General features: G+C 43.9%; 2 protein-coding genes and 1 pseudogene across 3 annotated transcripts; 2 read left to right on the top strand and 1 right to left on the bottom strand.

The window, feature by feature from the left end:
• The first annotated feature begins 15,124 nt into the window (after positions 1 to 15,124).
• On the top strand, positions 15,125 to 17,214 carry LOC115149011 (ependymin-2). The gene is made up of 6 exons (XM_029691454.1): positions 15,125 to 15,306; positions 15,507 to 15,538; positions 15,734 to 15,874; positions 16,060 to 16,246; positions 16,425 to 16,509; positions 16,715 to 17,214. Exons 1-6 carry the CDS (start codon positions 15,219 to 15,221, stop codon positions 16,845 to 16,847), a joined length of 666 nt encoding a protein of 221 aa, XP_029547314.1. The 5' UTR covers positions 15,125 to 15,218; the 3' UTR covers positions 16,848 to 17,214.
• Positions 17,215 to 18,263: 1,049 nt separating this feature from the next.
• LOC115148301 (pannexin-1-like) lies at positions 18,264 to 24,434 on the top strand (annotated as a pseudogene).
• An 8,290-nt stretch (positions 24,435 to 32,724) lies between these two features.
• Positions 32,725 to 68,476, bottom strand: LOC115149010 (sacsin). 2 transcript variants are annotated; one of them, XM_029691452.1, is made up of 8 exons: positions 68,175 to 68,476; positions 67,927 to 67,966; positions 67,038 to 67,125; positions 66,733 to 66,844; positions 58,688 to 58,834; positions 49,418 to 50,849; positions 49,225 to 49,313; positions 32,725 to 33,061 (listed from the first exon to the last, which is right to left on the bottom strand). In XM_029691452.1, exons 2-8 carry the CDS (start codon positions 67,944 to 67,946, stop codon positions 33,000 to 33,002), a joined length of 1,950 nt encoding a protein of 649 aa, XP_029547312.1. In that variant the 5' UTR covers positions 67,947 to 67,966; positions 68,175 to 68,476; the 3' UTR covers positions 32,725 to 32,999. The 2 variants fall into 2 exon arrangements, with proteins under 2 accessions (XP_029547312.1, XP_029547311.1); XM_029691451.1 differs by lacking the exon at positions 32,725 to 33,061 and adding an exon at positions 37,743 to 49,106 and having other exon boundaries at positions 68,175 to 68,461.
• Positions 68,477 to 68,724: the final 248 nt, after the last annotated feature.

Here is a 68,724-nt window from a genome sequence, read left to right as displayed (position 1 = left end):
GTAATTAAACTCAATATAATGATGTAAATCGTCAGTTTTTTCCTACAGTAGCAGGAACAGTGTTCAAGAGCTGCCAAATAGCAAGCCTATGGGAGTCCAGAATAGCGACACTGCCCTCTGGTGCTGACCATAAGAACTGCCGTTGAACCCATTGAAAATAGACGATCTCAGTGGAGAAAGTGTAAAAAAAAGAAAGATTAAACTTAACAGTGTGCACATTATTACAAATGAGTGCAGATAATGAAAAAAATTCAGAAACTTCTGAAATGGAGAAAGTAAAGAATTAGATGACATTTCTGAAAATGAAGGAATACAAGCAATGTGGAAACTGAACAATTAACAGTGAAAATGGCAACCATTGGTCGAGTACCAGAGTTTGAGGCTACAAAAGAGCATTTTGATTCCTATTTAGAGTGTTTTGGGCGTTGGCTGGCTGCAAATGAATTTAAAGATGAAAAGAAAGCAGATGTATTTCTCAGTGTTTTGGGTCCAAATGAGTATGGATTGCTGGAAGGTCTCATTGAACCAATAAAAGCAGTGGAGTTGACCTTCAGATTCTACCAACGTTACCAGAGTCAAGGGGAAACCGTGGCTGACTACATCCTGGCTTTGAAACAGCTGGCAAGTACATGTGAGTTTGTACAATGATGACGCTCTCCAAGACAAGTTTGTATGTAGTCTCACAGGTGAAGCATTTCACAGACGGCTTCTGTCAGTGAAGAACTTGACTTTCAAGAAAGCCTGTGATATCGCACTTGGACTCGAGCTTGTCCACAGGGATAGTATTGAGCTATCGGGACATACAGATCATCAGAAAGGAGTTCACAAGGTGACACAGTGACACACGTGAAGGAAAATGCTCACATAAGTCACACTTTTCTCAGTCCCATCCTCAAGGCAACATAAGAGCACAGCAGCCCACATCACAAAAGCCAAGTTGGTACAGATGTGGGGGAGATTATCATCAGCACAGTGCATATCGATTCCAAAATAAAAAGTGCTACAATTTTGGAAATGTTGGACATTTACAGAGAGTATGTAAATCTCCAAAACTCACAGCAAGAGAACACAAGGTGTCAGACGCAGCACAAGAAGAGGAAGGTACATCTGAAACAGTATTGGAACTGTTCACAGCGTACACAGCTCAATAACAAAAATATGAAATCTATCTCAGCATGGAGTAAAAATGCAGCTGGACACTGGAGCATCTGTATCTTTTGTTCCAGAGTGCCCTCTTCAGCCAGCATCCATCCGCCTTTCATAATACACTGGTGACACTATTCCTGTGTTAGGGCAGATCCAGGTACCAGTTGTCGTGACTTTAATACTTTATTTACTCTGATAACTGTTATTTATCTAATCAACTAACTATGTTCAATTGTCACCCGATTGAATTCATCTTGTAACAATTAACTCATTAGGATTTGGGGAACCATGAGAGCGGCTCTTTAAAGAGTTAACATCTCCTGAAATAAACTCTAAAGGGTTTTTACCTATCACATCCATAAACAGTCAACTTATTAATCATAACCTCGTATCATATCATCATTCTGAACAGTCTTAACATCCTGCATCTGCAAAAACCCCAGCCTTACTTATGATTCAGTACTACAAAAATTGGTTTAATTATTTATTTACTAGCTAACTAAATGGTAACACAGGATAAACATACACACTTAATACATTAGAAACAGGTCCCTAGCGGACTGACACAATATGGCAGCTTGTTACAAAAGAGATGGGGGGCAGAGAAGGACAGAGATATAATACTTTGGTACATTTAGAAACTACTCTCACAGTAATCGTTTACTTTGCACATATACCGCCGCCCGTTTGGAGTAAGAAATCATGAATGTATTTACATGGAAATGCCTTGTTTTTTTGTGTATTTCTCTTAACCGAACATTCTTGGAAAGGGGTTGGTTGGGCCTTTCCACGGCACGATTGTAAGACTCTGATTGTCCAAAAGGGGTCCCCACCCGTCTTCTACTGTTGCTCTCCTCTGCCGTTGCCCAGCATCCGGCGACCCATCGTGCAGTCCTGAACAGAACTACAAAGCTCACTACTTCCACTCGCTCTGGAAGAGGATTATTTGAAGATAGGCTAGCCAGCCGTGTCGATGGTTCTCAGTGGGGTGATGAGAGTAGCGTACTACGGTGATTTGAGAAGAGTAGGAGAATGGTCCCACTTAAATTCGCTTTTCTAGATACTTTACTTAGGACAGCTAATCAGCCGTACCAGTGATTGTCTGGGAGGTGACTTCATCGTCTCTACCTCGTGTTGAGATTTCAGAGTTCGAACAACTTTGGACGTGAGCTGCAGCTACACGCCTCTCTGGTCTGATATGTTAATTCTTAACCCATCGTTTTATACAGTTTGTTCAGAAAGTCCTGTTCGTGAGGCTGACACGCTCTCTGACCTCACTCAAGGGGGCGGTGACTACTTACTTGTACAAAGTTATAGAAACAATTTCCTCTTATAGTTTGTAAAATCACATCCTTCTCTTAATAACAAAAACACTTTAATCATTTTTCATTTTTCATGCACAATGCATCGGATGGACACTTCACACACATAGTGTGTATACTTTTCAAGTTATAGTATTTTCTTTATAACACCATTAATGACATCAGAAAATAACACCCAAAATGTCATTAGTGGTCTTTGGGTTGGCTCTGTGTTAGAAATATTGTTCCAGTGTTCGCTAATGTGTTAGAGTTTTGTCTGGAAAATGTCTGTGAAACAAAAGCACATTCCTGTGTAAATTTGGAGAGGGAGATAGCTGAAAGTTATTGTCCTTGATTGACAACAGGGTGTGAGCTGTCAACCCCTCACCAGCTCCCTTCTCTCCCATCTGCGGGTGAGAGGGGGTCTGGCTGAAGTTATTTATTTCAAAGCTGATCTGACCTATTTGAATCCTTACAGGACAGTCATGACACAGTCCGCTATGAGAGAAGGAGTGGATGCTACCGCTTATCATTGTTAAAGGATAGAAACCAGCTTTGCTAGGCAGAAACTGGGTACAGAAGATCAAGCTGAACTGGGGAGAAATCTTCAGTCTGAGAAATGACAAACCAGTGAGTCAGGCTACACTCACTAACATGCTGGAGAAGCACAAAGAACTTTTCAAAGATGGATATGGCGAGATACAAGAAGGAACCAAGCCTATCTTTCACAAACCACGTCCACTTTCCTATGCTCTTAAGGAAGCAGTAGAGAAAGAACTGGAGTGCTTACAGAAGAATAACATCATCACGAAAGGGGAGAGTATCGACTGGGCCGCTCCGATCTCTGTAGTCCCAAAGAAATAAAAAGACCGTCAGAATGTGAGGAGACTTCAAGGTCACAGTAAATTGCTGCATACTACCAGAGGAAAATCCACTACCAAATGCTGAAGATCTGTTTGCCACTCTAGCTTGCGGGAAGATTTTCAGTAAGCTGGACCTGTCTTTCACTTAACAGCAACTGAAGCTGAATCCGGAGTCAGAACAGTATCTGACCATCAATACACACAAGGGGCTATTCAGATTGGCGTATGGGATCTCGACAGCTCCAGCGATATTCCAACATGCAATGGATCAGATCTTGGATGGATAGACAATGTTGTGTGCTTCATGGACAACATCTTTGTCAGCACCAACCATTGAAGAGCACCTTGCTTCTGAACGATTACAGAAAGTTTGTGGCAAACTTGTCCACATTGTTGTAACGGCATTCTGTCACGGTTGTCGTAGGATGAAGGAGCGGACCAAAGCGCAGCCTGTGTATCGTTCCACATTTTCTTTATGAAACTGTGAAACTATGCAATACATACAAATAAACTGAAATAACAAAACAAACCGTGACGAAGAGTTACAACATACACTTACTTAAAAACAATCTCCCACAAACCCAGGTGGGAAAAACAACTACTTAAGTATGATCTCCAATTAGAGACAATGATGACCAGCTGCCTCTAATTGGAGATCATCCCAAAAAAGCCTAACATAGAAATACAAAAACTAGAACATAATAGAAAATCTAAACTAGAAAAAAAACCTGTCACACCCTGACCTACTCTACCATAGGAAATAACAGCTTTCTATGCTCAGGACGTGACACATTCACCAACTTGCAGGCCAATACAAAGTGGAATTGGTCTCCACAATGCCAAGAAGCATTCAAGACTCAGAAGCAGCATCTGCTAAATAGCAAGTGGCTTTCCCACTACGACACAGAGATGAAGCTGAGACTCGCGTGTGATGCATCTCCATACGAAGTAAGAGCCGTCATCTCACATGTTCTACCATCAGATTAAGAACACCCTATCGCATTTGCATCACGGACTCTGTCACCAAGTGAGAAAAATTTGAGAATAAGTTCACAGATACCTCTACGGAAGGAGGTTCCAACTGCTGACAGATCACAAGCCTCTGTTGGCCGTCCTTGGACCAAAATCAGCCATACCAACCCTGGCTGCACTTCGAATGCAACGTTGGGCTCTGATATTGCTAGCCTACGACTACGAGATCGAGTACAGACAATCCAGTGATCATGCAAATAGTAATGCACTATAAAGACTACCATGCAAAAGTGACACAGACAGTGAAGATGATAGAGCAGTCTTCCTAATCTCTCTCATTGACCAACTGCCCACATCTGCTTCAGACATAGCAGAGGAAACAAGTCTTGGACTTAACATTGGCCAGCTGGCCAACCTTCGTAAATGACGATAACCTTTGTCCATTCATCGAGGACCTTTGTCCATTCATCGAGGACCATGCCTCAGGACTACCTGGCATGATGACTCCTTGCTGTCCCCAGTCCACCTGGCTGTGCTGCTGCTCCAGTTTCAACTGTTCTGCCTTCGGCTATGGAACCCTGACCTGTTCACCGGACGTGCTACCTGTCCCAGACCTGCTGTTTTCAACTCTCTAGAGACAGCAGGAGCGGTAGAGATACTCTCAATGATCGGCTATGAAAAGCCAACTGACATTTACTCTTGAGGTGCTGACTTGTTGCACCCTCGACAACTACTGTGATTATTATTATTTGACCATGCTGGTCATTTAAGAACATTTGAACATCTTGGCCATGTTCTGTTATAATATCCACCCGGCACAGCCAGAAGAGGACTGGCCACCCCTCATAGCCTGGTTTCTCTCTAGGTTTCTTCTTTGGTTTTGGCCTTTCTAGGGAGTTTTTCCTAGCCACCGTGCTTCTACCCCTGCATTGCTTGCTGTTTGGGGTTTTAGGCTGGGTTTCTGTACAACACTGAGATATCAGCTGATGTAAGAAGGGCTATATAAATACATTTGATTTGATCGACAAGACAGACCAGTTGTCTACTGATCAATGATGTGTTCTGTGGGAATCAAGGGTGGTGAGACCTCACAAATTCAGGGACATCCAGGGATCTCTCGAATTAAAGTACTCGCCCGTAGTTATCTGTGGTGGCATGGACTGGATCAGGACATTTAGCAGCATGTAGGCCACTTTTCACCCTGTGAAGCTGTTTGCAATAAGCCTGCTACTACACTTCTTCATCCATGGTCCTGGGCTGCAACACCATGGGGACGCATCCATGTGGATTATGCAGAGATTGACAAGCAACATTTCCTTGTTGTCGTCGATGTCCATTCCAAGTGGATTGAAGTGTTCCCTGCTCAACTGACCACAGCTGAGAAGACCATCAATCTTCTCAGACACCTGTTCGCATCCTTTGGACTAGTCAAGGAGCTCATCTCGGACAATGGCCCTCCTTTCACATCAAACAATTTAGAAATGTTTCTCAATAACAACGGAGTAAGGCACATCCTGTCACCACCTCACCATCCGGCATCAAACAGAGCAGCGGAGAGAGCCGTGCAAACCTTTAAGAAGGCCTGGACTAGACTCGTCTGTGCCAACCCACCAAAGGCTTCCCCTTTTCCTGTTTACTTACCATGAAAACACCACGCACAGTAACGGAACGTACACCAGCTGAACTGTTTATGAAACTCCAACCACGTGCCCTCCTGACATTGTTGAAACCAGACTTGTCAAACACTATGGCAAAGCACCAGCTACAGCAGAAGAAAGCTCATGACAGACACTCAAAGACTGTCAGTGATTTCAAAGAGGGAGAGAAGGTGATGATACGTGATTTCAGATACCTCAAGCGCCTGTGGAACTCAGGTGTGATCTTGCAACGCAGAGGACCTTTGACTTACCAGGTCCAAGTTGGTCATTGCCATGTCAATGTTCATGGGGATCATCTGCTACTGTCTAACGCCCCAGCAGAGACATGCGGAAAGAACAAGAACAATAATGACCCCCAGGACTATTCTCCTGACTGTGGACGTATGGGAGAGACAGTGTAACGACTGTCATAGAGAGGGGACCAAAACGCAGCGTATTGAGTGCTCATGTGAAATTTATTTTAACACAGAACACTAAAGAAAATAACAAAAGCGAAAACAATCAGCTCACAGTTCTGTCAGGTACATAGACTAAACAGAATACAACTACCCACAAACATAGGTGGGAAAAAAAACCCTACTTAAGTATGATCTCCAATTAGAGACAACGAGGACCAGCTGCCTCTAATTGGAGATCATCCAAAAAAAACAGAAATAGAAAACTAGAACTAAACATAGAAATACAAAACATAGAAAAACACAAAACACCCCGTCACGCCCTGAACTACTCTACCATAGAAAATAACATCTTACTATGGTCAGGATGTGACAGACAGAGCCTGGCCTTCCATCTGAACCTGACCTTCCACCCAAACCTGGCCCACCGCCAGAATTTCGCGAGGAGCGGAGATATCCTGTTCAACAGCGAAGGGCACCTCAAAAGATTGACCTGTGAGTTGAGCTATTTCAGGAGGTAACAAACAGTAAAAACAAACAAACACTTTAATATGTCCTAGATAAAAGGAAAGAAAAACAACATTACCTGGGTTAGTTATTAGGACACAAGTTCCATCTCCTGGGCAAAATATCTCCTGGATTTGGGCTGGGATCTGAAAAGTCTGCTTCACCCAAGTAATTGAGAAATGTTTAAGAATGTATTGTTCAGATATTGCATTAGTATTTCACAAATGTATTTACCTTATTCTCTGGGAGTTGAAAGCTACGGGGGAGGAGTGTAGTATCGGTGATCTTTATCTGTCTATATTAGTTACTATGCTGTTACTTCGCCACCGTGGCCTATTTATTGCCTTAACTCCCTTATCTTACCTCATTTGCACTCACTGTATATAGACTTTTTTCCCTTTTTTTCTACTGTATTATTGACTGTATGTTTTGTTTATTCCATGTGTAACTGTGTTGTTGTATGCGTCGAACTGCTTTGCTTTATCTTGGCCAGGTCGCAGTTGTAAATGTGTTCTCAACTAGCCTACCTGGTTAAATAAAGGTGAAATAAAAATTCAAAATTACTAACTGGGCCATTCCACCAATTTGATGCCTTTTGATATGTGTAACTTGGTAAAAGAAAACGTTTGATTGCACGTAATTTTAACATTGTCATGAAAAGCATGTTTTTTTTATTAAGTTGAACATGTTTTCCCATCTAGAGAGGTGAAATAAATGAAATACTGCCTATTAAGTGCCAAATAATGTAACAGGGTTGTAGATTGCATGTTAAAACAGCCATAAGTCCCCCTGTGACATGGGAAATGGAAGCTTGCAAGCGTCACCCCAAAAAATGCAATTGTTAAATTATTTCTAGCCTGCCTATGGGTAAACAGGTTGGGGTGTTACGCTCAACCAACTCAGTTTTCCACCACAAAAAAAACTTGAACATGGCCAAAAAGATTTAAAAAATGAATCCCTAATCACATTGAATAAATAGTCTTTAGAAATGACCTTGTCCAAGCAACAAAATAAGACTTTACAATCATGGTGAAAACCTGAAAGTCAGAGGGACATGTACAAATTATTAATTTTGGCACTTTAGCAAGTCTTTATTCGTATAAAGAAAATGCTCCATGTGGTCTATATTAAAGGGCACTTCATTTAATATAAACAGACTTAAAATTCAATATCGGTGCACAATTACTTAAAATATGAAAAGGCACTAATTTAGTGGAACAACTCAACTATTACAGTGTTTGGATTGTGTCTATTACAATGTATCCAGATGTGAATCCTGAAGAATGTGGATGTCCATGCATGTCAGATCACTAATTATAGACTTGTCAACATGCTCTGTAACCTGAGCTGTGGAGCAGTGAAATGTGATGTTTATCAAGGTAATATACCACTTTTGTAACGACGACGCAGGGAGTCAGGAAGCAGGTGCAGATGGTGCCTTTAATAATAACAAACAGAGTGTAAGGTTCTGTATCTATTTTCTTTTCTCCCAAACCTGCCAACTTTGTTTGGGTCTTTGCGTTTGATGCTCCGGCCTGTGGTCGTGATTCCCTCCCAGTCCTCTGCTGTGAACTCTGCGTTGTTGAAGGCATACAGTGCAGGACCTGGTCACAGACAACTACAGTCAGTTATTCATACACATTAGGACCTGCTGACAGACAAGACAACAGTCAGATATTCATATACTGTAATGTTCTGTATATATTTTCTTCGTCAACCTTGTGTTCTGTTTCTTTGTGTTCTTGAACGTAGCCCTGTCTTTCATTTTTGTTCATTGATTTCACCTGTGTTAGTTACTCACCTGGTCTCATCAGCTCCTTATTTAGTTCAGTTCATTCTGTTTGTGCCTTTGTGAGGTATTGTTTGTTTTGACTCTAAGCCTTTTCCTAGCTCGTTTGTGAGAACCAGTTATAGCCTTCAGTCCTAGTTTTGATTCCTGCCTGTTTGCCTACCTGTGTATGACCCTTGCCTGCGACCATGAAACCTGCCTTCTGCGAAGGCGAAATAAAACACCTGCCGTGCTCGAATTTACACCTTTTTCTCCCTGAGTATTCATTACACAGTTACAAAACAAGAGAAGCTTCTGGATATGAAAACAGAACCAAGGTAGGTACGGTAACATAACAGTACTTTTGTTTAGAGAAAAAAAAACAAGCAATTGATCAGCAACAACTATTCGTGAACTTAAAGACCTTTGTTCACACAGACACACGCACACTTTAGACCACTTTGGCGTACTTTCCCACCACAGCAGATCTTTTCTTTTGTCAGCCAATTGTCCAGCAACAATGTAGAGAAATCTGAGAGGGAAAAAAGATCAGGCAAGGTTTAAAGGGGTTAATGATATATCATAATCTTGCAACTCATGTTCTGTCGACTCCCGGGGGAATTTTTCTTTTTCATGTGTGTAAAGACGCAGCGAGTCAGTAAGCAGGTGCAGATGGTGAGTTTAATAACAAACAGAGTTAGAAAACAAGAAAAACGTCTGGACATGAAAACAGAACCAATACTACCTGAGGTTGGTGAGGGCTATATGAAGGGAGAGTAATCATGGTGGTGATGAACTCCAGGTGTGCTTAACGATGGGGAGCAGGTGTAGTCAATGATGGTTGCCAGGCGTGCGCAATATGGGTTGCCAGGACCGGTCGTTAGTAGACCGGCGACGTCGAGCACCAGAGAGAGGGAGCACAATACCCCACCCTGACATGCGGTTTCAGCCGCAGGACGGCGCCGGCCAGGAGGACGGCCGCGAGGAGCGGTTGGTCAGCGGGGATGAAAATCCCAGATGATGTTGAGGTCCAGGATGTCCGCCAACGGGACCCAAGAGTGCTCCTCAGGACCGTACCCCTCCCAGTCCACCAGTTACTGGATCCGACCCCCAAAATGGCAGGACTTCAGGAGGGACCTAACAGCATAGGCGGGGCTTCCCTCAATGTCCAGGGGAGGTGGAGGGATGTCGTGGAGGGCGGAATCAGCCAAGGGACCAGGAACCACCGGACTGAGGGGAAAAAATGAAAAGATCATGAGATCCGGTAGTTAGTGGGGAGTTCTAAATGATGGGTTACCTTATTGACCCTTCGGAGGACCTTGAAGGGCCCCACAAACCGGGGGCTCAGATTCCGGCAGGGCAGGTGGAGCGGGAGGCCCCCCAGCCATGGCCCCCCAGCTTCTCCATAAAGGCTTTCCAGAACAGCAAAGTGAATTGGAGACCACGGTCGGAAACAATATTCTCCGGAAGGCCATAGTGCCAGAGGACCTGCTGGAATAGTGCCTCGGCAACCTGGAGAGTGGTAGGTAGACCAGAGAGCGGGATAAAACGGCAAGATTTGGAGAATGTCAACAACAGTCAGAATAGTGGTAAAACCATCATAAAGGGGGGAGATCCGTTACAAAGTCTGCGGACAGATGTGACCAAGACCACTGAGGTACGGGAAGGGGAAGTAGTTTACCTGCTGGAGAGTGCCGGGGAGATTTGGATTGTGTACATACCGAACATGAGTTGACATAGTGGGCAAAGTCCTGCGCCAAGGTGGGCCACCAGTACATATCGGAGAGGGATTGGATGGTGCTGGTGATACTTGGGTGTCCAGCAGCAAGGGATGTGTGTGCCCAGGTCAACAGCCAATCTCTCACCCCGTAGGGACGTAGATGCACTCGAGGGCAGGAGCGGGTTCACTCCAGAGCCTGGCAGATGTCCACAGCTACCTCCCAAAACACGGGGAAAATGATACGGGAGGACCGCTTGATAGGGGTAAAAAAACAGGGTGTAGGAAAACAGGTCCTCTGGCATCCTGGTCCCCAGGCGGTGATTCTCATCTTTGATCAGGAGATGGTGGGGTTACGGAGTTGGAGCCACGGTAGGCCAAGCATGACTTTGTGTACAGGTGCGGTGATGGAGGGAAGGCTTTCCTGGTGCTTGGGTCCCATGGTAAGGGTAAGTGGTGCTGTGACGTGAGTAATTGTGCAGGATCCCAATGGTCGCATATCCAGCTGGTGCCCCTCATGACCGCAATAGGAACAGATGCCGCTGGGAGGTGTGTAGCTCCTTGGGTTCAGGCTCTGCCTCAAGACAGCCAAAGGAGGGAGTTGAGTTGTGAGGTGGACACCGATGCGCCCGAAGAAGGTTATCCAGACAGATGGCCATCGCGATGAGAGCGTCCAAGGATATGTTGTCATCCTGACATGCCAACTCCATCTGGTCCTCTTCATGCAGTCCACTGCAGAATAGAGTGTGGAGTGCCGGTTCATGCCATCCGCTGGAGGCTGCCACAGTCCGAAAGGTGAGGGCGTACTCCGCAGCGGTCTGGGCACCTTGGTGGAGCTGGAAAAGTTGCTCACCTTCCTCTCTGGAGGATGGTCGAAAACCACCTTGAACAGAGCCATGAACCTCTGGTAGGAACCCAGCTCCTCCTCTCTCCCAGATGGCCGTAGCCCACTCCAACGCCTGTCCGGTCAGCAGGGAAAAGACCGTGGCAACCGAGGATCTCTCGGTGGTGGGAGGTGAAATAGAGGGAGCACTGGAGTAGGAAGCCACGACATTTTGATAGAGTACCATCATACGTCTCCGGAAGGGACAGTTGGGCATCACAGAGCCGGGAGGACGACTGGGTAGGATGGGGGACTGGCTCACTGACGACCCGTGGTAGGAGGCCGTCCATCAGAGGTATGGAGAACCTCGCTGCTGGTGTCGAGGCGGTGGAGAACGCAAAAGACCTCCTTCATGGTCGTACCCAGTAGAGCCAGCTGGTCATGATGTTGGTGGAGAAGATGACCCTGTTATGATGTGAGTAATCAGGGTGGTGATAAAGTCCAGGTGTGCTTAACGATAGGTGTGCGCAATATGGGTTCGAGTGCCGGAGGGAGGGAGCAGGAGTAGGCGTGACAACTTTTTCAAAACATACCTTTAAGTTGAAGATATAGTGGAATGTAACCTCTTCAGCAATGTGATCATATTCATCCTCTCAAAGGAAAGACAAATCTCTTATCTTTTAGAGTTTGCTGTAGAGCAACAGAGGACAGACAGCAGGACGACAGTGAGCCGACCTCATTTGACCAGGGCTTTCAGTGTTTGGATTGGACTCCCCCTTAGTTCTTCAGAGGATCGCTGGATCTTTCACAGCCATGGAGACAGAGACTGCACAGGAAGCACTATTAATATACTGTAAGGGCATGAATAAAACTTTCGGTAAAGTTTTAGAAGCGCTTACACAGTAGATATTCTAGAAAAGTGTACCATATTCTACACTATTACAGTTTATTGTTGAGATGCCATCGAATAAAGTATGTAGGCTGTCTTATTTACATTGGTCTCATCCCTCACACACGTCTTTAAATGCTGTGACACCCTGTGAAGTTTGGGCCTGGGAGTATTTAGGATATTGTAAACTTTGTGTCGTTTGATTGGTCAATGGTGGTTGGTTTTGGGTTGAAAGGTTACACCTTCAGATGTTAGAAATGGAATTAAATGCCTTTGTTCTCTCTCTTATCCTGTATCCAGTCCATGGGGGAAGGTTGTATGATCAGTTCTAATTTAATAGGCTTGTAGGCCTCCCGCCTAGTAAGCATCACTTTGTTCATGCTTTGTCCTTTAAGTTAATGCTTTGTAACTTAAGCTTTATTCCTTGTATGTGAATCCATTCATTGTACAATGTGAATTAAATATCCACCTTTGGTGTAGACAATTCTCAGACAAATTCTTGCTAGTCAACATCAAGCATGATGCTTTCTTGTATATTTTAATTATCTTTATGGAGTCAGAAACATTTATTACCAGTCGCATGTGAGGTATTTATAATATCATATACACATGTCAAATATTACTGTGCACTACAAGTACATTTATGACCAAGCAGTAAGCATTCATACAGTATAATTCTTATCTGAATATTGTCTCATGGCTTACAAACCAATTGGGTGGACCATACCTAAGGAATCATAGAATATACAGTTGAAGTCGGAAGTTTACATACACCTTAGCCAAATACATTTAATCCTAGTATAAATCCCCTGTCTTAGGTCAGTTAAGATCACCTTATTTTAAGAATGTGAAATGTCAGAATAATTGTCACGTCCTGACCAGTATAGGGGTTATTTGTTATTGTAGTTTGGTCAGGACGTGGCAGGGGGTGTTTGTTTTATGTGGTTCAGGGTGTGTTTTGTGTATGTGTTTAGGTAGAGGGGTTTTTGATTTATTAGTCCGGGGTATGTTAGTCATTGTTCTATGTTAGTATATTTCTATGTTCTATCTAGTCTTTTGTAGTTCTATGTTTAGTTAATTGGGGTTGGACCTTCAATTGGAGGCAGCTGGTTATTGTTGCCTCTGATTGAGGATCCTATAATTAGGAGTTTGTTTTTCATGGGATTTTGTGGGAGATTGTTCTTGTTTAGCTGTTTGCCTGACAAGACTGTCAAGTTTGTTTTTGTTTTGTATACGTTTATGTGTTTTCCTTCTTCACCAAATAAAAAAAGATGTGTACATTTTCCCGCTGCGTCTTGGTCTCTACCCTACGACACCCGTGACAATAATAGTCGAGAAAATGCTTTATTTCAGCTTTTATTTCTTTCATCACATTCCCAGTGGGTCAAAAGTTTACATACACTCAATTAGTATTTGGCAGAATTGCCTTTAAATTGTTTAACTTGGGTCAAACATTTCAGGTAGCCTTCCACAAGCTTCCCACAATAAATTGGGTGAATTTTGTCCCATTCCTCCTGACAGAGTTGGTGTAACGGAGTCAGGTTTGTAGGCCTCCTTGCTCGCACATGCTTTTTCAGTTCTGCCCACAAATTATCTATAGGATTAAGGTCAGGGCTTTGTGATGGCCACTCCAATACCTTGACTTTGTTGTCCTTAAGGCATTTTGCCACAACTTTGGAAGTATGCTTGGGGTCATTGTCGATTTGGAAGACCCATTTGCGACCAAGTTATAACTTCCTGACTGATGACTTGAGATGTTGCATCATATCCACATAATTTTCCTTGCTCATGACGCCATCTATTTTGTGAAGTGCACCAGTCCCTCCTGCAGCAAAGCACGCCCACAACATGATGCTGCCACCCCGTGCTTCATGGTTGGGATGGTGTTCTTCGGCTTGCAAGCCTCCATATTTTTCCTCCAAACATAACGATGGTCATTATAGCCAAACAGTTCTATTTTTGTTTCATCAGACCAGAGGACATTTCTCCAAAAAGTACGATCTTTGTCCCCATATGCAATTGCAAATCGTAGTCTGGCTTTTTTATGGCAGTTTTGGAGCAGTGGCTTCTTCCTTGCTGAGCGGCCTTCCAGGTTATGTCGATATAGGACTTGTTTTACTGTGGATATAGATACTTTTGTACCTGTTTCCTCTAGCATCTTCACAAGGTCCTTTGCTGTTGTTCTGGGATTGATTTGCACTTTTCGTACCAAAGCACGTTCATCTCTAGGAGACAGAACACATCTCCTTCCTGAGCGGTATGACAGCTGCGTGGTCCCATGGTGTTTATACTTGCGTACTATTGTTTGTACAGATGAACGTTGTACTTCAGGCGTTAGGAAATTGCTCGCAAGGATGAACCAGATTTGTGGAGGTCTACAGTTTTTTTGAGGTCTTGGCTGATTTCTTTTGATTTTCCTATGTCAAGCAAAGAGGCACTGAGTTTGAAGGTAGGCCTTGAAATACATCCACAGGTACACCTCCAATTGACTCAAATGATGTCAATTAGCCTATCAGAAGCTTCTAAAGCCATGACATCATTTTCTGGAATTTTCCAAGCTGTTTAAAGGCACAGTCAACTTAGTGTATGTAAACTTCTGACCCACTGGAATTGTGATACAGTGAAATAATCTGTCTGTAAACAATTGTTGGGAAAATGACTTGTGTCATGCACAAAGTAGATGTCCTAACCGACTTGCCAAGACTATAGTTTGTTAACAAGAAATTTGTGGAGTGGTTGAAAAAACAGTTTTAATGACTCCAACCTAAGTGTATATAAACTTCCGACTTCAACTGTAGCACAAGATGCTGACAAGACAGGGGACACACAAGGACAGAACAGGACACACAATGGCAAGGCAGACCATTACTTCATAGTGACTCCATGTGGTTTGTCCTTAAGTCCCTGTTTATGCAGATGTTGTTTGTCAGGGTCCACGTGGAAGGAAAGGTCAGCAAGTTTAAACCACCCCTCGTCTCTTTCCAAAACATTTTTCCATTGTTACAGACACTGTGGGGGTTGGACCCATAGAGGTGTTCTGTTTAATCCCATGGTTGAACCCTATAAAAGGACTAGTGTCCATCCATCCTGTCACAGTTCCTGGAACCGCTTGGAGTCGTGATCATCCTCTCTGAGTTGTGTAAGTTTGAGTGTTAACCTCAGTCTCCCTCCACAAGAAGATGCAGGACTTCGCCTTCGCTGCCCTCTCCATTTGGCTGTGTCTGGGTGCCACCGCCCTGGCAGAGTCCCACGGCCCACAACACTGCAGTAAGGATTATCTGCTTTATATCTACTTGTAGTAGTTAATGTTTGCTGTGCACTATGTGGAAAACTGCTATTACTTGTATGACTATTTCTGTAATATTGTCAAGGTTCATGGATTTGACAGTCTCTAACTAAAATTATACCTATATGTCTTCACATCTATGAGTTTTTATATCTATCTAAATGCCGTTTTTGTCTTTTAGCATCACCTAATATGACTGGGGTCCTGACTGTGGTGAGTTGTCCATTATCAATGTCCAGTTTCATGTAAGGACACTGTGTGGCTATATTTCCATTATTTCAAAACCAAACCAGACTCTCAGCTCAGGCAATCCTGTTTTAGTCCACTGATGTTTTTGTAGGTACAGAATTGGGTCATACTCATCTCTCTCTTTATATCTTCCTCGCTCTTCCTCTCTTTATAAAACAGATGGCCCTTACAGGAGGTGAAATCAAGGCAACTGGACATTACAGCTACGACTCTACGGACAAGAAGCTACGTTTCACTGAAAGTGAGATGCACCTCAACAAGACTGAGCATCTGGAGGACTACCTGATGCTGTTTGAAGAGGTAACACTGTGAACTAACAGAAATACACACTTATAAGACAACATTTCAGTTGAGTCCAACCCAATTGTAATGCAGAATAGCTGCTTTATAACATCAAAGTATACATGTATAACACACTTGTTACTATGGTTATGACACAGCATCGTCATAACCGAGTCTTCCTCCATCTCTACCGTCTCTCTCAGGGGGTCTTCTATGACATTGACATGAAGAACCAGTCCTGTAAGAAGATGTCTCTGCACTCTCATGCTCACGCTCTTGAACTCCCCGCTGGTGCAGCCCATCAGGTTGAGCTGTTTTTGGGGAGTGACACTGTTCAGGAGGAGAACATCAAAGTGAACATATGGATGGGATCTGTGGCAGAGACTAAGGGTAATTATGATACGCATTAGGAGTCAGACTGTCAATGTGATTTTCATTAATGAAGTAATACATGATGGTTTATATACTGTATATGGTTTATATAGCAAGGCTATTGAGGTGTATCAAAGCATTCACATACAGTATATGTCAGTCCTAATGTCTGTCTGTCTATCTATCTGATCTCCAGGCCAGTATTCTGTGTTAACTACTGTGGGAGAATGTCTACCACTCAGTACTTTCTACTCAACTGACTCCATCACACTCCTCTTCAGGTGTGTGACATACGTTTAACTTGCTTAAAGCAGTGGTAAGGTCACTGACATGTATGTAAAGTATGCTGCTACCATATTGCCCTATTACAGTACTAGTTTTATTTGAAGATTGTAGATTTTGTTCGACACTGTATATCTGATTGTGCTTACGGTGTAGGTTCTTGCATGCCCCGAAATCTTCATGTGATTTCTCTTTTTCTTACAGCAATTCTGAAGTGGTCACTGAGGTGAAGGCCCCTGAAATGTTCACTCTACCGTCTTTCTGTGAGGCTGTGGAGCTGGAGGAGACTCCAAAGGGCCAGAAGAATGACTTCTTCAATATTTTCAACACTGTCTGATACAGTGGCACCAGGACCTCCAGCCCCAACCAACCAAGAGCCTGGCAAGCTAATCCACCTAGATGTTTCTCTCACTCTAATGACTACATTTGAGTGTTTTATTACGATCTTTCCTCTTCTGTTAGATAAGATCTGTATTATAATTTACTTTCTTTGTTGATTCCCCTTTGAAGACATTGCATAAAAGATGGATCAGATGTAAAAAGGAAAGTTAATTTCAAGTTGTCATGTTAATGTAATCTCTACGTTTGAAAAGGATAGATGGGCATATAACGTTAATACCTTACACTATTAATCTGTCACTTTAAGTTGCTAATGCGTAAGAGGTCTGCATAGGCAAATAAGATAATAAAAACTCAAAATCTTTTCCAGTCTCCAAATGTATTTTTTTTATTACCCAAGTCATCTTCAACATCTTCCTCAAACATACATAAGAATATCTCTTAATCTCTAGCTGAAACTGATTGCAGCACCATAGCGTCTAGCTCCTGTAGCCCACATTAGCTAAACTCTAGTCTCATTAATTAGTCATGCCTTTGATCCAGAACAATAGTCTCACTGTCTTTGTCTGTCAGTATTTCTGGGGTTAGGTTTACATAAAATGAATTTCACAGACATGGCCACTTGTAGCCTGTTGTAAATGGGGTTTGAAATAACTTTTAAACTATTTCTGGTTAACAGAGAGGGATGTGATACCTGAAAAAGCAATGAAGTCATTAAACCCAAAACAAGCAGGGAGACAGAGAGTGAACCCTATCTGGGGTGAGTTGCTGAGCATGAGGCCAGCTGCTGTCCTTGGTGCTGCAGCTGCCAGGGCTGGGACAGTGTGACTGACTGGGACCCTCCTCCAAACATGCTGAAATGTGTAGGCCTACTAGCCCATTTCAGCACCACCACATGGGGGCCACTGCATGGCAGCAGTTGCAGCAGTGGGGAACTAGTCCGTGTATGAAATTAAACTGTCATAGCAACACTATGAATCAGGCCTACCTAATTTATTCCTGGAGGAGAGAACATTATTTTGTTTTCTGTAACATTCAGTGCGTGGACTTGATTGCATATATGGCCGTGGACCTAGCCAAGTCACAGGTAGTCTGGCACTGCTTTTCCATTGACAGAAAAATAATAATAGGCTGTGAGCGTTGAGTTGGGTCACGTGTCGATCGCCCCTTTGCCGCTAGTCCATCGGTGCAAGTCTAGACCATGAGTAACAGGCATCATTGAATGCACTTTCAGATAAGGAACATGCTTGTTGTTAATTAATTACAGTAAAGCTTAGTTCCTCGTGGTCTTCATAGCAAATAGGCCGAATGTGCGTAAAAACCTGGGACATCGGCTTGCTTTTCGGATGAACGATACATTTTAACTGGCTATTACTTTGAAATTGGTCACACGGTGACTATTTCACATTGAACCATGGCGATTGCACACGCTGCTACAGAATACGTTTTCTCCAACTTTTTATTGAAGGATCCAACACAGTCGAAGTACAAAGGAGTGCGCGGTTCATCGCGGTTGGTCTCCCTTTGTTACTTATTTCCCTCGCGTTTGCCCAGGAGGTGTCAGTAGATGAGTTGAATTACTGATAGACTATCAGAACACAGGCTAAAATGTTAAACTTGGTCGAATAAAAGCATCTGGGTCAAACATAGAAATTGATAAAATAGCATCTGTAGAATTGAGCGCACACACTACATCAGAGCAGACTATTGTTTCTCGGCGGACAAACTCTGTCTTTCTGTGTTTAGTTCGAGCAGTCCATTGCAGTCAAGCACTGTAGGCCTAAACAATAAAACACTGCTTCAATGATTTCAGTGCCAAGATTTACACTAAAGGATTCTTGCATTCTCATCAGATGATCTCGCAAACATGTCTAATCCCTGGGTCGTTCTTTGTCTGCTTCATTGAGCCCATAACTGCAATTCAGACCACCACCATCTATCAAAGGAAAACAGGCTATTTCACTGAAATGTGTCGCCCCAGATTAACCTATCCAATATTGTTAAATGTTGATCTTGTTAAAACAGCTGTGTTGCTTGTCCCTCAAAATGTAGTCTTAGTTACATTTTAGCCTTCTTGTCCTGTGTGTTGTTCGAGAGCAGGCCAACCTGCGTGAAGCAACAGTTAGTTTGTAGCTCTTTGAAAATGACTCAACCTTGTAAACTAATCCACACGATCCCACACCCCTCCTTTCACTGCTTTTCATATTTTATCCTTTCTCTAAAAATATTTATACTGAATAAAGTGACAGAGGTTGCAGGTAGATAAACAGGTTTGTGAGTGAAGATATAGCCTAATTAGATTAATAAAATCACATGTGAAAATAATTTATGTCTAATGCTGAGTTACAGGCTAATTCTCACTTGGCAGTGTGTCTATATCAGCCATAGAGATCCACTATGTTCCGTTTGATTCTGTAGTATCAGTCCTGTAAACACTCCCTGCTCTCATCTATTCTTCTGCAGACTACAGATGTATTATGTGTACATGACAGTTTGGGCAGGGATCCATGGGGTTTGGGGTGGCAGTGACTTTTTCTGTGCTTTCCATAGGCCATCCCAACAACATGTTTCACCAAAGAAACTGATTTGCGCTGTCGATGTGTGATCCAAACATATGTGTGAAATAACATAGATAATATACTTATTATCAAGAATGAAAGTGTTTCAGTTAGTATTTAAAGGGTTACGCATCAAGCAAATAAATAGGATACAGTGGAAATCAATGTATTTTTACCATCCAACCTCTGCACTATGGGACAACAACAACCACATAAATAACTGGAGGGGACAGTTATTGACAGAAACTCAATGTCCACTGGAAACTGTACTATGCCCACCACCAACTGAGAAAGTAGATAACAGCTAGAGCCCACACTGGTCCTATTTCAAATCAAATCAAAGTTTATTTGTCACGTGCGCTGAATACAACAGGTGTAGACCTTACAGTGAAATGCTTACTTACAGGCTCTAGCCAATAGTGCAAAAAAGGTATTTCCTGTGTCTTCTTCACTCAACATTAGGCTGTGTACACTAGTCTTTCCATTCTGGAGTGGCCCATTCTAACCCTGTCCTCCAATCCCTTTATGTCGGAATGCAGGTACCCAGATCAGCTGTTTTGTCTCTACGAACTTCTCGCGGCGACAAGCGGCCTATGTTGACTCCTTCTGCTGGGCAGCGGTGCAGGAGCAGCAACCCAGTGTTGTTGGAGTCAAGGGCACGCCCCTGTGGCTGCACAAGGTACAGACCCTCCTCAGTTATCCAAGACCAATATGGGGACGTGCCCTGTGTCCCAATTCTCCTACCTTTCTCAAAGTGTGCATTTGTCCTCTTCTCCTCTTGCACAAATCACAAGTGTTTACTTACTATAGGGAAGAACGTAGAGAATTGGGACACAAAGGTGGACTGTGTGGATTCAACATACAAAAAGCCATAATGTACTGTAGCATTGTGGGTCAGTGGTCGGAGCGAAGGGGAGCTTCAGTCAGTATGAGTGAGATTGATATGTTAATGTGGCCCTAACAGTTATGGCTGCATGGGAAGTGTTTGATTAACGCTTTTCACTGGTAATCTCAACGCAGCATCACATTTGGAATATTTATGATTGCGATACCCACCTAAACTCTCAGGAGCAGGGCTTAAATCAGGCCACACTGTCAAGTAGAGTCAACACTCTTCATCTACATTAAAGCCCTGTTACCATAGCCTCTACAATTATAATTATGCAGCCTCTTCTCAGACGACTGGGAGAGATACTTAGAGGGTTTCTTGATGAGATGAATAATATCTCCATATGCAGGTTTAATAATATTCCAATCAAATCTAATTTTATTTGTCACATGCGCCAAATACCACAGGTGCAGACCTTACAGTGAAATTAACCAACAATGCAGTTTAAAAAAAATAAGTGTTAAGAAAGTATTTACTAAATAAACAGAAGTTTTAAAAAAAGAATAAATACATAAATAAAATAGCAACAATAAATAACAGTAACGAGGCTATATATAAAATAATTGAGGTAATATGTTGGTAGAGGTAAAGTGACTATGCAAAGATAATAAACATAGAGAAGCAGTGCTCTGTGGTAAAAGAAAGAACAGTCTATGACTAGGGTGGCAGTTTTTGGCAATTTTTAGGTCCTTCCTATAATAATATCGCCATAATGCATGTCATTATGTTATAATCTGTCCTTGTAGTCGAGGAATTACAATCACCACCGGTGAGGAGAATTTAATATCCAAATTGGAGTGACATTGTTCAAAACTTTCCCAAACGTTGAGTCACAACATTCATCATAGTTCCAGGTGTATTCATTTGGTTTACTTCTGTGGCTCATAGCAATGTGGGTCACACCAATCTTCTGTATTTTCTACAGTCAGTTCAGGTGGATTTGTCATCTTTCCGGTTCTCATTTTGAAATGAGTCATGCAATTCTTGTTTTCTTTTTGGTTCCCTCTCTCACCCTCTTTTATTCCCCTCTGCCCTCCTCCTCCAGTTCTTCCCCTACATCCTCCTGTTGTTGGCCATCCTCATGTACATCCCTACGCTGTTCTGGCGCTTCATGGCCGCCCCCACCTCTCCTCTGACCTCAACTTCATCATGGAAGAGCTGGACCGCTCCTATAAGCGAGCCATCAGACTGGCCAAGAGCCTGGCCTCATTTATAGACACCAAAGATGTCTCTGACGACCCCCCCAGGTAAACACTGCAGTGAGACCTTGATCACTTCCAGCCTCCATCAACTTTAGATTACTTAGGTTAATTCTTTCTCTCTTCCACCTGAGCTCAAGACTCATAAGGGCCATGTGCTAAGCGTTTGCACTCTTTTTTTCAAAAGCGAGAATAAAGTTTAGGATATAAGATAGTATAGTGATAATGGCTCGTTCAGAATAACAAATAATGGAATCTATAGAGGTAAAATTAATTTTTATTTGCTTACGTTAGCCCATTAGCTATGCAGTCTGAAACAATGTTGGACTGATATAGTTAAAACAGCAGAGAGTTGTTTGCCTGCGGCTGTAGAGGTGAACCTGGCGTTTCTCTCCCATTAGTTTTATTAACAGGATGGCTTAGCGTAAAAACACATCAGAAAAACACACCATGACCTTTTCAGAACAGCTACTGTTGCCTCACACAATGTTCTCATTTCCAGATGTCCATCAATGGAGTGTAGTGCCATCAGAGGACAAAGAGTTCATATGACAGCTTGTGAGAAACGGTGAGAGTTTTAGATTAGATAAAATGTTCAATATTTTAATTGAGAGGATCAGAGAGAAAGAGGGAGAGAAACTTTATTAGCCAGAACAAAAAGTAGTAAGAAATGGATTGATTTGAAAAAAAAATTGGAAATAATTTGTTTGGCTTGGCACCAGTGGAGACTATGCTGAACCCAGCCAGGCTATCAGATACAGTGTGTCTCTTTGTCTGAACATAATATAGGCAGAGCTGTTCATTAGATCAGTAATAGAGAGTGGGGGAATATGCTCAACTCAATTTTATTCAATAAACAGTGCTTAGAAGAATGCTGCAATAACCTAGGGTCAAATTGCATAGTAGAACTATAAAAAAAAATATCCAGCACTCACTTGATCAAGTTGTGTCGATTATTAAAAATATAATGTAATGCACGCATATGTACAAACACCCTCAAATGAATCATGTAGGTTAGCTCAGAGATATTGCCTCAAATACACAAAATAAATGTAACACAACTGCATCATAGTAATGCTGGCCCCTTTTTCTAGAACATATACCATCCAGCTCCACCTAATCTCCTTGTGGTGTGTTGTGATGGCAGTGCCCTGGACCTGACTGAGGGCTGCTTTAAATACCCCCTGGTGGAGCAGTACCTGAAGACCAAACGTTTCTCCCGCTGGCTGGTGGTGAAGTACTTGTCGGGTGTTTACCCTGCTCACCCTGCTGTTGGCCTGTCTCTACCTTCGTTACTACATCCGCCTGGCCTCCTTCACCGATGAGTTTGCCTGTGACGTGCCGGACGGGGTTGCTGAGGAACAGCAGTGCGGTGGCGGTGCAGTGTAAGCTGGTGGCGGTGGGGGTGTTCAGGCTACTAAGCTAAATCAACCCGGGAGTGTACATCCTGCTGTCTCCCCTGGTGGTGTACGCTACCCTGGGTCCGGCCAGACAGAGCTCACGCTTCCTCCGGCCCTACGAGATGTTGCCAGCCTTCGATGCTCTGGACCTGGACACACCCTTCTACAACGACCTCAGCATGTACCTGCTCTTCCTGGAGGATAACCTCAGTGAGTTTAAGTCTTGTAAGTGTCTGCAGGTGGGTAACAACACTTCAATATGTGTTTAGTCAAATTATATGGTAATTTAGCAGTGACCATGTGTTGCTCATTTGGGTTTTTAAGTAATAACTAACTTACAAGCATTGAGTCATTGAAACCACAATAGATTACAGTGGATTGCACTGTCTTTGGGTAGTGTCCACTTTGCAAAATATGTTTGGAATTATGTTATCCCGTAGTGACATTATTTAAAGTCTGGTATTACCTTGAGGTATCAGCATGTGTATTTATGTGCTGTGTATCATTTGCTACAGGTCCTGGAGCTGCTGAGAGAGGGAGGTGGTGAGGCCTTTGACACCATGTGTCTGCTGCAGACTCTGGGCCAGGCGAAAACATGTGGTGGACGGGAAAAAATCCACTTCATACCAGGACAACAACGTCTCCATCCTGGGATCAAACCCGGGTCTGTAATGACGCCTCAAGCACTGCTATGCATTGCCTTAGACCGCTGTGCCACCCGGGAGGCCCATTTAAAGTCCATTTAAAGTTAGATTTGATTTAGTCCTATTCTTTAATCTGGAGTTTTGGTTGAGATGGAGACGTGATTCCAACATATCAATTATTAATTTGTAGACAAACTGGAATGAATGCCAGACTAAGTCAGTACCACAGATGGAACTATCCAAGCAGAAGATAAATATCCTTCAAATGTTAATATTCGGTTGCATTGACAACCAAACACAATTCAATATCACCGTGAAATATCATAAATAGCCTATTAACTTGTCGACAAGTTAACAAATTATATGTTTGATTCACATCTCCAGCTCAACCAAAAAAAGGGTAAATAATGGGATTAAGCCAGTGGCTCAGATGGAACTATCCAAGCAGTAGATACATCCCCTTTAAATGTTCATATTTGGTTGCATTGTCAATCAAACACAATTCAATATTACTTTTGTAATACAGTAAATAGTAGATAGGCGGAGGCAGTAAATAGCCTGCATATTCAAGATAGCATGCATAGGTCGTCGCAGGTCTGTGGAGATCTTCACAACTGCTGTAATAATCTGTGCAGATTGTCGAAAGGCATTCAACGGGGGAAAATAAATGCAGAGGGGTTTGTTTCATGGTGTGAGTGTGGTACATACAGGAACTCAAGTCCTTTTGTTCTTCCGATCTGGAATACCTCCCCATCAAATGCCGATCTCATTCCCTCCCAAGATAATTTTCTTCGGTCATCGTCACTGCCGTGTATATTCCCCCCCAAGCCAACACTGTGACAGCTCTCAAGGAACCACAATGGACTATGTGCAAACTGGATACCGCATATGCTGAGGCTGCATATGTTGTAGCTGGGGACATTAATAAAATAAATCAGAGGAATACTACCAAAATTCTATCAACACATCTCCTGTGCGAAACGCACAACACTGACCCTGGATCATTGCTATTCTCTCTTCCAGGATGACTACAAGGCCCACCCCCGCCCTCCCTTCGGCAAATCAGATCACGCCTCCGTTCTGCTCCTCCCCACATATAGTCAGAAACTTAAACAGGAAGCTCCCATGGTAAGGACTGTTCAACGTTGGTTTGACCAATCGGAATCTATGCTTCAAGATTGTTTTGATCATGCCGGATGGGAAATGTTCCAGGTCGCCTCTTTGAATAGTATCGACGTAAACACAATCAAAAACCGTGGATAGATGGCAGCATTTGTGGAGACCAGTGAGCTGACCAGTGAGCTAAGATAAGGCGGGGCTTTACCTAGCAAAGATGTATAGATGACCTGGAGCCAGTGGGTTTGGCGACGAATATGAAGCGAGGGCCAGCCAACGAGAGCATACAGATCGCAGTGGTGGGTAGTATATGGGGCTTTGGTGACAAAGCGGATGGCACTGTGATAGACTGCATCCAATTTGCTGAGTAGAGTGTTGGAGGCTATTTTATAAATGACATCGCCGAAGTCAAGGATCGGTAGGATAGTCAGTTTTACGAGGGTATGTTTGGCAGCATGAGTGAAGTATGCTTTGTTGTGAAATAGGAAGCCGATTCTAGATTTATTTTTGGATTAGAGACATTTATGTAAGTCTGGAAGGAGAGTTTACAGTCTAACCAGACACATAGGGATTTGTAATTGTCCACATATTCTAAGACAGAACCGTCCAGAGTAGTGATGCTGGACGGGCGGGCAGGTGCGGGAAGCGATCGTTTTGAAGAGCATGCATTTAGTTTTACTTGCAATTAAGAGCAGTTGGAGGCCACGAAAGGAGAGTTGTATGGCATTGAAGCTCGTCTGGAGGTTAGTTAGCCCAGTGTCCAAAGAAGGGCCAGAAGTATACAGAATGGTGTCGTCTGCGTAGAGGTGGATCAGAGAATCACCAGCAGCAAGAGCAACATCACTGATGTATACAGAGAAAAGACTCGCCTGAGAATTTAACCCTGTGGCACCCCCATAGAAACTGCCAGAGGTCCAGACAACAGGCCCTCCGATTTGAAACACTGAACTCTGTCTGAGAAGTAGTTGGTGAACCAGGCGAGGCAGTCATTTAAGAAACCAAGGCTGTTGAGTCTGCCGGTAAGAATGTGATGATTGACAGAGTCGAAAGCCTTGGCCAGGTCGATGAATACGGCTGCACAGTATTGTCTTTTATCGACGGCGGTTATGATATCGTTTAGGACCTTGAGCGTGGCTGAGGTGCACCCATGACCAGCTCGGAAACCAGATTGCATAGCGGAGAAGGTACGGTGGGATTCGAAATGGTCGGTGATCTGTTAACTTGGCTTTCGAAAACCTTAGAAAGGCAGGGTAGGATAGATAGGTCTGTAACAGTTTGGGTCTAGAGTGTCTCCCCTTTGAAGAGGGGGATGACCGCGGCAGCTTTCCAATCTTTAGGAATCTCAGAAGATATGAAAGAGAGGTTGAACAGGCTAGTATTAGGGGTTGCAAAAATTGCAGCGGATAATTTTAGAAAGAGAGGGTCCAGATTGTCTAGCCCAGCTGATTTGTAGGGGTCCAGATTTTGCAACTCTTTCAGAACATCAGCTATCTGGATTTGGGTGAAGGAGACATGGGGGAGGTTTGGGCAAGTTGCTGTGGGGGGTGCAGGGCTGTTGACCGGGGTAGGGGTAGCCAGGTGGAAAGCATGGCCAGCCATAGATAAATGCTTATTGAAATTCTCAATTATCGTGGATTTATTGTGGTGACAGTGTTTCCTAGACTCGGTGCAGTGGGCAGCTGGGAGGAGGTGCTCTTATTCTGGGAGTTTGTGCTACAGGATGCAATTTTATGTTTGAAAAAGCTAGCCTTTGCTTTCCTAACTGCCTGTGTATATTGGTTCCAAACTTCCCTGAAAAGTTGCATATCGCGGGGGCTATTCGATACTAATGCAGTATGCCACAGGATTTTTTTTGTGCTGGCCATGGGCAGTCAGGTCTGGAGTGCACCAAGGGCTATATCTGTTCCTGGTTCAACATTTTTTGAATGGGGCATGCTTATTTAAGATGGTGAGAAAAGCACTTTTAAAGAATAGCCAGACATCCTCTACTGACGGAATGAGGTCAATATCCTTCCAGGATACCCGGGCCAGGTTGATTAGAAAGGCCTGCTCGCTGAAGTGTTTTAGGGAGCGTTTGACAGTGATGAGGGGTGGTCGTTTGACCGCAGACCCATTACGGACACAGGCAATGAGGTAGTGATCGCTGAGATCCTGGTTGAAGACAGCAGAGGTGTATTTAGAAGGCAGGTTGGTCAGGATGATATCTATGAGGGTGCCCATGTTTACGGATTTGGGGTTGTACCTGGTAGGTTCCATGATAATTTGTGTGAGATTGAGGGCATCTAGCTTAGATTGTAGGACGGCCGGGGTGGTAAGCATGTCCCAGTTTAGGTCACCTAACAGTACGAGCTCTGAAGATAGATGGGGGGCAATCAATTCACATATGGTGTCCAGGGCACAGCTGGGGGCAGAGAGTGGTCTATAACAAGCGGCAACGGTGAGAGACTTGTTTCTGGAAAGGTGGATTTTTAGAAGTAGAAGCTCAAATTGTTTGGGCACAGACCTGGATGCACCATTGAGAGCATCCAGTCAGCATCCAGGCTCTCCAAAGGGTAGTGCGGTAGGCCCTTCGCATCACCGGGGGTACACTGCCTGCTCTCCAGGACGTCTACAGCACCCAGTGTCATAGGAAGGCCAAGAAGATCATCAAGGACCTCAGCCACAGGCTGTTCAACCCACTACCATCTAGAAGGCTGAGACAGTACAGGTGGGACCGAGAGACTGAGAAATCGCCAAGACATCAGACTGTTAAACAATAACCACTAGCCAGCCTCCGCCCAGTACCATGCCCTGAACCTTAGTCACTTTTGTAGCCGGCTACCACCCTGTACTTTAGCCTGCACCTTAGAGACTGCTGCCCTATGTACATAGAGTCATTGAACACTGGTCACTTTAATAATAATGTTTACATACTGTTTTACCCACTTTATATGTTTTTACAGTGCCGATTTTAGCATGTAAATCTTGGTGGGGCAAAATAAAAAAATGGATGGATGCCAGCAAAGCCACTACAGAACACAATACAACACTAAACAATATATGAATTGCACTATAACGGTGACAAACCAACAGCAGAGTCCCAACAGCAGTCCAAACACCTTACCACTGCTACACCTGGCTATCAGTGGAGCCTTGTCTGGCAGCAAAACAGTTCATTCAGCTTCATTTACTGCCTTTTAAAAAATATAGTTGATATGGCTGACTTCTTTAAACAAATGTGGTTTCTACTGACAATAGAGATGTACAAACTATGGCATAAGGGGACGACGAGCGGATAAGAGGCAATCCGCAACTTTGATTAAGACAATGAGTGAGCTGGGACGGACATAGTCAATATAACTATTTGTTCAGCACTTTTGAAATGTACAGAGACAGAATTCAGAACATGGTCCGTTCTTACAGTATTCTCCCTGTACAGCAAGTCAGAACCAGCTTGCCGTGCGGTAGCAGAGAAAACAGTTTATGACTAGGGTGGCTGGAGTCTTTGACAATTTTATGGGCCCTCCTCTGACACCGCGTGATTTAGAGGTCCTGGATGGCAGGAAGCTTGGCCCCGGTGATGTACTGGGCCGTACGTACTACCCTCTGTAGTGCCTTGTGGTCAGAGGCCGAGCAGTTGCTATACCAGGCAGTGATGCAACCCGTCAGCATGCTCTCGACGGTGCAGTTGTAAAACCTTTTGAGGATCTGAGGACCCATGACAAATCTTTTCAGTCTCCTGAGGGGGAATAGGTTTTGTTGTGCCCTCTTCACAACTGTCTTGATGTGCTTGGACCAAGTTAATTTGTTGGTGATGTGGACACCAAGGAACTTGAAGCTCTCAACCTGCTCCACTACAGCCCCGTCGATGAGAATGGGGGCGTGCTCGGTCCTCTTTTTCCTGTTGTCCACAATCATCTCCTTTGTCTTGATCACGCTAAGGGAGAGGTTGTTGTCCTTGCACCACACGGCCAGGTCTCTGACCTCCTCCCTATAGGCTGTCTCATCGTTGTCGGTGATCAGGCCTACCATTGTTGTGTCATCAGCAAACTTAATGATGGTGTTGGAGTTGTGCCTGGCCGTGCAGTCATAAGTGAACAGGGAGTACAGGAGGGGGACTGAGCACACACCCCTGAGGGGCCCCCGTGTTGAGGATCAGCGTGGTGGATGTGTTGTTACCTACCCTTACCACCTGTGGGTAGTCTAGGATCCAGTTGCAGAGGGAGGTGTTTAGTCCCAGGGTCCTTAGCTTAGTGATGAGCTTTGAGGGTACTATGGTGTTGAACGCTGAGCTGTAGTCAATGAATAGCATTCTCACATAGATGTTCCTTTTGTCCAGGTGGGAAAGGGTAGTGTGGAGTGCAATAGACATTGCAGCATCTGTGGATCTGTTGGTGCGGTATGCAAATTGAAGTGGATCTAGGGTTTCTGGGATAAATGGTGTTGATGTGAGCCATGACCGGCCTTTCAAAGCATTTCATGGCTACAGACGTGAGTGCTACGGGTCGGTAGTAATTTAGGCAGGTTACCTTAGTGTTCTTGGGCACAGGGACTATGGTGGTCTGCTTGAAACATGTTGGTATTACAGACTCAGACAGGGACAGGTTGAAAATGTCAGTGAAGACACTTACCAGTTGGTCAGCGCATGCTCGGAGTATACGTCCTGGTAATCCGTCTGGCCCAGCGGCCTTGTGAATGTTGACTTGTTTATTAAAGGTCTTACTCACATCGGCTGCGGAGAGCGTGATCACACAGTCATACGGACCAGCTGATACTCTCATGCATGTTTCAGTGTTACTTGCTTCGATGCGAGCATAGAAGTTATGTAGCTCGTCTGGTAGGCTCGTGTCACTGCCACATCCGACGAGCGTCGGAGCCGGTGTAGTACGATTCGATCTTAGTCCTGTATTGAAGCTTTGCCTGTTTGATGGTTCGTTGGAGGGCATAGCGGGATTTCTTATAAGCTTCTGGGTTAGAGTCCCGCTCCTAGAAAGCGGCAGCTCTGCCCTTTAGCTCGGTGCGAATGTTGCCTGTAATCCATGGCTTCTGGTTGGGGTATGTACGTAGTCACTGTTAGGACGATGCACTTATTGATAAAGCCAGTGACTGATGTGGTGTACTCCTCAATGACACTGGAAAAATCCCAGAACATATTACAGTCTGTGCTAGCGAAACAGTCCTGTAGTTTAACATCTGCTTCATCTGACCACTTTTTTTATAGGCCGAGTCACTGGTGCTTTTTTTTGCTTGGAAGCAGGAATCAGGAGGATAGAGTTATGGTCAGATTTGCCAAATGGAGGGTGAGTGAGAGCTTTGTACGTGTCTCTGTGTGTGGAGTAAAGGTGGTCTATAATTTTTTTCCCCTCTGGTTGCACATTTAACATGCTGATAGAAATTCGGTAAAGCTGATTTAAGTTTCCCTGCATTAGTCACCGGCCACCAGGAGCATCGCCTCTGGGTGGGCGTTTTCCTATTTGCTTATGGCGGAATACAGCTCATTGAGTTCGGTTTTAGTCCCAACTTCGCTCTGTGGTGGTATGTAGACAGCTACGAAAAATACAGATGAAAACTCTCTAGGTAGATAGTGTGGTCTACAGCTTATCATGAGATACTCTACCTCAGGCGAGCAAAACTTTGAGACTTTCTTAGATATCGTGCACCAGCTGTTGTTTACATAAATGCATAGGCCCCCGCCTGTGTCTTACCAGAGGCTGCTGTTCTGTCTTGCTGGAGTGTATAACCCGCCAGTGTATGTTCTTAATGTCTTTGTTCAGCCACGACTCTGTGAAACATACGATATTACAGTTTTTAATGTCCCATTGGTAGGATATACGTGCTTTCAGTTCGTCACATTTTCACATTTTTATTTTCCACTGATCCTCACATTGGAAGTTTCCTTCTCCAGCGAATCACGGGGATCGGGGCCTGGTCGGGTATCTGCAGTATATCCCTCACGGCCGACTCATTGAAGAACTCCTCGTCCAATTTGAGGTTAGTAATCCCAGTTCTGATGTCCAGAAGCTTTTTTCGGTCATAAGAGACAGTAGCAGCAACATTATTTACAAAACAAGTTACGAAAACTCGAAAAAACAAACAAAATACCATGATTGGTTGGGAGCCGATAAGACGGCAGCCCTACCCTCCGGCGCCATCCTGTTGACAACTCTCTGAGTTTACGAACTCTGGCACTCCAGATTGAATTTACGAATACACCCGTAGTATAAACCAGAATTTAGTCTTGAAATCTTTGGTTATTTAGTACATGGCCTCACATGTGAATCCTTAAAGAGATGGGTGGGGCTAAGGCTTAATAAGAGGGTGTAAACGATGCTGAATTGGTGTAGACAAAGCGCTCTCCAGTAGGTTTACCAAAACAACCTCAAAAATGAGGTTACAATTTTATCAACTTTCAAAGCAGAATTACTTTCCCATTGTTCCTCAACTGTACAGTCGTGTCCAAAAGTTTTGAGAATGACACAAATATTAATTTCCACAAAGTTTGCTGCTTCAGTGTCATTAGATATTTTCGTCAGATGTTACTATGGAATACTGAAGTATAATTACAAGCATTTCATAAGTGTCAATGGCTTTTATTGACAATTACATGAAGTTGATGCAAAGAGTCAATATTTACAGTGTTGACCCTTCTTTTTCAAAACCTTTGTAATCTGCCCTGGCATGCTGTCAATTAACTTCTGGGCCACATCCTGACTGATGGTAGCCCATTCTTGCATAGTCAATGCTTGGAGTTTGTCAGAATTTGTGGGTTTTTGTTTGTCCACCCAACCTGAGGATTGACCACAAGTTCTCAATGGGTTTAAGGTCTGGTGAGTTTCCTGGCCATGGACCCAAAATATCGATGTTTTGTTCCCCGAGCCACTTAGTTATCACTTTTGCCTTATGGCAAGGTGCTCCATCATGCTGGAAAAGGCATTGTTCGTCACCAAACTGTTCCTGGATGGTTGGGAGAAGTTGCTCTCGGAGGATGTGTTGGTACCATTCTTTATTCATGGCTGTGTTCTTAGGCAAAATTGTGAGTGAACCCACTCCCTTGGCTGAGAAGCATCCCCACACATGAATGGTCTCAGGATGCTTTACTGTTGGCATGACACAGGACTGATGGTAGCGCTCACCTTGTCTTCTCCGGACAAGCTTTTTTCCGGATGCCCCAAACAATCGGAAAGGAGATTCATCAGAGAAAATGACTTTACCCCAGTCCTCAGCAGTCCAATCCCTGTACCTTTTGCAGAATATCAGTCTGTCCCTGATGTTTTTCCTGGACAGAAGTGGCTTCTTTGCTGCCCTTCTTGACACCATGCCATCCTCCAAAAGTCTTCGCCTCACTGTGCGTGCAGATGCACTCCCACCTGCCTGCTGCCATTCCTGAGCAAGCTCTGTACTGGTGGTGCCCCGATCCCGCAGCTCAATCAACTTTAGGAGACGGTCCTGGCGCTTGCTGGACTTTCTTGGGCACCCTGAATCCTTCTTCACAACAATTGAGTTGTGTCATTCTCAAAACTTTTGGCCACAACTGTAGTGTATGATATACCATTTTCTAGCTCCGAGTCTACTTTTATCCAAAAACACAATTTCGCTACATAAGATCGAGCCGGTTGGTCACATATGTTGATATGCTTCAGTTTGCTGCCATGTTACTGGTTTCACATTTGTCTCCAACGATCATAAGGTAAAATAGATCTAAAACAATTAGCATTTTTATTTATAATCCCTTTATCCAAACGGCTTACTCATTTACTTAGCTCTTATCAATAGCTTAGCCTCTTATCAACGTGTAAATTACAGTGCATGGAGAATGTCATTTTTATTAGAAAGAATAAAATAGACAGGTTGCTTGACCTTATTCATCACACGTAAAGATGGTGGAATTATGAGGGTATTAGGTCAAGGTCAGAATACGGCGTATCCATAGACACCTCCGCCACACCTTCATTTCTTTGATATCCACCTCCAACGAATAGTGGGTGAATAGCATGCTATTCTCATGCTTAAATTCAAGATCAGAATACACTGTGGAAGACCAGGGGGTTGGGTCAAAATGTTTACACAGATCAGACACAGACAGAGTAGGATTAACTCAGTTTCAAAAAGGGTTTATTAAAATAATAGTTCAAAAGAAAAGAATTGGTCTCTCCCATGAGACCCTCTCCGGGACACAGTCTTCTAGGCTTCGGGTCTTGCTGTATCCTGTGGGGATTAAAAACTGAACTCACTCCTATTACCTCTGCAACCGTCCTCGCCTCGTGATGTATACGCCGTCTGTCACCAGGCCTCGACAAGTCTGCCTCTGATCGCTGACCTGCTGTACGCCACCCCCCCCCTAGCTCTGTCAGGGAGGGGGCTGTCATCAGTGCGACGTATGTCTCCCTTCTCGATAGGGCATCTGCGTTTCCATGCTTCGCCCCTGACCTGTGCACCACAGAAAAAGAGAAGCATTGAAGGGACAAGAACCACCTGGTGACCCAATCGTTTGTGTCCCTTCCCCTGGCCATCCAGACCAGGGGAGCATGGTCCATGACCAGGGTGAAGTGGGTACCTAACAGGTAATACTTGAGTGTCTAGACACCGCTAGACACTTTCTCAACAATAGAGTATTTTTTCTCTCTGGGTATCAGCTTTCGGCTGATGTACATGATGGGGTGCTCCTCCCCATCGTGTACCTGGGACAGAATGGCCCCTAGTCCCGTATCACATGCATCCGTCTGGACCAACATTGGCACGTGGAAATCGGGCGTTACGAGAATCAGATGGGAGCACAGCGCTTCCTTCAGGCGCCTGAACGCCGCTTCTGTCTCATCCGTCCATTTTCGGGAGGCGGGCCCTAGTTAGATCGGTGAGGGGGGAAGCTATAGCCGCAAAGTTGAGGATAAACTGGCTATAGTATCCTGCCAGTCCCAGGAAGGACTTGAGCCGTGTCTTGATGCATGGAATGGGCCAGTCACGTACCGCGTGAACCTTCCACCTCCTTGAACCCTAGTTTGCATTTCTTTGGGTTCGCGGTCAACCCGGCTTGCCACCGCCTGGAGGCGTGTCAGGTGCTCTTCCCAACCTTGGCTGTGGATGATGATATCATCCAAATAGGCCGCTGCGTACTGCTGGTGGGGTCGAAGTTCTTGGTTCATCAGTCGCTGGAATGTGGGCGGGGCTCCGTGGAGACCGAACGGGAGCACCCGGTACTGATACAATCCGTCTGGTGTCGAAAACGCTGTCTTCTCCCGGGAGGAGGCTGCCAACGGTACCTGCCAATATCCTTTGGTTAGGTCAAGGGTGCTGATGCACCGGGACTTTCCCAATCGGTCGATGAGCTCGTCCACCCTCGGCATGGGGTAGGCGTCGAACAAGCTTATGTCGTTCACATCCCGGAAATCATTACAGAAGCGGAGGCTACCGTCTGGTTTGGGCACCAGCACAATGGGGCTGCACCATGCACTGTGGGACTCTTCAACGACCCCCATCCTCAGCATAGCCTCCAATTCCTGTTTCACGGCCTTCCTTCGGGCCTCCGGAATCCGATATGGCCTCTTTCGTACCATTTCCCCAGGCCGGGTACGGTTGTGGTGTTCAATGAGGGTCGTGTGGCCCGGCTTCTCAGAGAACACCGCCGTGTTCCAATCGACGAGCTCCCTGAGCTCTTGCTTCTGGGCCGGGTCGAGGTCCTCATTGCTCGGGACCACCACTGGTACGGTTGGCGTCCTGGGACCCGACCATAACACGGCCAAGCCTGTCCTCTCGTGCCACTTCTTCAACAGGTTCACGTGGTAAATCTGTTGGGGTTTCCGTCTCCCCGGTTGCCATACGCGGTAATTAACGTGGAATGGCCTCGGGATACCGGGTGGCATAGTCTACTATTACTAGGATGTACCGGTGTCCTCGTGCTGTTTTTACCAGGGGTCCCACTATGTCCATGGCGATGCGTTCAAAGGGCAACCCGATGATCAGTAGGGGACCAGTGGGTTTTGAAAGTGGGCCTTTGGGGCAGTCATTTGACACTCCGGGCAGCTGCGACAGTGGTCTTCCATGGCTCTCATCTCGGGCCAGTGGAACCGGGTGGCGATCCGTTCCCGGGTCCTCTCCATTCCCAGGTGTGCCCCCAACAGGTGGGTGTGGGCCAGCTGAAGAACGGTTCCCATGTACCGTCGGGGCAGCAACAATACCTCTCGAAGTTCCCCCTGTTGGTGTGACACCTGATACAAAAGGTTATTCTTGATTTGGAAATGGGGGTATCGCCAGTCACTCACCCCCGGAAGTAGCTGTCCATCCACCACTATCACTTGGGCTGCGGCGGCTTTCAAGTTGGGATCCTCCCACTGGGCTGTCCCGAATTGTCCCCTCAGTTGGCCCCCAGCGGGTGTCTCGACTGGCCCCTCGAAATCGAGGCAGAGGCTGGGCTCTTTCTCCAGTGGTTCCCCGGGGGGGGGGGGGTCGGGTTCCGGCACCCCCTCTGACTCCGGACCCGTAGATACAGGTTGGTCAACCGTTTGCTTCCGGGCCGCACACGCGATGGGTCATCCTCGCTCTCGTCTTCGGCCGGCTTGTACCTTCTTCCTCAGCTCGTACCCCCAAAGGGCTGCGAACAGCGGACAATCTCGTCCCACTACGAGAGGTACCGGCAACTCTGGTACTGCACCTACGATCATCTGGCAGCTCCCTTGTGGCGTCACGATGTTGGCCCATACGGTTGGATACCGCTTTGTGTCCCCGTGAACACAGGAAATGGACATCTCCCTACCTCGTTCGGTCTCCTGGTTCAGCAGGCTCGTGGTTACGAGGGTAACCATACTTCCGGAGTCTAATAGAGCTTCCGTGTCATGCCCGTCAACCTTCACCGGGACCATGGGTGCAGTTAATTCGTGGGGTGCTCAACAGGAGTGCCCAATAGTTCACTGCGTGACCCACCTCGCCTCCGAGGCTTGCTGATGGCATCGACTCCTCTCGAGCCGGGAAATTCCAAGCAATGTGCCCCCGGGCGCCACACTCAAAACACCTCCTTTGGTCTCCATCTACCTGGGGTCATTGGTGGCGGGTCGGCCCTACCCCAGCCGTCTCTCCAGGGGTTTGCTGTCCTTTGGCCCTGCCGACTGTCGGTTCGGGGTACACAGCAGTGGGACTGTCCTTCCGACTCCTCGAACGGAACGCCGACTCGGCCCGACTCCCACTCAGCAAGGCCTGAGTGTTCTGCTTCCAGGAGGCCTCCAAGGTCTGGGGCGCGAATAGACTCGTGCCCTCTTCATGTCGTGGGGGAGTGCCCGTAGGAAGCGATCCAGGACCACTTTGTCTAGGATGGAGAGGGTGGATACGTTGGTTAGGAGCCATCCCCTGGTGACGCGCAATAGGTCGCTCATCTGGGCTCGGGGATGCGTCGGCTATAAACCTCCAGTTGTGGAAGAGTTGAACCCGATGGGCCAGGCTGTACCCGTAGCGGCTGAGTATCTCCCGAGTCTGTCGTAGTTAGCCGCCTGTTCATCGTTCAGGTCCCCAACCGTCCCCAACTATACGGGACTCCTTTCTTCCCCCAGTCTCTTCTCTGTGTGCTGCCCTTCTGGCAGCTTTATGGGACTTGTACAGCTGGTGAGCAATCAGCCCTTGATTACTCACCAACTCCCAATCAGCCCCAATTAGTCCCGGCCGGAGAGTCCATCGAGACCTGGCACATCCAGCAGACGGAGCTATCGCCTCATGATGTATACTCCGTCTGTCACCAGGCCTCGACATGTCTCCCCCTGGTGGCTGACCTGCTGTACGTCACAACACGTAGAGAGAAAAGTGCATAAAAAGGGAATTACGTTACATTTCCGCACACTTACCTCGGATCTGAATTCGCCCGTGGTGAATTAGCACCAATTGAATTGGGCCTATATATCCACATAAAGATGAAGGAAAATTAATCTCTGCTGAACAAAAACATCTGAAAATTCTGGAGCCTTATTTTGACGGTAAACTATAACAATAGCCTAATTGTCAACCCAAAATTATTGACAATCACTGGATTAGGTTGCATATCAAAATATCTTGAATCATGCATTCCTGTTTGGACATGTTAGATGTAACAACTTGTTTATTGAATACCATCTCAATAGTATTTTACACTTCTTATTAAGCATTGTGGATTACTTAATAAGATGATTACTCATTTATCTATTGCGTGACGCCGCTATGTTTATTGATGTTGGTGTCACGGATCCCTCCGGAACTTTCATCACGCACACCTGTCCCCTATTCCCACTGATTAGAATTTGTATATATGTGCCCTTTGGTTTCCATTGGGGGGGCGATTATTGTTACAATGTCCGTTGGTGCGTGTGAGTACCTGTGCTGTGTGTTTTGGGCTTTCGTGCCCTTGTGGACTGCTCAGATGATTACAGGTCTCGTCCTGTGTGTTAATCATTGTGCGCTTGTTATTTATTCAAGGTACTCCTCGCTCTTTTGTTTGGGTTTCAACCCTGTGTGTTTGTTTGGTCTTCGTCCCCGTGCCTTTACACGGCACGCCGTCATTTGGGCTAAATAAAAAAAACACCAGCGTGACAGTTGGGCTGGTGCCACCAGTGGAAAACAGTCTGGATCGCTGCATGTAATGCTAAGTACATTTTGTTCCCCTACCATCCACCATACTATATCTGCTATGTAAAGACTCCTCTGTATCCTTAGTGCACCGCGTGGGCCCAGGCAGCAGCCTGTTGTATATACAGAGTTACACAAGTTATTATTGTTGGATCCCAGATAAAGGCTCCAGCCATAGGGTCATGGTGAAGACGTGTGTTAAGAGACTGAAGATGATTCAAATGAAACCCCAGACTAACATGTTTCTCTATGAAGACAACAGAACAAAACATTTTGTATTGCATAAACACTGGAGGGCTGGCTACTGCCGAGAGACAACCAAGCACACACTACCAGACTGTTCTTTTCTGATGAGTGGTGACATCGTTCATACAGGAGATATTTTCAGAGCACATTCTGTTAGTTGACATGCATTTGTCTGATATGGTTCATTGTCATTATTTTCATGGTTTCTTAATAAATAAAATGCTTTTATCCGATGACTGATCATTGTTTTACTTGGAGACTAAATACTGTAATGTGTCAGAGGATGCAGAGAATGATCAATCTTTACTTTATTAAATCACATTTATATTTGACATTTATTAGAACAGAATACATCTTCAACATAAAGTGGAAAAATTAACATTTTACTGTATTTGTGACGTATAACAAAAACAATTTCTCCTTTAAATCAATGTATTCTTAAAAATAATTACTGAACCACTTGAATGATCATAATATACTTGCAGCTAAGCACAAGCTCAACATGAAATATACATTTAGCATTTCTAATTTGAATCAAATAGAATTTAGAATTTTTTGGGGGGGGCATTTCTAAAAGAACTGGATGCAATAATCAACCGTTTGTTTTCTATCAGTGCCCAATGGAAACATATGCAGGCTGTCTTGAATCAATTAATATACATTTCTATTTTGCACAGAAGCTTTGATGCCATGTCCAGTACCTCTGTTTCATTCTCACACTTGAACATTTTGTTGGGAATGTTTGGTAAGGGGTGGTAGTTTGGGTATTGAGTGGTCTTGGCGTCGACTCCCAGCTGTTTCAGTTTGCTCACAATGCTGGGTAGAGTGTGTAACTTGGGGCTGTATTCAGACACCCGCTCAGCCAGGATGGAGATGGAAATGTTGCTGGAATATTGTCCATGTCTTCTGTACTCGGCTGCTATGAGAGCCTTCTCCACGGCCTGATGTACCTTGAACAGAGTCCACTCTGTGGCCCTGCCTCCTGTGTCGTTGTGAGCAGCAGCTAGATCACACTGTCCCTGACTGAGCCAACGCTGAGCCTCTGCTCTATTGGGTTGTGGTACATTTCCATGATATGTATAGAAGTTGTATCTGGTATTGTGGCCCCTTGCTCTGAAGAACCTCTCTCTGTCACGCCGGTGGCGATGAGCTTCCTGGTTCCACTGTTTGTAGAAGTTTCGGAAATTTGTGTTCCATTGCGGGGATGATTGGTTCCCCGTCCTGCTGTTACCAAGATCCTCAATTCTGTTTTGCAGATACTTGAATGCCTCTGTGGCAAGTTGCAGACAGTCTGGATTTTTGTCCGGGTGCCACCTCAACCAGAGGCGCTTGATGGCCTTGTGTCTCTCCTCTGCAGACAGAGTCCAGATCTCTGCCAGACAATCCTCAATGTCCTTTTTAGCTTCTTCCAAAGACTGTGGCAAGACCCTTGTTGATGATGACCGTGGAACAGATTCTGCCAGTTGTACCAGTTCCATGCAAGTTACTCCAGTGGAAGAAGGCTTCTTTTCCCGTTTAAATTGGTACAGATCAAGGGCACTGACTAAGATTACTTTATCTTTCCCAATTTGTATTTTGTATCTGTGGGCACTCTGTCCTGATTGGCCTGTTGGTACACACAGCTGTTCCACTATAACTGCATAACACCAATGCTCCTCCTCTGCCGTCTTCTTATAGCCAACGTATTCCCCAGCTTCATAGTTGTTGAGGTAGCTCATGTCCAGGGTGTCGTGCCACTCTTCAGGAATAGGACTTCCTGGTTCTGGCGGTACTTTCAGGGATTCTTCGGGATTGGTGCTACCAGTATCGGCACTGTTATGGATACCGTTCTGCTCCAGAGCCATCTTGACATCCTCCATGCTATCACACGAGAGAAGGTGTCCCAGAACTAGCAGGAGGTTTGAGCAGAGAATGTTATTGAGAAGGACATTAATCTCGTAAGTCAGTCTCATGATGACCTCACTCTTCACTTTGTGGGCTGTGTCGTCGTTGTGTTTCAGGTAGAAGGTGCAACCTTGCTGGCCCTTTTTGACATACAGCTGTGTGGCAGCAGTGGTGCCACTCAGTAGCTCCTGGCCAAGCCAAAGCACCGTTTCAAGGCTCTTGCAGCAGGTGATCTCAATGCTGCCAAAGATTGTCTCACACATGGTGGCAGCGTCGCCTTGTGATACCTGGCCCTCTTTCTGCTGTCTAATGAGACAAACCAGACCATGCCTGAAAGGAGCAGAGGACAGATGTGCCTGAAACCATCCACTGAACTCGCAGCCCTCCCCGTACTCACACAGTTGCATGTTGGATTCCACCATGTTCTCTACTACAGTGTGGGAGAGCATTTTGGGTCGTATCTCAAGGGGCAACAATTGCAGCATTTTATGATGCCCATACCTGTCGAACCCTAAATGGCAGTTGCTCAGTTTCTCCAGGAGTTTCAAGTCTTTAAGAGCACCCTCCAATCTGCTACCCTGGAAGACTGTGTCGTTGAAATACAGAGAGTCTGAAGGGTACAGTCTGCCATCTGTTGATGGTAGATACAAAGCCTTGGGAAATTCTGAGGTCAACTGATTTTCTTCCAATTTCCTAATCAGACAAAAAAGCTGCTCTACAGCACATTTCACAGTTTCCTCCTGATTTGGTTGAAGGGTTTGCTTGTCGGTGGAATCTGCATGGATTTCTTGTAGCACGTTGCAGTACTGCTCTGCAGTAGGCTCGTCTTCGACGCCAATTTTCTTGAAGAATTCTGCATACCTAACATCCTTTGGAGGAATGCAATACAAATATGGCCTAAACTTCACGTTGTGAGGCAGTACCAGAGCTGTTTTCTTGGTCTTTACAAGAGTAGAATCTTCTTCCACCAGCACCACAGGGAGGTCAGACAACAGCTTGGGGTCAAACTCTATTGTTTGTAGATAGGTGTAAGATGTCCGGAACACTTCAGCTCGTGTTCCAACCAAGTCAGGAGTTTGGCATGGTGACTGACAGATGTTTCTGAGGTTCTCTATCACACGTTCCGGAGGAGGCTGTTCAACAGCGCCTGCTTCTCTCATCATTGTTATATGCTTTTCAATACACATTCTTAAGTGCAGTATTGGCATGGTTGTCCAAATCAATGACTTGTGGAGATCTTTTCCAAGCAAACAACCTCTGATTGAAACTACAGTCCTCTCTCCAGCAAATGACTGGTGGTAGCTGCACAATCTCTTTTGAATTTCCACAGGAAAAACAAACTTAATGTCAGAAATAATTTTGAGAAAGTTTGGTGCTAGCTTTTCGACATCCCTTTCCAAAATAGTTTCAAACAATGTAGACGACTTTAGTTTCAGCTCTTGGAGGCTGGCAGTGACTTTGGCATCCAATTCAATTTTATGAGCAAACTCAATTATCTCCTCATCTGACACAGTGCACTTCATTTCAAGTTCTTCAAGCAGTTTCCTTGCTTGAACCTTATGAGATATGATCCCTCCATCTGGGAAAATTTTCCAGAAGCTTTCTGGTACAAATCTCTCTTGCGGCAGCATGACTTTGTACAACTTCTCATTCTTATCAAAGTAGTAAGAGGCCATCTGCAGATTCCCATGGATGTTCCGAATGAATTTCACATTTTTCATTGTAGAGATGATTTTTTCATGGTACTTGTAGTTGGGTTTTAATTGTAGCAACAACAACAGTTGGACAGAGAGAATAATGTGGTTCTCGTTTAGCTTGTGTAGGAAAGGCAGAATAAACTGTACATAGTACTCCAAATCACTTAAGATTTTAATGCTCAGGTTTTCTGACAAGCTCTCATTTTCACAGTTATATTTGAGGAAGATGTTGTTGTCATCTGCCATGTACAAATCTGGAAAGCTTTCATTGAACTCTGTTTTGAGGATGAATACATTTTGTTGTCCATCAATCCTCTGCCGTCTACCCTGTATGGTTTCAAATAATGGCAATGACTTGAGCTTTCTCTGGTAGCCATGTCTGTTTTTAGATGAGCACATCCCAGACTGCAGAAACTGCAGTAGTTTAATCAACTCATCACTAGACAGATGCCAAAACTCTGAATGTTCCAGCTGGTGGACTTGGTCTAACACAGCACTGCCGTCACTTGTCTTCAAGAGCTCAGGGAGTAGATGTTGATACGGCAGTTGGACCAAATGTCTGAAGAATTTAATGTTTATTTTCATGAGACCAAGTTTCAGGAGGATAGATGACATGTCTTCTTTTGATTCAACGTCAATCACACTGGACATCTTCCTCATTGTTTGGAGAACATGTTTGTTGTTTAGTCTTGGGCACACAACTGGCAAAATAGGGCAGTCAGAGAACAACTCCTTGATGGCCCTAAGAGCCTGATTATCACCTTCACCCTTCTTAGCTGCTAATTTGACTTGACCATCAAAGAATTTCCAAAGCGCTTTCAGCCATAAGTGCATCGTCTTGTCTGGTACATGTAAACTGCAGTGTGGATCAGTTTCACAGTTTTGAAGGAGTTGCAGAAGTATAGGTTTCAAATACTTAGCTGTGACTGGAATTGTCAATTTCTCAAGAAAGTTCCCATCTTCTAGAACCTCAACATGTTTGAAGTTGGTTTTGTAATCAGCAAAATCCTCTTGATGTCCATGGAACATTCTGTAAAATGTTGACAGAAGCTTGGGAGACTCAGGATCGAACACTCTGAGAATCTGATCTTGAGTGAGAAGGAGTGGAAGTCCACTGACTGATGTGGAATGTTTTTTGTTAGCAGCTATTTGAAGTTCGCTCTCTGAACTGGAAGCGTTCTTGCTAAGTACAACATCTTTGATACAGTACTCCAAGAGCTTGGAGCATCTATTTTTGTCTCTGATCAAAGTCTGCCCAATGGGTAGAGGTAAACCCCTTTCAGTTTGAGTTGGATCATTCAGTGGTTTCTTCCTCAGGTAGTTTCCCACCGTCAAAGGACTGACTCTTTCCACATCAACTCCAGCTGTTTTGAAGCAGGTCCATATTTTTGTCATCTTTGTTGATGAAGGAACCAACTGCATTCCAATATCTTCTAAAATAGAAATTAAGATGCTGTTCTCCATGCTTGTTAAATGAGGTGTGTCAGTTGGTTCTGTCTTTCTCACACTTGACCAGTCAACAGTGTACTCCTTTACATTTGTCAGGTGTGTCATTGACTGGGGTTGGACTTGACAAGTTGATCTGCGTAGTACCGGAACAACACAGAGTTCTTTTTCATTGACTGACCTGTACACTTCATTAATCATTTCATGCCAATCTTGGCCAATGTCTTTGGTAATTGTGGGGAAGAAGGACAAGTAGGAGCTGTCCAGGACAGAATTAATAAGATGTATGGAATTGGGTTTTACTTTCTTTAGGTTGCAGATGTAATTCAGAAGGCCAGCATACAGTGGGGCAATGATGTTCCGTTTCAGAGACTCATTCCAATCAGTCTTCAAACTTTTCCCATCCTCTTTCCAGAGTGCCCGTCTGGAAGAATCTACCTGAAAGTGTCCGTTTACATGGACTGGAAGTCCAGTTTTACCAGGCAAGGGCAGGGAGCAGAACACTTGTCCACTGAAGTCATCCTGTTTAGAATGAGAGCTTACACATGCTGCCAAAGATGCCTGGGGAACTCTGCCAGTCTCTCCTTTCATATCAGTGTTTCCTTTAAAGGACCCAAACTGCTCTGCAATGATCCACTGGCTTTGCCTTTCATCAGATGATGAAATCTTGACATTGTAAATGGCTTCATGTGGTGTTGTTGGTCCATCAGACAACAGGGACTGTTGTACGTGGTTTTGAAAATAAACCTTTTCTGCAAGACTCTTCTCAGAAATACTTTTTTCAATCGAGAAAGTGATTCTGAGCGTTCCTGTGTTTGTGTTGATTTCATGGAACTGTATTTTCCTGATGTTCTTCAAGAAGAGAATCAATCCCTCAGGGTCTTCACGGAGAGCTGAAGACAGTTCATCAATATCTCTGTCATTGACGACATTGTTTGATATCTTTGAGGTTTTTGCCATGGCACACGTCCTGATAGGCAACCTAAACATGGTGCCTTTTTCAAGAGAGAATTCATTTGGGAGAAATGTATTGTAAACATCCATGAAGGTGTTCTTCAATTCGTTCCTCAGAGTGTACTTGCGGCCAGGTGATTCTCGTGATCCACCTTCAACATACTTCAGATTGGGATCAGATATGCAGAGCCATTTGTCACCGGTTAGGATCGAAGGACAGTCAGTCAGGTGGTAGACTGAGTTAAATCCAAGTCCATATTTTCCAGTTTTCCCTGGAATGTTGTGCTTTCCACCTTCTCCCAGCTGTTGAATGCCTCTCAGATCAGCTTCAGAAAATACCTGGTTGTTGTACACACACAGTGCAGGGCCCTGCAGTGGATGCCATCTCTCTCCAAATGTTCTTTCCGTGCTGTGATTTCTTTTGTCCAAAACAAAGTGAATTTCTGTGGCCTCTGCATCATCAGCATTTTGTATGAGCTCCTTCAGGATGTCCTTCTTTGAGGGATAAGCTGCAATTATGTTTTTAATGCGGACGGTCAGTTCCTCATGTTGTCCGAACTCTTCGGCAAATGGTGAGAAGTTCTCTACTGAATGCTTTTGCAGTGTGTGGTGTCTTGTTGTGTTCACCCCAAAATAAAGTGCAATGGCACGAGATATATTTTTATGGCATAAAGTGACATCTTCTGACACTTCCATCCAGGGGCTGTCATTAAAATAGAGCTGGTTAGATGGCTTCAAAACACCACTTCCATCAGGTATGAGACAGTCATCTTGGTTTTCATCAGGTATGAGACCATCATTTTGGTTTTCATCTTTCGCCTTATATAATCCCCTTAGGATTATTGTCAGGCAAGTTTCTAGATCATTATTGGAAAGTGGGTTGATACCATAGGCTTGGCTAAGTTTCTGCAGTACACCATGGAACTGTTCTGGTGTGAATTGCTTTTGGATGCCTAGACATTTCCAGAGCTCTTTGAAACTGGACAAGGCAGGTGGAAGGACATAAAGATACGGTTTAGCCTCAAAATTCTCAAATTTTGCCACAGATTTTACATCCACAAATCTGTCTTCAACCAGGATAAATGGGAATGAGTGTGCCCTCTCAAAAATGGCTGAGGATTCCTTCTCATCATGCAGCCATTCACTCAGAAATCTGTAGCATTCAAGGGCGATGTTGAAAAGCATTGGTTTGTCAAATGTTTCTGTGTGCTTGGATGCTTCCTGCAGCTGCTGAAGCACTGTCTCAAGTGAAGGGCTTTCACAAAGTCCCAGTATGCGTAGCACTGCATCATCACTGTGTATTTTCAAATTTGAAGAGTCTACCACAGACTGTGTCATGTCAACTAGATGGCGACATCGGTCACTGTAAATGTCAGTAGGCTTTTGAAGCCTGACTGCTCCATCTTTACCTTCCCATGTATTCACTGGAGCACATGCTGGAATGAACTCTATGTTTCTCAGAGTCTCCCAGTGAGGCGAGGCTTCATCCTGTAAGGAGTCCCTCATCAGCTCCAGGATGCACTGAAGATGCTTGTATGCTTTCCCTTTTTCTTTTTGCCAAATGCTGGCAATGGTTTCTGCTCTCTCTGTGATGTCCTCCAAAGGGAGCTGGTTACTCAGCATCCCCAGTTCTGACAGACGTTGAATCCTTTTAGAGGAACAGAAGTCATTTTTGGTCCCCCCAAGGAACCGTCCTTCCTCTTGCTCAAACAAGCATGCTACTTTTCCAGGGGGATTCACAAGTTTTTTGATGAACTGGAGTTGTCCACTTTTCTTTGTAGGAATGCATGGGTAGCTCCTCAGTAGATTGTCAATGGCATCGTCATTCAGGTCAATAGCATGCAGCACAAGAGCGTTCCTACTCTTCTGGTCCATAGTGCTCAGGTTGTTGAATACCACATTTTGGTAAAATGTTTCCCAATCAAATGTTCTCTGATTTAGAATCGTATCAAAGCCGGTCTGTATGAAGCTCTGTCTCACCCACGATGGCAGTGGGACAACATGATAAGATGTGTTTGGATATCTTTGACAAACCTTCATTGCAAGCTCTCCTACAGCTTTGTCCTCTTGAATTGTTGGGTCCAGAAATCTGGCATTGCACATTGAGCACCAGTTGTTCCCATCACTGAAGAGCTCCAGAGCTTTGCCAGAGAAGTGCTGAGTGATGGCGAAGTAAAATTCATCAACCAGGGGTTTGAAAGTCTTGCTCACATTCTTTTCATTGGGCCAAAAGGTGTAGTACTGGTAATGTTGAAGGTCTCCATTTTTTGACATATTCTTCAACACTAGTAGTGTAGTGACATATGCAGTTGTAACAGCATCCTGCAGGAGAGCTCTATTCCAGTCATATTTCACTCCACTCTCCCACAGACCTCTCCGATTAGAGGTTACAGCAAAGGATCCATTCAGGTTCACCGGGAGCCCTGTGGCAACAGAGAGGGGGAGGAAGCTGAAAGCCTGGCCAACTAGTTTGGTGTCTCCTGGGACCCATTTCCCAGTCTGTGGTTCTTTGTTTAATGGTACAGCAACACCTCCTATTGGCAAGGAGAACACGGTATGCTTGTTGTCTGTCTGGACCATTTGTAAAGAATTTTGTGTCCCAAAGCAATTGTACAGAAGCCAAAACTGGATATCAGATCCATCACAATGTTGTTGAGTTAGTTCAGCTATGTTGGCTCTATGGCAGTCAATGACCTCTTGGCATTTCGCATAATGCTTCATCAGAGATTTCAGAGCATCATTCTGCATCGTTCCTGGAGGAGTGTCCTCTGGAATCTTGATTGTGCTCACAACTTTTCTGGTGGCAGTGAAGAGCGTCTCAATTTGGTCGTCTTGAGGAGGAGTGGAAGCATCGCTCGGGAGGTTTTGAAGAGATACCGTCTTGATGTTCTTCAGAAAGAGGAGATGAGTTTGTGAGTTGATCAGTTTCTGTTGAAATTTCACTATGTCATCGCTGTCATACACATTTCCGCTGATTTGTGACTTGACAGCCTCCTCTCGTGTCCGGAAAGGTAGTTTAATGAGCGTTCCCTGGAAGAATTTCTGAGTGCTCTTTTTTGAAAGATTGCAATCAAAAATGCGTTCATATGGTCTGAATTGTCCAGGAAACCTGTGAAAAAGCTGCTCCCGAGATACGTCCAGTTTGATTCCAGCATTTGCTTTGTTTTGTATGTGCTTTTGCAAGTGTGTAACATTTGGGTCAAGTATCAGAAGCCCCTTGCCACTGAGGATTGAAGGAATATCAGTCACATGGTACACAGCATTAAATCCAAGCCCAAACTTCCCTATTTTTTCAACCTTGTTTTCCTTTGAGGCAGATCCGAGTTTGACAATGTTTTTCCAGTCATCCTCAGTGAAGAGCTCATCGTTGAAGGCCCAGAGACATGGTCCCTGACAGAGGGACATGCCTTGGTCTATGAGGCTGTCCGCTGGGTCTTTGTGGTCTCTGAAATCCACCATGAACTTACAGGTGTTTGCTCCAGCATCTTCTGCATTCTGAATGAGCTCTTTGAAGATGTCATTCTCTTCGTCATACTCCTTCAGGATGTTCTTGATCCTCAGAGTTATGGGTTCTGACTGCCCACACTGCTCTATTCCAATAAACTCTGGACGCAGGATCCGGGTGCTGAGGAACGGGATGTTCAGCCACTCTGCCGTCGCCGGTGAAATCTCCTCATGGATGACATGAATCTCCTCCTGGTCGTGCTGTATATCCTCCAGACTGATTCTGCTTATGTCACAAAACACCGTCTTGGACAACGGTTGCAGGGTGAATCTCTGACTCCCTGCCATGACCGGCACAGGGATATTGACCCCGACGGTCTCCTTCTCTCTCCACATCCAGTTCAGAATGGCTATTGACACTTTCAGCTCTGAGGGTTCGCCAAATGGTTGGGACCTTTCTTCAATGGTCCGTTTGATGTCATGAAGGATGTCCTCTATTTCTGTTTTTGACAGTGATGTCTTCACTCCAAACTCTGTCAGCAAGGTGTTGTATGGAAGAAATTCATCTGTCACCCTCTCAATGTACGAGCTCAGATCCAAATCAGGTGGGTAGGTCAAGACTACATCACGAGGAAAAACAAAATGGTTGTGGATCCACAGCCAAGGTATGCATCCCTTCTTCATCACTTCCCTGACTGCAGGAATGTGATTTTGCATATATTTGTAAATGCTATGCAGCTTGGTTTTAAACTCCACATCTTTATCTGGATCTGTCATTGCCTGGGCCACAGCTGCCAGCAATGTCACATTCTCCATAACCTTCTCAGCAGGAGGGAGGCGAAACAGACCCAGTTTGCTGCTTACTTTCTGACTGAATTCTCCAGTAAGAGGCATGACATGCCCTACAATGCTTTTGTACTCCGAATGTCGTATCTCCTCTGGCTTGTAGAAACTTTTCCGCTTGTTCTTTTCTTTCGCGATGCAAGGATTCTCACAAGGGACCCACTGCAGCTGTGAGAGGTGCTGCAGCTGCTGATGAGAGAACTGGGAAAGCAGGTCATTGTCATTCAATAGTCTTCGAAGTGCTTCTGCTTTTTTGAAAGCCCTTTGTGAGTGAACACGTGATTTCTCAATATGGGTGGCAATATGCAACACGTTGTCTGCTGAGACTTCAATTTCCTTTGTCTGCAATCCAATACGTGTTAAGCCGTCAAGCATCTCTGGAGTCTGGGTGAACACAGCTGGAGGAAAAAAATATTTTTCAAAAAGGACTTGGAAGGTTTTATTGTTTGGATCGAAAATACTGGAAGTCTTCTTCAATTCTCCATCTACTTCGATGAAGCTCAAATCCTTACATTTTCTGTACAAGGTCCCATTCTGTGAGAAGAGGATACTGCCATGCTGTAAAATCCAGGTCATAATTCTCTCAGTCTCATGTTTCTTGAAAGACTTCCTCTCAACTCCATCAACCAAATAAATGGCCGCCTGGGCGGTATCCAGGAGATCAACCTTGAGCAACAATAGGAGCCTGCGATCAGCCTCAGTTGCACACCGGACAATGGAATCCAGCACGGGGAGCTCTGTGGGGAGAGCTAGGGTGGAACTCAGAACCACTGCCTGTTTGGATTGGGCGGCAACGTATACTCCGGCCATTGATTGGAAGAGAGGCATCTTTGAGAGCAGATCTCGCTTCTGGACTGTGAGAGAATCCAGAGTAGATAGGTAGACTTTGAGTTCCTCTTTCTCATGGTGAGGAGCAGACCTGATTCCACTGATGACCTGACTGGCATCTAAGTTCATGAACACCTGTAGAATGTTCTGAGGCGATGGTGGTAGTACGTACGAGTCAAGATCTTGGTGCTTCAGGCACTCATCTCTGTTCACCACTGTTCCCCCAACATTCTTTATCACTTTCTCAAAGATGGTTTGCTTGCTTTTCCCAAAAATTATGGTTGGATTCTGTTGTAGTCTTGCAAGTTTGACAGAATGGCTAGTATCGTGAAGAGGCTCGATGGGTATCAGTGGCATACCTTCAAAACATCTCAGACATCTCCAGTGAGTGTTGAGACATTTCCAGAACTCTCTGAGCCACCTCAAGGGTGGGTGCTGGCCACTCCCTACCTTCCAGGTGACATGACCACCTGTCTGCTCCCAGTCCTTTGGGAGACTCTTCTTGGCAAATCTAGCCACGATGTCAGCATCCACATTGAATACTTTGAATCTCTCTAAAATTACAGAGATATGGCAATAATAACCATGTAGAAACATGCAGGTATTTGCAATTCTATATGATATTCAAAACCTTTCAGAATTTGTACAATATTGAACAATATATTATCTTACTTGTTTTAGCTAGTTGCCTCAAATGGTGGATGCTAGTGTCGCTGAGATCATCCGGCAGAAACAGGGCTTCGCAACCTGGCAGCAGCACTCTGAACGATGAGAAGACTTACTTGTAAATTGTTAATTGAAAAAAAGGCATGGATTATCCATATGAAAAATACTTCACTGTATATTTAGATTATTAAGAATTTACCTTGGAAATGAATCATTGTCAATGAGAGCAATGTCCTTCTCTTCATTTGTGAAGGTCTTGAAAGTCCCGTCGCTGAGAGGCAGCATCTTCAGATCCCTGAGGTTGTGGTATTTCTCATCACTCAAGATGAACTGCAGCAGAGACCGTTTGTCATCGTTGGAGAGGTTGGACACGGCATTTCTGCGGAGAACACCCCTTACAAGAGCTGGAGTCACCCATTTCAAAGTGTCACGGTTTGGGAAGGCCAGCTGGACAGCTCTGGAGACATGATCTGGGAAGGTGACAAGCTTTTCTCCTCCTGCAATCAAGGTCCTGGTCACGGCAGCCATAATTTCAGATGCCTTGGGGTCATTGGATGGACACACAGACTCGGTAGGAGAAACAAACTGTCTTTCGTCTTCAGCTAGAGAGAAGACAGCAGTGTTCTGTCTAAATAGACGTTGTAGAATGTCCTCAGCAATCCCATGCCATTTGTCTTTGGTCTGACTGAGGTCTGGCCAGATCTTGTACACAGCTGAGACGGGGAGTGTGGAGGTCTTGGCTAGGTTGGTGGCATCCTGCAGCATCAGGAGGTATGTGTGAGGGAGGACCTCCTTCACCAGCAGCTCGTTCCACATTGCAGCTTCATCATACTTCTGGTCTTCCTCCTGCCACTTGATGTGTCTTCTGTTGTCAGCGAGGCCGAAGCAGGCGTTCACATGGACCGGGAGTCCAGTCTTGTTGGAGTCGTTGTTAGGAAGGGGCAGGAAGCAGCTCAGTCTGCCCTCAGTCAGGACGTTCTCCTGGCCACACGGAAATGCCAAGTCAACATGAGGGCGGAAACTTAGCTTCTTGGCAAGTGAATCTAGCTTTGGTATATTTCCATCTTTCATGCAACATGTTGTCACAAGCCACCTGGTCTTTGTCTCCTTCTTGTTGTTGGAGGTAGAGGTGATGGTTTTGAAGCAGGTTGAGCCCGTGACATTTGACTCACTCCTGGACTTCAGACCTGGACCAGCTGTGGGACTGGAGGAGGTCACTGAGAACCGGGTGTTGACAGATCCTTTCGTGTTAATGTGCTGCAAAGAGACTGATGACACGTTCCTCAGGAACAGAGGGATTATGTCTGCATCTGCAATGAAGCTGTCGAAAAGCTGAACTACTTTGTGGTAGTCATACAGGTTATCTGAGATCTCTGAGGCCTCACTGCGCAGAGGAAACCTAAAGAGTGTCCCTTTAAAATGCTGCTCCTCGTGGATGATGTCCTTCCATGTCTGGCCACTGACTAGTTTGACAACATCTCTGAATGGTTGGAACTGATCCTGCAGATTCAGGAGAGTTTTCTTGTCTTCCTCATCCTCCAGAGACCACCGGAAGCCTCTATGCTCCTCAAACAGCTTTTCCTGGGCGTCCAGGAAGCCAAGGTACTTGGAACTGAATATGGATGGTACATCTAGAAATGATCAGATGACAGAGTATGAATGAAATGCTGTAATCTTCCTGTGTATTATATAGATTTCCACACTATGAGGTTGGAATAATACTATGAAATTGTGAAAATTATAATTCCCTTTAAGTGTAAGAGCTGTTTGAAAAGACCACCTGAATTTTCAGCCTATTTTCTGGGATGGAGTTTTGGCCTGCCTGGTGACATCACCAGTTGTAAATTAGTTAATAGACCAACAAGAAAGAGTTCCAAAACTCTGCCAATAACAACTAGTTTTACATTTTCCCCTCCCCACTCAGACTGTCTTAGCAAAATTCTTGCTTGAGAAATTGCTCTTTCCTAAGAAGCTAGTTTTGTTTATTTTTGACCATTTTAATTGAAAACAGTCACAGTGAGGTACTTAATTGTTACCCAGAAATGATAATGAGATAAAAACATCTGCATTTGACATTTAATAAAAGCTGGCTATAAAGGAACATTTTAATTTAGCAATGCGCGGTATGGCTATATTTCCGTTATACCGGGATACAGTGGGAAGAAAAAGTATGTGAACCCTTTAGAATTACCTGGATTTCTGCATAAATTGGTATCTGATCTTCATCAAAGTCACAACAATAGACAAACCCAGTCTGCTTAAACTAATAACGCACAAACAATTATCATTTCATGTCATGTCTTTATTGAACACACTGTGTAAACATTCACAGTGCAGGTTGGAAAAAGTATGTGAACCCTTGGATTTAATAACATGAAATGGCGCCGACAGAGATGGACGCCTCGCTTCGTGTCTTTTATGTATTATTTCTTACATTTGTTGGATTCGGGCTAAACTTTGAACATTGCAATATTAAAGACATGATAGATCAGATGCATAGTATATAAAGGAGAGATCTGTAGAAAGACAGAGTGGCTGTGGAATGTGCTGGGTGAACGGGAGAGAGATCACAGAATTGCTATAGGGGAAGCGGATGCACATCTGTGGATTAGGTGAAGGAGGGGTTGAGGTCAGGTCAGATCCCCTGAAGGGAGTAATAAGGGTTTAGGATCCTGTTACCCTCTTCCTGTCGAACCATAAGATGTAAGGATCAGAGAGAAGGAGGAGTGTCCAAAGTGGGGTATATATACTTGTGATGGTGAGAACATGTTTTTGTCTGAATTACAGCTGTAACGACCCTTTGGGAAAAATTTTACTTGGTTAAGCTTCTCTAGTGCCCATGAGATATTTACTCTGAAAAATTAGAACCTAACACATTGTTACCCCAGGAAATCTTAAGTCTTATTACATACAGCCGGGAAGAACTATTGGATATAAGAGCAATGTCAATTTACCAACATTACGACCAGGAATACGACTTTCCCAAAGCGGATCCTCTGTTTGGACCACCACCCAGGACAATGGACCTAATCCCAGAAGCCAACCCAAAACAACAGCGCCGCAGAAGGGGAAGATGGAGCGGCCTCCGTAGACGTGCACACCGCCCACCGCTCCAGAGTATACTACTCGCCAATGTCCAGTCTCTTGACAACAAGGTAGATAAAATTAGAGCAAGGGTTGCCTTCCAGAGAGACATCAGAGATTGTAACATTCTCTGTTTCACGGAAACATGGCTCTCTCGGGATATCGTGTCGGAATCGGTTCAGCCACGGGGCTTCTCCATGCATCGCGCCAACAGAGATAAACTCCTCTCTGGGAAGAAGAAGGGCGGGGGTGTATGCCTCATGATTAACGACTCATGGTGTAATTGTGATAACATACAGGAACTCAAGTCCTTCTGCTCACCGACCTAGAATTTCTTACAATCAAATGCCGGCCATATTATCTCCCAAGAGAATTCTCGTCAGTTATCCTCACAGCTGTGTACATTCCCCCTCAAGCAGACACCACGACGGACCTCAAGGAACTTCACTGGACTATGTAAACTGGAAACCATATATGCTGAGGCTGCATTTATTGTAGCTGGGGATTTAAACAAAGCAAATTTGAGAACAAGGCTACCTAAATTCTAATCAGCATATTGATTGCACTACTGTTTCTAGAAAATCCAAGATGGCGTAGCAGTCAGATGTCTTTGTCCTCGTATTGTCCCGTGTATATCTCTTTTTTCATTGCATATCTTTTTTATATGTTTCCTAAACTTCAATATACTCTACTGCAACCCGCCTCACCCAAGTATTTTTCATTACTTTAGAACCGGGATCCTCCAACAGAAGCTAGCCAGCTAACTAGCTAGTAGTCAGCGAACCACTGCTAGCGGTCATCAGCTAACCTCTACCTCGGAAATCTCTCGCCAGTTTGCACAACGCGATTCAAACCAGAGCATACCGGACTTATTTTCTCTCCATATCCCAGGATTCCTATCGCAAGCTCTGAACCTTTTCACCTGGATCATCGCGGCTAGCTAGCTGCAATCCGAATTGCTACTCCTGGCTAACGTCTCTGTCCCAAAGCAAGCACCAATTAGCCTGGAGGCAGCCCATGCTAGGCCCATCTCCCCGCTAGCTGAAGAGGTCCATCAGCCACTCCTTGGGCTACAATACCTACTTTGGACCCCTTTTACTACACAAAGCCCTGCTAATCCATCACGACTGGACTACCGACGTAACCTGCCCGAGGGTTCTTTTTGCAACAGACCCCTCCATCGCGACGTCCCCTGAATGCCCATCTGCTAGCCTGCTATCCGCGGCCCGCTAGCTGTCTAGAGCATACAATGAGGGAAAAAAGTATTTGAGCCACTGCTGATTTTGTACGTTTGCCCACTGACAAAGAAATGATCAGCCTATCATTTTAATGGTAGGTTTATTTGAACAGTGAGAGACAGAATAACAACAACAAAAAATCCAGAAAAACGCATGTCAAAAATGTTATAAATTGATTTGCATTTTAAATGAGGGAAATAAGTATTTGCCCCCTCTCAATCCGAAAGATTTCTGGCTCCCAGGTGTCTTTTATACAGGTAACGAGCTGAGATTAGGAGCACACTCTTAAAGGGAGTGCTCCTAATCTCAGTTTGTTACCTGTATAAAAGACACCTGTCCACAGAAGCAATCAATCAATCAGATTCCAAACTCTCCACCATGGCCAAGACCAAAGAGCTCTCCAAGGATGTCAGGGACACGATTGTAGACCTACACAAGGCTGGAATGGGCTACAAGACCATCGCCAAGCAGCTTGGTGAGAAGGTGACAACAGTTGGTGCGATTATTCGCAAATGGAAGAAACACAAAATAACTGTCAATATCCCTCGGCCTAGGGCTCCATGCAAGATCTCACCTCGTGGAGTTGCAATGATCATGAGAACGATGAGGAATCAGCCCAGAACTACACGGGAGGATCTTGTCAATGATCTCAAGGCAGCTGGGACCATAGTCACCAAGAAAACAATTGGTAACACACTACACCGTGAAGGACTGAAATCCTGCAGCACCCGCAAGGTCCCCCTGCTCAAGAAAGCACATAAACATGCCCGTCTAAAGTTTGCCAATGAACATCTGAATGATTCAGAGGACAACTGGGTGAAAGTGTTGTGGTCAGATGAGACCAAAATGGAGCACTTTGGCATCAACTCAACTCGTCGTGTTTGGAGGAGGAGGAATGCTGCCTATGACCACAAGAACACCATCCCCACCGTCAAACATGGATGGAGGTGGAAACATTATGCTTTGGGGGTGTTTTTCCTGCTAAGGGGACAGGACAACTTCACTGCATCAAAGGGACGATGGACGGGGCCATGTACCGTCACATCTTGGATGAGAACCTCCTTCCCTCAGCCAGGGCATTGAAAATGGGTCGTGGATGGGTATTCCAGCATGACAATGACCCAGAACACACGGCCAAGGCAACAAAGGAGTGGCTCAAGAAGAAGCACATTAAGGTCCTGGAGTGACCTAGCCAGTCTCCAGACCTTAATCCCATAGAAAATCTGTGAAGGGAGCTGAAGGTTCGAGTTGCCAAACGTCAGCCTCGAAACCTTAATGACTTGGAGAAGATCTGCAAAGAGGAGTGGGACAAAATCCCTCCTGAGATGTGTGCAAACCTGGTGGCCAACTACAAGAAACGTCTGACCTCTGTGATTGCCAACAAGGGTTTTGCCACCAAGTACTAAGTCATGTTTTGCAGAGGGGTCAAATACTTATTTTCCTCATTAAAATGCAAATCCATTTATAACATTTTTGACATGCGTTTTTCTGGATTTTTTTGTTGTTATTCTGTCTCTCACTGTTCAAATAAACCTACCATTAAAATTATAGGCTGATCATTTCTTTGTCAGTGGGCAAACGTACAAAATCAGCAGGGGATCAAACACTTTTCCCCCCCTCACTGCACATATTCTCATTCACCCATGTCGTGTCTTTAGTATCATTAAAGGTGAAGACAGTTATTTTATCAAATCAATTCTCTGTAGTTATCATTACCTGATTAAACTAATCATGTACATTTAACTAGGAAGTTGGGGCACCACGGAAAATGTTCAGATTAAAGTTATAATCTTCAGAATATAACTCTTCAGATATTTTAATATTTGATCAATTAGTCTTCTATTAATGAATTATTATTACCTTCGTCAGTCTCATCTGAATGTCGTAAATTGTTGGTTATCTGCACGAACCCAGCCTTCACTTTAAATCATCCATACACCAATTGGCTCAATTATTTATTTACTAACTAATTAAACAATTACAGAATATACAATACATAATAACATTATACCATCCCTAGTGGACTAAACAAAAACAGTTTGGTTATAACACAATAGATTCAGAGAAGAGACAGGGTTTTGGAAGGAAGTGTCACGGTCGTTGTAATAGATGGACCAAGGCGCAGCGGGTACGTGAATGCTCATTTTTATTAATCCAAAACAAACACGAAAAAACGATAAACGGACGACAAAACAGTCTTGTAGGCAACACAAGAAACAATCTCCCACAAACCCCAAAACAAACATACTCCTAATTATAGGACCTTCAATCAGAGGCAACGATAGACAGCTGCCTCCAACTGAAGGCCCCAACACCAATTAGCAAAACATAGAAATACAAACGACTAGACAGAACATAGAAATAAACTAACATAGAACAACAACCAAAAACCCCGCAATACATAAATTACATCAATCTAACACCCCTCTACATACACAACCACCCTGAACCATATAAAACAAATACCCCCGCCACGTCCTGACCAAACTCAAATAACAAATAACCCCTTTACTGGTCAGGACGTGACAGGAAGGCTAAGGAACATGGGTCTCTATTGGACCTGGGAAGCTATTCTTACATAAATACATATGCCACTAACGATAGCTCATTCGGAAAAGCAATGCATTGTATTTACGTGAAGCTGGCTTTGATTGTTGAGTTGGTGATGTGAGGCTCTGGTTTGCCCAGTCTACGTCGCCATGTTCTTTGTGAAATCTTCTGGGTCGTCGTGTGAGAGGTTCACATGGTCTGAGAGGTTCATCTCACTCTGGAGATTCGTCCACGTCAGTCAGTGTTCTCGTATTAGATTTGCTACCTTTCCAGCTGCAGCCTGTTAGGCTGTCATCTAGGACTCACTTCTTCTTGAGTGATCAATAGTTCAGAGTTCATACCATTTCATGTGTAGAGCAAGCTCCCACATTTCCTGGCCTGTATTGTTGACATTAGAATTAGCCCTTTTAAACGTGAGGACAAATCCTTGCGGTATTCAGAACTTGAGTGACTTTTTGTTATGTATTCAACTACTCGCCACCACAGCTCACGTTGGGGTTTGCTTAGTTCAATGTGAATTGGGTCACTGGGGCTCTTATAGAAATGTAGAAAAGGGATTGGTTCATAATTCCCAACCAATGCCTATTCACTTGGGTGTGGCTACTGACTTAGTTAAACTTTACAGGGAAGACTATTTTCTCATTTTAAAGTTATCACATCATTTCGCAAATAGTTTCATCTTTACTCATTCATGTTATACAATAATTAGATGCAAACCTCATAACTGAGGGACCTATATGAACAGAGTTTGGGTAATGTAGCTGTATTGTCTTTCATGAGGTCACAAACATGAAACAAAATGGACCGGGTCATAGCTGGCTTCTCCAACGACCATTTACACATTCTCCAAAATAGGAGTATTGTTCAATTCTCAAATTCTGGGACTAGTAGAATTGGGAGGGAGAATCACTTTCTCTTACTGTGAAACACTCTCTCAATTGCATGGTCAGGGAGGGTCTCTGTGGTATTTACGACGTGGTTGTAAGGTCGTAAAACTGCCCGTAAAAAACGTACTTGTTAGATATTACTGCACTGTCGGAACTAGAAGCACAAGCATTTCGCTACACTCGCATTAACATCTGCTAACCATGTGTATGTTACTAATACAATTTGATTTGAACAGGTTGACCCTCCTTTGGCAGCAATAACCTCAACCAAACGTTTTCTGTAGTTGCAGATCAGACCTGCAAAAAGAACAGGAGGAATTTTGGACCATTCCTCTTTACAAAACTGTTTCAGTTCCACAATATTCTTGGGATGTCTGGTGTGAACTGCTCGAGGTCATGCCACAGCATCTCAAATTGGGTTGAGGTCAGGATTCTGTCTGGGCCACTCCAGAAGGTGTATTTTCTTCTGTTCAAGCCATTCTGTTGTTGATTTACTTCTGTCTTTTGGGTTGTTGTCCTGTTGCATCACCCAACTTCTGTTGAGCTTCAATTGGCGGACAGACAGCCTTACATTCTGCTGTAAAATGTCTTGATAAACTTGGGAATTCATTTTTCCGTCGATGATAGCAAGCTGTCCAGGCCCTGAGGCAGCAAAGCAGCCCCAAGCCATGATGCTCCCTCCACCATACTTTACAGTTGGGACGAGGTTGATGTTGGTGTGCTGTGCCTTTTTTCTCCACACATAGTGTTGTGTGTTCCTTCCAAACAACCCAACTTTAGTTTAATCTGTACATATAATATTTTGCCAGAAGCACTGTGGAACATCCAGGTGCTCTTTTGCGAACTTCAGATGTGCAGCAATGTTTTTTTTTAGACAGCAGTGGCTTCTTCCATGGTGTCCTCCCATGAACACCATTCTTGTTTAATGTATTGCAGACTCGTCAACAGAGATGTTAGCATGTTCCAGAGATTTCTGTAAGTCTTTAGCTGACACTCTAGGATTCTTCTTAACCTCATTGAGCATTCTGCGCTGTGCTCTTGCAGTTATCTTTGCAGGACGGCCAGTCCTAGGGAGAGTAGCAACAGTGTTGAAATTTCTCCATTTATAGAGAATTTATCTTACCGTGGACTGACTCTTAGAGATACTTTTGTTACCCTTTCCAGCTTTATGCAAGGCAACAATTCTTAATCTTAGGTTCTTTTGACATCTCTTTTGTTCGAGGCATGGTTCACGTCAGGCAATGCTTCTGGTGAATAGCAAACTCAAATTTTGTGAGTTTTTTTATGGGGCAGGGCAGCTCAAACCAAAATCTCCAATCTCGTCTCATTGATTCGACTCCAGGTTAGTTGACTCATGACTCCAATTAGCTTTTGGAGAAGTCATTAGCCTAGTGCTTCACATAATTTAAACATTCACAGTGTAGGTTGGAAAAAGTATGTATTCAATATAGACAATAAAAATACAATAATTGGTGTGTTATTAGTTTAAGCACACTGTGTTGGTCTATTGTTGTGACTTAGATGAAGATCAGATCAAATTTTATGTCAAATTTATGTAGAAATCCAGGTAATTCCAAAGGGTTCACATACTTTTTCTTGTCACTGTAGATCCATGCGCTGTGTTATGGATTTTAGCATATCAACCACACCTTGTGAAATACAGTAGCTATTGCATGCTCATTGTTGTGATAAAAATACTTTGGGGTTCACCTGTTATGTGGTAGACAGAGTTGAATCCGATCCCAAACCTGCCAACTTTGTTTGGGTCTTTGCGTTTGATGCTCCGGCCTGTGGTCTTGATTCCCTCCCAGTCCTCTGCTGTGAACTCTGCGTTGTTGAAGGCATACAGTGCAGGACCTGGTCACAGACAACTACAGTCAGTTATTCATACACATTAGGACCTGCTGACAGACAAGACAACAGTCAGATATTCATATACTGTAATGTTCTGTATATATTTTCTTCGTCAACCTTGTGTTCTGTTTCTTTGTGTTCTTGAACGTAGCCCTGTCTTTCATTTTTGTTCATTGATCTCACCTGTGTTAGTTACTCACCTGGTCTCATCAGCTCCTTATTTAGTTCAGTTCATTCTGTTTGTGCCTTTGTGAGGTATTGTTTGTTTTGACTGTATTAAGCCTTTTCCTAGCTCATTTGTGAGAACCAGTTAGCCTTCAGTCCTTGTTTTGATTCACCTGCCTGTTTGCCTACCTGTGTATGACCATTGCCTGCCTATGACCATGATTCCTGCCTTCTGCGAAGGCGAAATAAACACCTGCCGCGCTCTGCACGTGAATCTACACCTTGTTCTCCCTGAGTATTCAATACATATACATTAGGACCTGCTGACAGACACGACAACAGTCAGTTATTCATACAGCACAGGACCTGCTCACAGAGACAACAGTCAGTTCATTCAGTAGTTTGTCCCTCTTTCAACAATTTTGCACCAATACTTTTTATTCAACCAAATCAAAAGTGGCGGGAAACCGCTACGCCAGATTGAAAAGTACTGGGGCAAGTGCCAGGTTTACACATTACATTGTTGGGAGCATATAAAGTGTGGTACTTTTTTTTGCTAATGCCAGCTTGCCACACATTTGCTGGCAGCCCTGTGTGAGCCAGAGAGAGAATGTTTCCTGATGCTCAGAGCAAGTGACCACTTATATTTCTGCATTCCAGCATGATGATTAAAATTCTAAATCAGAGCGCTATACTACAAATGAGATTTGACGAGTTAGCGAGATAACTTTGGTCCATTGAGTTCAACTCAGGAGTTTAACCAGTGGTTCAACTTTTAGCCCGGTACATTTCTATGGCAACAAATCCTTCAGAACTAACCTGCTCCAAGGCAGGTTAACTAAGGGCTAACTCCATTTATCCTGAATGAAGGACCATTGAAATCCCCTTCCCTCCCTCTCGCAAGGATTGTGTCATCATCCCCTTCATTTGACGAAGACGACTGACAAAATATTGTTAAAAAAATAGTCATGTTAAAATACCTATCACATAACACATTTAGTAATGACAGAACGCATTTGAAACTTCAGCACAGTATTACTTTTGGATGAATTAATACAATTACTTTATCAATAGGAGTGTGAAAAAAGGTGCTCGTGCATTGATAAGCACACCAAAGCTAACAAAAAAAGACAGCATTAACAATACGTAATAAAAGAAAGGCACTTCTAACAGTCTATTTCACACCATAGCCTGCTGAATCTTCAAGATAACTTTTTTCATTTTGATTTCAGCACAAATGAAAGTGGCACTGACTCACCCATGAATTGATGTTTCAGCATTGTCTCAATTTAGAGTTTGGCATTCGACTAGCCACGTGCGACATGAACGAGCAGTTACTGCCCAGGCTTGAGTAAGCGACGGGTACACAATCAATATCCACCTTCATAACATGGATGAAGCTGGCTAGTTTTAAAAACCCTGAGTAGATCTAGCTTGCATAGTAGTATACACATTAATCTGGGCATGTTGCCCTGCTGTTAATCTGATGTGGTAGAAAGCCCTTACTACATTTGCTGCCTAGCAGTCAGCATGCAATGAGACCAAGTCAGCCTCAGACAAATAGCTTCTCCTGTATTTTATTCATTTCTGATGTATTCATTAGTGTTGTAGTGTAATGTTGAAGTAAAAATGGACATTTCATAAACCACTGTTAAAGATAAAATTCAGCATGTTGGCTGTCTAATCAACAGTGAGCCCTTGTAATATTAAGGTTCAATTTCAAGTTATTTATTTTGGGTCGTTCCATATGATTTCAATCACTTTCTGACTGCATCCCTTGTGATTTTAAAGAAATCTTTCATACATACAGTGCATTTGGAAAGTATTCAGACCCCTTACCTTTTTCCACAATTTGTTACATTACAACCTTATTCTAAAATGGATGAACAAAAAAAATATTCCTCAATCTACACAATACCCGACAATGACAAAGAGAAAACAGGTTTAGAAATTTTTGCTAATGTATTAAAAATAAAACAGAAATACCTTATTTACATAAGTATTCAGACCCTTTGCTATGACACTCGAAATTAAGCTCAGGTGCATCCAGTTTCCATTGATCATCCATGTTTCTACAACTTGATTCCACTTGTGGTAAATTCAATTGATTGGACATGATTTGGAAAGGCACACACCTGTCTATGTAAGTTGACAGTCCATGTCAGAGCAAAAACCAAGCCATGAGGTCGAAGGAATTGTCCGTAGAGCTCCAAGACAGGATTGTGTCGAGGCACAGATCTGGGGAAGGGAACCAAAACATTTCTGCAGCATTGAAGGTCCCCAAGAACACAGTGGCCTCCACATCATTCTTAAATAGAAGAAGTTTGGAACTACCAAGACTCTTCCTAGAGCTGGAATCCTGCCCAAACTGAGCAATCGGGGCAGAATGGCCTTGGTCAGGGAGTCACTCAAGAATCACTCTGACAAATCTCCAGAGTTCCTCTGTGGAGATGGTTGTCATTCTGGAAGGTTCTCCCATCTTTACAGCACTCAACCAATCAGGCCTTTATGGTAGAGTGGACAGACGAAAGCCACTCCTCAGTAAATGGCACATGACAGCCCGCTTGGAGTTTGCCAAAAGGCATCTAAAGGACTGTCAGACCATGAGAAACAAGATTCTCTGGTCTGATGAAACAAAGATTGAACTCTTTGGCCTGAATGCCAAGCGTCAAGTCTGGTGGAAATCTGGCACCATCCCTACGGTAAAGCATGGTGGTGGCAGCATCATGCTGTGGGGATGTATTTCAGCGGCAGGGACTGGGAGACTAGTCAGGAACGAGGAAAAGACGAAAGGAGCAAAGTTGCAGACACTTGTAATATTTTTAATTTCTATTAATAAATATTTGTATCTACACTGACTCAATTTATTCCTGACACTTGTTATTTACGTCTGTTCATAGACACTTATTGCATTGTGATTTAATTTCAGAAGCAAGATAAATGTTTGTGCTGAAAACATTGTCATTTCTTCATCTCAATACAAGGTGTTTCACGTGTTGGCAATGTAGATGTGTGGCTTTCTTCTACTTGTGTGGTATAGTTCAATCTAAATTCATGTACACAAGACATCATAGAATCAGGTTTAATTTTATTAAGATGAAAGCGGTACATTTTAGTACTTACGCTCACAGTGCATACAAATAACTGAGTCTATATGCATCCATCAAGGCGTGCGTGAGCATTCCAAATAAAGGCCTATTCTACATGATTTGCTGGCCTTGGGTTGAGTTGTCCTCGCCTAACTATGTCTTCCTGCCATGGCACACGTCCAGGGGGGAGAGGAAGAAGTCCCTAAGCTTGTTTCTTGTTTCACTTGCAAGCCGTGTCGCCCTTGGAGATTGTTGTCACCTGCCACAACCCTTCTCCACTCTCCAGGTTGGTAGTTGCCATAAGGGAGGTGCGTGTCAGCAAAAGCGGGAGGCAATTATCTTGTGTTCGGCTCATGAGCTTCATCCGTGGAGAACAAGACCTTGTGGGCCACACATGCCTTCACAATGTCATTAGCCTTTTCAGGTGTACACTCAATTGGACAGCCAAGAATCCTCATCCTCGCAGCCATGATACTGAATGCATTCTCTATGACTCTCCGACAACAAGAGTGGCAGTAGTTGTAGGTATGCCCAGGTTCACTGAGATAGACACCTGTGATAAATAAATAAATAAAACAGATCTGATCCCTACACAGGCTCAAGGGGAACCTGGGAGGGCAGGTCTCCCGGAGCTGATGTAAAATCCATGAGTCCCAAAAACTTTTCTGTTGCAGCCACAATAACATCTAGTTCCTTTGACTTCTTTGAGACTTGTGCTGTACAGTTTATAACTGTGGCAATGAATGCAACAAAATCCATATTTTTAACACAGGGTATCTTTTGTCTCAATTATTTTAAATCGCCTCCACATAGGAGATTCGATTGACCGCTCTAACTTGCCACCTCAATTTCCTTCACCCTTACAGGGCACTCTAGGAACTCAGGATCAGGATCCCCACCCCAATTGCAACACAGTCATCATTCTACACACCTTTCTTCAGTATACTCTGTTCGTCTGCACACACTTGAAACATGGCCAAATCCTTTACAATTCTTACACTGCAGGGGTTTGGGGACGAAAGTTCTTACAGCATATCTTGCAAAACCAAGCTTCACATCCGTAGGTATTGTCGTGGATATATTCGCTCAATCCTATTTCTCAGATACCGGAACTTGTGAATTGAAATAGACTTTGTAACAAAGTAACAAGCCGAGCTGGCCCATGGACCAACTGCCGAACTCATTCTCAGTCCACTCCTTTTATACAGTTTCATGCTTATAAAAGTTTCATAGTCCCTCCACTTTATGCTGATAACCATATCCCCTTGGCTTTTCTCCACCATTGTTTCCAAATCTAAGTTATTTCCTCTGGTTTCTGCTCCCCTCTAGTTCCTTGGATCAATTATATTGGTGGCGCGCCTATACATTATTTCCAAGAAAATAATAAGTACAGATTAATATAGGCAATTATAAGATTGCTACATGCCATTATCGGACTATAATATTACTATGGGCCATTATAGGATTAAGTACAGATAACTATAGGCCATTATAGAATTATACCAATAAATACACTTAATCCCAGGATTACACATAGTGCCTTTGCTTACCCCCTTTAGTGCTATTTAGCCTTTTAACAAGGAACACATTCTCTTAACAGAAAACACCCATAGTATTTGCTCTTTATCAAAAAACAAACAGGAGCGACAGACTTTCTTATTTTTCTCCATTCACCCAGCGTGTCAGGTATTCAACCTGAACACCTGTTGTCACCCCTGAGATGACTCCTTTGACGGGTGCTCTACTCCAAAGTTCAAAACACAAAACTTCTGTTGTCCGGATTCTTTTGAGGCCGAGTGCAATCTTCCTCTACTCTTCAGAAATAAATTAATCAAAATAAGACCACTCCTGGTCACTCTGACAGACTCCACTTTTCCAAGTACACACGTCACCATTTTCCACACCTCAAACAGGTTTCTCATATGCATCCTTACTCAACAAACGCATCTCAACAAGAAGCAATTCTTTATTATTTACACATTTCGTCCACTCCAATTTTAGACAATTTCCTTTTTTGTTACAGTTTTCAATATTACTGTTGTCCATTCAAACATTCGTCTCCACCAAATTTACACGACGCACTGATAAATTTGAACTCAGCATCCACTTCCGCCATCTTCCCCTCCCAGTCAAGTTTCTCTCTGCGTACACAATTGTATTCTCCTGCCCGTCTGTTCCTTGTCTGGGTGTGTCGTCACTTCCTTGTTTGGTCATAGATGGCTATTACTAACTCATTGCCCTCTACTGTCCCGGGGTAATACCGCCACTTTCCCATTTTTTTAGTTTCTTCATTATTCAAGCTAATGCCTTTTTAGGGAGCATGTGAGCACACCCAATCGGTTCGGCTCGCCGGAAGCCAGAGGCTCAGAGCACCGTGAGCCTCACAGAGAGAGCTACCACAACCACTGTTATTTCACGCTAGACTAACTTCTTGCTAGTTATTTATCATCCCATCCGATTACGTAGTACATGTCTTGACAGCATTAAACTGAGAAGCTAGCTAACTAGGCTAATTGAGGCTAGCCATAATGTTACTGCGCTTCTCACCATCCTACAGTTAGCCTACAAATAACTCAGATTATAGCCTAAATAGCAGCCTACCTGTTGGCTTTTGGTCGTTGTAGCCTTTCTTTTCATTCTGTCATTTTAATTCCATCTTCTATTGATTAGATATACCCTAATTTTCTTGCTACACAAGCATAGCAGCAATGCAAGTGTCTCTCGCTTAGCCCTTCTTTCTTTTCTTTCCAAAACACTTGCGCTGTTTCTGACCAACTCTCTCGCTATCTCTAACAGAACGATCTTCTTAACCCTAACCAGTCAAGCTTCAAGACGGGTCACTCAACTGAGACTGCTCTTCTCTGTGTAACGGAGGCTCTCTGACTCTCTCTCTCCTCATCCTCCTAGATCTATCCACTGCCTCCGACACCGTGAACCAGCAGATCCTCCTCTCCAAACCCCACACACCAAAAAGAGTGATTCGTTATGCCACCGCTGGTCTCTTGGCCCTCCCCCCCTACGGAAGGGCAGATCCCACTCTTCCCAGTTCAAGTTGTTCTCTGTCTGGGCACCCCAATGTTGGAACCAGCTTCCCCCTGAATCCAGGACAGCAGAGTCCCTGCCCATCTTCCGAATACATCTGAAACCCTACCTCTTCAAAGAGTATTGTTAGGGTTTGACCAACTATTTGTTAGCATAACCTATATAAAATAACAGAGCAGCTATGCTATAATATTAAGTATATAAACTATAGATAATTGAGTACTGCTATATGTTAAGAGGAAGTGGCTCATGTGATGGTGGGTCATGTGGAAAGAATACTGATGCTTTAAAACAGGGTTTTGCAAGAGCTTTTTGCTGAACAACAGCAATAACAGGATATGGGTGAAATGTATATGCAGGGGGGTGTAAGGGTTTTAGAGAACTGTGCATTGTGCAGTCACAAGTTGAGACATCCGCCAGGAAGCTGGAGTGCGTCTAGAGGTTGGGACCAACCGGCACGCCAACGATAGGCTGGAATAAGTCTAAACCATATTCTAGCCTCTACTATGACAGGCCCTCAGGGAGAGGGAACTAAGTCTGTCCAGTATTTAAGGAAGAACTTGTAATGTCATTCCAGTTCTCTGTCTGCCCTGCGTGGTGTTTCAGGGAGCCCGTATATACGAACCACATATTTACCATTCAAGTGTTTGTATTAATTAAAGTACAAAGAAATCAGAAGTTACTATGTGCTGACTATTTTGTTCTGATACCAGATTCGAATTGACGCGACCTGACAGTATCTTAAATAATCCGTCAGCACCCCCCCAAAAGTTATAATTTGAAAACTAACACACTGGCTCTTGACTCTTTTCTCCTTACTAGCTCTGACTTTGCTGATAGCTACTTTATTGAGGAAAAATGTACTTACTATGACTGTTGTGTGGTTCTCCCACCTAGCTATCTTAAGATGAATGCACTCTGGATAAGGGCGTCTGCAAAATAACTAAAATAATAGAATAGACATTCCCATTCAAGTTGACATTCGACGGTGGGTGGACCGGTTGCCATCTTTCTGATAGTAATTGGAAGTTAAAGTTTTAATTCAATTTAAATGTTAATGGTGTACTAGCTGAACTACAGGGATCTGAAGGGATAGGTATTTTCTATTAATTATATTTATATGGATTGAAATGACACCCACCCTGTATTCATAAGTATGCTGTGTCTCAACCGAAGACAGACACAACACAAATATTTTCGAATTATGTTAAATAGAGTCCAAGCTACAATAATTGTGAAAACTTGAAGAATCTTAGTTAACACGTTTGTAGATTATTGACGTTAAATCTTTAAAAAAATGACATTTTTTTTAATGTAAAACTGTTTTGCAAGAAATCGTAGAATAGTTTGACAACCCTGTTTGTAAACTTTCAAACGATATCAAACTCAAACCTTTATCTTTTTCAGTGATGAAGACATGGAGGTCTCATGGTAGGGTGGGCTAGGCAAAACAGGTCAACTTTGTTTTGGCATTCAGGTTCAAAAGGTAACTTTCTGACCACTTCCACCATGCACAAACATGTATGAAAGGTTTCGTTCAAATCAAAATGGGTGCAGATATGGAATGACCCTCTTCAATCTTCCACAAATATTAAACAACCCTACCTTGGTACTTTCCCAGACCTTCAGTCTTGAGGCTCTGGCTGCCGTAGCATCTCTCATCATGGAGGAACACCACCGCCGATGCCCCGGCATCATCAGCATTCTGGATAAGCTCCTGGTCACAGCACAGATAGGGGTAGGGACGTTTACATAGGTTCCTTTAACTTGGATAGTACATTGGGCTATGGCAAACTTATACAACACAAGATGTCCACACTACTTCTTTAAATGTAGTGGCTTCAATGGCATTTACGGTAAGTGTACAGAGTGAACAGATGACTACATGATTGATTGATTATCAAACTCACTTTTAATATCTGTCCTCCATCAGGGTACCTCTGCAGGATGTCCTTCAGGAAATCAATGAAAGGGGGAGGTCTTGCAGCAAATGAATTTCTAAACAACAATAAGAAGTGAAGAAGTTGGATAGTTTAGTCAAAGACATTACAGTATGAAGATAGGCTAAAACTGTTTCTCCAAAAGAAATCCCTGATCACACTTGTAGGTGATGTCATGGCGACGTTGGCTAACTAAGCTCATGCGTAGAAACACATCTTGGATCTAACTTTCATCGTCTCGTGCAAAACTGTGCATCTGCAGGCCATCAAAGGCATTCCTTTGGTATAAAGTTGTTTTTGGACTAAAATAAAAATGGGTCAGTTTGTCACTTTCACGAGGTTGGAGTAATAACATCTTCAACTTTTAAGACATTGATTTCAAGAAAATTAACAACTAAGGAAGAATTGTTCACTTCTCAAACCCCAAACCCTCGCCTGCTCTGTTTGGTCTGTTTCGCAAGCATTCCAGGAAGTCTTGCAATGTTGCGCCTTTGGGTTTAGAAACTTTGGTTTGGTTTTAACAGTATGGTTGGAAATTAAACCACATTCTTCTCAATCTATACCATCTATCTACTAAAAGCAGGAAGAAATTATGTTTAAATTCTATACATTTGCTAAACATAAAACTGACATTTGGTTCCATTTTTATAGATTTTATAGCTTTATATAGAAACAGGAAATTCTCCAGTTAATCCCACGATGTATAGTGTTAACAAGGTAAAGCTACAGTATGTCTAGTGTTAATCAGGTCAAGCATGTATAGTGTTAGCAAGGTATAGCATCGTGCAGCTATAGGAGAACACACATACGTTCCAAACAACTGGTTAGAATGTTCATCTGATTAAAATGATCTCCTCACCGTGTTTCCCTCTCACTCATCCTTCCACATTGGTAGGATTCTACAAGAACCAATGAATTAGTTAGAATTATGGTTATATGGCTTAGTAGCAAATTTAACTGTACTAATCAGACTGCAAACAAAAATGTCCCTATAGTTTAGAAATGTATTATTCAAGGATCAAGTAGGCCTAGTCTTAATAATGACATATAATAATCATGATAAGAAGACTTTTGTTGTATTTAAGATACATAAATTGATCAATTTACCTCAATCATTTCTTCGTGATCATGGAGTGCGATGGCTTAATCTGAAGCCACCTATGTCATCAGAATAAATATTCTAAGTAGACTAATGGTTGTATGTCCTCTACTGACTCTTCATTATTCTAGTGTTTCAGTTGACCAACATTTCCTCCTCCGGGGAAGTGAAACGCCCATTTTATCTTGGTCTGCCCTGCCAGCATAGGAATAACAAAGTTGTTTCGTTTCCTGCCTTGCCAGGTATGAAACAACACTTTCATTAGGGCGTGACTCATTATCATCTTCTTCCTCTTTAAATTTGTATTCGCACGTGATTCAAAGGTGTATGAGTGATTGGTGGTGGGCTGACGCCGAAAACAGTGAAGTTGATCAATCTACGTCGAGGGAGGACCTGATTTTTTTGTATATGACAATGAAATATTATTATGAATACTGTCAAATGAGTTACCAGCTTCAATTCTTGCGCATTTTGTCAGAAAAAAAGTATATTTCAACACTGTCTGCTGAGGCAAATTTACGAACTGCTGAACTTGGAACCAATCAGAACTCCCGTACA

Source organism: Salmo trutta, chromosome 15 (genome assembly GCF_901001165.1).
Source record: "Salmo trutta chromosome 15, fSalTru1.1, whole genome shotgun sequence".
Lineage (NCBI taxonomy): Eukaryota > Metazoa > Chordata > Actinopteri > Salmoniformes > Salmonidae > Salmo > Salmo trutta.
Note: the sequence above shows the minus strand (reverse complement) of the source record. Positions and strands in the feature narration are given on the sequence as shown.

Excerpts from the sequence above, each read along its gene's own strand:
- LOC115149011 (XM_029691454.1), top strand. The coding sequence starts at position 15,219 with ATGCAGGACTTCGCCTTCGCTGCCCTCTCCATTTGGCTGTGTCTGGGT. Across the intron at positions 15,307-15,506 it reads CCACGGCCCACAACACTGCA|CATCACCTAATATGACTGGG; the intron begins GTAAGGATTATC and ends TTTGTCTTTTAG. Across the intron at positions 16,510-16,714 it reads TCCATCACACTCCTCTTCAG|CAATTCTGAAGTGGTCACTG; the intron begins GTGTGTGACATA and ends TTTTTCTTACAG.
- LOC115149010 (XM_029691451.1), bottom strand. The coding sequence starts at position 67,946 with ATGAGTGAGAGGGAAACACG. Across the intron at positions 49,314-49,417 it reads GACAATGATTCATTTCCAAG|AGTGCTGCTGCCAGGTTGCG; the intron begins GTAAATTCTTAA and ends CTCATCGTTCAG. Across the intron at positions 49,107-49,224 it reads GAGGCAACTAGCTAAAACAA|AGAGATTCAAAGTATTCAAT; the intron begins GTAAGATAATAT and ends CTGTAATTTTAG.